This window comes from Rhipicephalus sanguineus, chromosome 4 (assembly GCF_013339695.2).
Source record: "Rhipicephalus sanguineus isolate Rsan-2018 chromosome 4, BIME_Rsan_1.4, whole genome shotgun sequence".
NCBI classification, from domain to species: Eukaryota; Metazoa; Arthropoda; class Arachnida; order Ixodida; family Ixodidae; genus Rhipicephalus; species Rhipicephalus sanguineus.
Genome location: NC_051179.1, coordinates 115,059,639 through 115,131,727, shown reverse-complemented (window position 1 = coordinate 115,131,727; position 72,089 = coordinate 115,059,639). Strand labels below are relative to the sequence as shown.

The 72,089-nt window shown below is 47.0% G+C and overlaps 1 protein-coding gene across 1 annotated transcript; it reads left to right on the top strand.

Annotated features, from left to right (window-relative positions):
* Positions 1-32,575: 32,575 nt before the first annotated feature.
* On the top strand, positions 32,576-60,504 carry LOC119388960 (carbonic anhydrase 1). The gene is made up of 6 exons (XM_049415313.1): positions 32,576-32,672; positions 35,189-35,368; positions 36,609-36,739; positions 52,784-52,876; positions 59,664-59,894; positions 60,385-60,504. The coding sequence occupies exons 1-6, from the start codon at positions 32,576-32,578 to the stop codon at positions 60,502-60,504; spliced, it is 852 nt and encodes a 283-aa protein (XP_049271270.1).
* The last annotated feature ends 11,585 nt before the right edge of the window (positions 60,505-72,089 follow it).

The following is a 72,089-nucleotide window of genomic DNA, read 5'->3' as shown; positions in this document are numbered from 1 at the left end:
TTGGATCTCCACGCGGGTGGCAGTTCATGCTTTCGTTTCCCCTGAGTCATTTGAGTGTAACCCTCGTTTGAAGGTTACTGGATATAGCGTAGCCAGTTGGCGTAGCCATGACGAGCTCTCGCGCTCACTTTCGTGGTATTAACAAATAATTTGGCTCTCAATGCCAAGCAGTCATGATATTCGTCACTAGCAAACTGACAGTTACCATGTGAACCGGTCGGATTTGTTTTCCTTGTTACAAGTACTAGTTCACATAGCAAAAAAAGTTTTTCAATGTATGCAATATCGAAATTTAAGAAAACAATTAAACAAGTGCGTTAAGGAACTGTAAAAATTGTTTTTAGAAGCCGGTGGGCTAATACCTGTTCAGCTTCATTCTAAAAGACTGGCGATGCAAAGACGGACACAAGAGAGAAGTCGAGACACCACAAACGCCGGCGATTTAGGTGTCGTGACTTCTCTATTGTGTCCGTGTTGACACGCCCTGTCTCATTAGCATGAATACGTACCAACTAGTGCAACTTTCTGTTATTTTAAGCTTCAAAATCAGTTCCGCTTTGATTTAAGCAATGTATGAGACATCATGAGACTGTTTGACGTTTGAACATAATATTTTTGTGTCCCTGGGATAGGACCAGCCATTGTACCCAGGCCCAAAAGTACGGTTGCAGAAAGCCTTCTACTGACCATGGGACACAGCCTTCGCCATGATGCCTCAAGAGAGTCCACAGAAAGTTTGGTAAATCTGCTGCATGCACATGACCCAGAGGGAGCGCAACTACCAACGTCTAAGTATACTTTTTTTAAACACTTCAATGGGGTTAATACAAAAATGCTAGGCACTTTTATTGCAGCAGTTGCTCTTCTTACCTTGGGCCCCAAGAACAGGATGCTCAAGTTGCATGCGACATGTGCAAGACACAGTATCAGGTGCCTGACCTTGTAAAAAATGCAACTTTCTTTTTTGTGTTAGATTCTGGCGAACAAATACGCGATGTCTTGAAACCCGCTCAAAACTCAGCTACTCTTGATATAAGTGACATTAGAAACAGCGTTGGATATAGGAAGCTTCCTACTTCTGCTAATGACAATAGCTTGACGTTTAACACAGATGGTGTCTCACTCTTTGAAAGCAGCAGCTGTAGGATTTGGCCACTTCTAGCTCAGATAAATGAACTCAAGTTTGAAGGAAGGGCTAGTAATATTATTCTTGCTGGCTTATGGTTTGGAAATAAGAAACCTGCCATGAACACTTTCCTTTTGCATTTTGTGCTGCAAATGAACGTAGTTATCTTCGAATGGCATAAAGTGCCAAGGCCCTGAAGGCTGCGAAAGAATAACAAAGGTGTACCCTGGCCCGTGCACAGTTGACAGTGTGGCTCGTTGCGAAGTCATGGGAATGACTCAATTTAATGGTAAACATGGTTGTAGTTGGTGCGAAATCACAGGGGAAGTGGTGCCCCGAGGCAATGGCCATTGCCGTGTCTATACTGTACCAAGATCTACGCCGAAGTTACGCACAAATGACTCCTTCATTAATCATGCCCGCAGAGCCAGAGCAAAAAGATAGAAAACAAGTTGTGGAGTGAAAGGCATCAGCGTTCTCACACTTCTCAATTATTTCACCTTGCGCTCTGGCTTTGTGGTGGATTATATGCATGTAGTGTGTTCAGGTTTTGTCAAAGCCACAACGATGTTGGGGCTCAACGCAAAAGCATCCCAGGGCTTCTATCTACGCGTTTGCTTTGTGGAGGTTGACAAGAAGTTGCTCAGCATACGTCCTATTTGGGAAATGTCTAGGCTACCAAGGTCCCTGAAAGACGTCAAATATTGGAAATCTGCTGAGTGGCGAGATTAGGTTGCCGCTCCCCTGTTGTGCTCTCTGGCTGCATCCCGTCATGAATTTTCAGCACTGGCTGTGTTTTGTGGACATGATTCATTGCATGATGAGTGATCATATCGCACTTGAGAATTTATACATGATAATGACTAGAATGCTGAAGTTCTTGCGAGAATATCAGGAACTCTATGGCATTGACAACATCACTTTTAATTCTCATTTGTTGCTGCATCTGCCAGACACTGGGATGGAATGGGGACCCCTTCCATTTGAATCTATGAATAGTAGATTGACAAACATGGTCAGGGGTACCACATACCCTGAAATACAAATAGCCGAGAAGTTTTCTTTGATGCAGGCTCCGCCATTGCTGTGGCATCACGTAACGAAAAAAGCATGCTGATGTCGACCACATTTTCCGAAAGCTGGTGAAGGGGTACAAGCTGCGAAAGAAATGTGTACAACGCGGGGGGATCAGATTTTATGGCAAGGGGTTAGAGAGGACTGATGGCACTTACTACCGAAAGATGGCAATAGGTTCTATGACGTTTTGCACTGCTGAAAATGACAAAACAAGGAGAGTAAATTCTTTTGTTTACGTAGATGAGCGCTTTGGCCGTGTGCTTGATATTATAGCACTTTATCCTCAGGGGCATGTAAAGTGCATATGTACAAGGCGAAGTGTGCTGCACGTTGAAGTATTCATAGTTTGCGGCAATGAGCTGGGAAGTTGTAGCAGGAGTAGTTCCAATAAGTTTGTCCTGGCCTAATGTACTGGAGAAAATATCAAAGTAGCAGTGAGTAGTCTACAGAAATGCATTGCTGTAGTTTGTAATGACAATACTCATCTGTGCACTCTGAACGACAAGTTTGGTATTGAAGCCATTTAGAAGAGCACTCACATCGTACAGGGTTTGTCCGAAAAGTAATATCAGTGATCATCCTGAAGCGACTATATGTCACAGCGTGCTTGGACTGGTTAGGATTGGTAGAGCGTGAGGTTATCTTACGTGCATGCGGTCTTTAGTCATCTGAGACCAAATGGAGAGTATAGGGTCAGACCTTTCGTCAAAGTCGTTTACGTTTCCCTTGCAAAGCGTAATACAGCCTTTCTCGGAATAAAGGTGTGTCTCGAATTTTTAAATTTATCTCTTCTGTTCAATGTCTGTTAGGGAATCTTCCTCCACATTTTGAAATAGGGCAATTAAAGACGACGCTCAACAGAAAGCCAACCGATAGCCAGCAATATGTGGTTGCACTAGGCATCAGCCGCAAGAGTGCGAGCGAAAAAACATTTGTCGGACAGGCAGGCGCATAAGGATTTATATGAATGACGGTGCATGATTACGTTAACCACTTGAGCATTCTAAAGACAACCTTAGCTGAAAAGAGTTCATCACATGACGAGGTACCAGAAAAGGCCTACTGTGAACCGCATCATTAAATAGGATGTTAGCACTAACTGGAAGATGCCCTAGGAGCACAGTCCAACCAATCACTGGTATTCATAATTAAATTCTCCAGTGCGCTACAGAAGATAAATAATGTCCTCTGAAAGTACTATCCAGTACTAGCAAGCAACGAATGCCTTAGAAAAGTGTCTTCTGATGAACCAAGGGACACCTATCGCATCAATAGACATATTAAAGACATGTTAGCGCATGCAACAGAGAAGTTACGCTCAGTGCGCTGTCAACATAATAGCTTGTTCTCGTCACAGACTTGTAAATACCTTCTGAACGACTTTATAGTTAAAAGCATCAGGAGTGATTACGTCCATCATATCAAATCTAGCTTTCCTATAGCTCTAGTTCCAACGTTATTCACATGGTGGGATGTTAACTTTGTCACAAGCAATACGTTCGCGCAACAGTCGAGCTAATTAAAGTTACGTAAATGGGCATCGTGCGGACACGGCGAAGCAATTACCGAAATCAGTCACCATTTTAATGCGGATGATCGCAATTTTGATGAAGTAAGACTATATGTACTTTAGTTAGAGGCAGAAAATACAGAGTCGTATCAGACTCACAGGTTCAATACATTCTAGCGAATGCCTAGACGTTTCAAAAGGATCTGTTGAAAGTGCGCAACTATGAGCATTCACACTTACATCTTTTCTCTAAGAGTTTTAACTGCCTTTCTCATGGTATTCTCATTTGCAGCTGCTGCCCAACGAGTGGTGCGGTCCTTGGACAAGTGCACCAACGGTGCCTTTTTCTTCAACCCCAGCGAATCTCCACTTGTCATGACGTCATCTCTATCTCAGCAGCGCCCTCCTAGACTTTCTCTCTTTTGCGCTTCCTTTTCGCCTCCTCCATTTTTGAAATTGGGGGATGAGAGTGAGCGAAGCATACAGAAAAACGCTGCTAAGCAAGGCAGCCACTGCCCCCCTCGGAAGACAAGTCCACTTGTTCACACCGACATTCCATATTCAATTACCTTTCATCACTGCTTGACCTGCATGGTCTTTTTGTAATTTCAATAAATACCGTGTGCGCAAATGTACTTATGGGGGAAAGTTCTTTTGTATGGTTGCTTGCATGGGTGAATAAGAGTGACTACGGGGCCTTGCTGGTAGCAGGTTATTTGTGAGTAGCTCTTTTGCCTGTTTCAATGCAACCCACATGCTATTCGATGTTGAGTTGCACAAATATGGTTGGAAAACAGAAATAAAATTGTTGCTGTAACTTAGCGCCGTGTGTCGTCATACATTTCTTTTTTGTATCCATGTGCCCAGCTGCGCCACAACGAAGTTTAAGAAATGAATGAGTCTTTGGAATAGTATGGTACTGTACGAACAACTTTATTCAAAGATGGGGAGTGTTAGACCTAGCCTAACCATCGCATCGCAGGCTCTCTGGACAGCTCAAAGTGGATGATGATACTACGAGCTCTTGAGAGCCGAGCTCCATTTTTCTTCTGTGAGGTTTTTGTCTTCATGTAACGAGGGGCACTGCCACAGAATGTGCTCTAGTTTGCATGTCTCCCTGCAGCGAGAGCACTATGAGCTAAAGTCACTTGTGAATAGGCAGTGCATCCAAACGAGATTAGGATAGGAATTAGTATAGAGCACCCGAAGGGTTTTGAAAAGTTCTTTTTTTTATTTTACTACTCGTGGTAGCACTCCTTCATCCCGTGAATGGGCTCCATCCATCAGATACGAAAGGTTGTTGTGCTGAATGGACGTACCCATATTTTACGAGGGACGAGGAAGCGAACTCACCTTTGTCGATGCTAGTGCGTGTGTTGATGTGTGCCCGTACATATGGACATACAAAATACAAAACTTTCGGATGTTGAAGGGGAGAGGGGCGGGGCTGTTCAATTTACCCTGGATACACCAGCGTTTCATTGAAAAAGAGAGAAAAAGAAAAAAACACTGCACCGGTAGGAAACATTCACTGATCTCAGCAAGTTCGTCAAATGTTTTCGTGCCCACATTGACTGTTTCAGTGGTAGGCAATGAAGGCCACCAATGTGAGCCTTCGTACTCTCACTATTGCTGTATGTATGACGCCCTTTGTCATTTCGGAAATAGCAAGATAGATATAGTTATGCATGCATGTACCAGTATCAAGCGTGCGCAGGGTTCCCCTTCGGGGAGGGGAGGAGGTTTATTGCAGCGCCCCCCCCCCTCCCACATAATCAATGTATGGGGCTGACATTGCCCCCCCTTCCTTAGGTTACTAAGGGAAACAGCCACGACCCCTGCGCCCCTCGTGAGCACGCCTATGGTTAGTATGCTGTAACATTTACACTTCACGCTGTCCTTTGCACATGTAAGCACCACTAAAGAAACGGTCATAGTAAGGCTTCACGCTGTATTACGCTACGAAACAAGCTAGAGGAAAAATTATTGTCCCATAAGTTAGGTTAGGAAAAAACAAGAATCTAGACATCGGAATCTGCGAACTGCGTGAAACCGCGCTACTGTGTAACTGTTGGCGCTGCAGGTGTGTCACTAGCGTTTGACAATTTTCTCGGAAGAAAACTCTTGTGGTTTTTTCAAATGCCAATATAATAGCATTTCTTTGCTTTAGAAGGCTTATCGTTATATAATAAGACTACTCCTTATATTGATGAATATGCAATTGATCATCAAACATAACTACAGTGCAGCTTTGTGACTCTATGTAATAGTAATGATGCACATGGACCAGTAGTGAATGTTTGTATTTGTTTCATCATTGAATGGGGATGATTTCTCAGACTCTGCTAGTTCACTAAACAGAAAGTATCTTCACTATCAGCAGATCTGCGAAATATTATGTCTTTTTGATAAGCCAAATTTCAGTAACAAGTGCTGATACAGTGATACATAAGAGGCACCTTTAACAATTTTTTAACGAGGAAATAGCGTTAAATTGCTCGCAAGCTACACCTCCAGGTGCTCAAGATTTAACAAAAGGCCTGACTTCTCACCACTCCCTCCAGAACCTCTGACTCCTTGTTCGTTTTTGTATATTCGAAACTAAAGGTACGTGAAGGGGGTTTGCACTAAAAGAAAAATTATCGCCGATTATGGCACTCCTAATGTGAAATATGGGCACAGGTGCGTCCGCGTTTCTATATCGCGATATTACGTGTAATTTATCACGTCGCGAATTGAGCAAAGTAAGCACGACGGTCTTGCTAACCGAGATCGCGAGAACCAGCACACAGGCGTGATTCACCGCAGCCGTCGCAGATAGACCGATAGACTTCTCTAGCACAACGCACGCTACTATGGCGCCATCTCGCAAGGTTGAGATATACTTCTGCGCGCGCAGCCGCTGGCTGCCAGTTCCGCTATCTACACTGCAGTCCATGATGGATGGATGGATGCTATGAGCGTCCCCTTTATAACGGGGCTGTGACGAGTGTTCCACCAGGGTCGACGAAAAAAAACCTTTACTCTTCTTTTTCTTATTGTTGGCCTAGTGCCTTTACTTCAATTAAAACAATCTTACTCCGGAAAAAAGAAAACTTAAGTTTTCAGCTCTGTTCTCTGCCCTTTACGGCAGAATGTCCTTATTTTTTTCCAATATTTATTTTTGTCCTTTCTCTCTAATTTTCTGCCACCAATACTCTAACCGTCTCTTACTTATTTCAATCGCGGGTGTGTTCAGCTTTCCATTGTCTCTAAAACCCAAGGCGTCATGTAGGCTCGTGCCCAAACGTACACCTGGGTGAATATCTCCACATTCAATAAGAACATGCTCCGCCGTTTCCAACAGGAATGCCAGAGCGGCGCCCCATGGCATTCGTACAGTGCAATACTGAACCGAAACCGAAACACAACAATGAGCTCGTGGAGAGGGCACGGAGGAAGGCAAGTTTCAGCGCAGTCGCATTTTCAGCGCAGCTTAAGAAACTAGGGTCTCTAGAATTACGTATCCATGTATTTTCTGTTAAAGGAACACACCACCTAATAATTACCTAGTGATGTTGCGCCTCAGATATGCGTAATGTTTGCTTTTTGATCAACAATGTACACAAGTATGAACCTAGTCAGCCGTTCAAGACGGCTGGCCCTTGGGCGAGTGGTTAAACTTTGGCCGGGTGTCTGAATCGAGTGACGTGCCGACAAACAGAAAGGCAGACAGACAGAAAGACAGACCAAAGTTTCTGCGTTTAAGTTCGTCAAGAAAGACCATCGTCTTTAAAAAACACGTGCGTCAAACGAAATGCGACAGGCTACAACACCACAATACTAGAGCCCCTTGATGTTGGAAAGTAGCGGCGCTCCTTTATCCACACCGCCTCACCCTCGCCGTGCCGTCAACCTCCTCTTTCTTCACCCTCTCTTTCGCGGAGCTGGCGCATCCGCAACGCTGAACGGCTGCGACGCGCGATACCTCCCAGTCAGGTGACCCTGACGTCACGAGAAGCGAGCGCAAGCAAACTTCGCGCGCTTTGAGTTCCTCACGCACGCCATGAACCCTCCAGGCGTGTGTGTACGGGTGTGTGCAGGTGTATGCGTGTTTGTATGTGTGCATATGTGCGCCTGCGTCTGTATGGACATGTTTCCTCGCGTGTTAACGTGTGAGTGCATGGCGTGCGCTTATGTATGTCTTCGCGCGTGTTTGTGCGTGTACGCACGTATGTGTGTGTATGTGTACGCCTGAGCGTGCGTTTGTGTGTTTTCGCGCGCGTGTATGTATGTGCGTCCGTGCTTGTATCGCGTGTGTATGTATGCGCGTGTGTGCATGTATCGCATGTGCATGCGCGTGTGCATGTATGTGCGTGCGCGTTTGTATCACTTAATTGTGCATGCGCGTGCGTGTCTGTATCGCGTGTGTATTTATGTTCGTGCGTGTATCGCGCGTATATGCGCGTGTGTATGTATGTACGTGCGTGCATGTCTGCATCGCGTGTGTATGTATGTATGTGCATGCGTGTCTGTATTGCGTCTGTATGTATGTGCGTGCGCGTCTGTATCGCTTCTGTATTGGCGTGTATATGTATGTATGTGCGTGCGAGTCTGTTCGCATGTGCATGCGCGTGTGTCTGTATCACGTGTGTACGCGCGTGTGTATACCTATGTGCGTATCTATATCGCGTGTGTATGATCGTGTGTATCTATGAGCGTGCGTGTCTGTATCGCGTGTGTATCTATGTGCGTGTCTTTATCACGTGTGTATGAGCGTGTGTGTGCCTGCGTGCCTGTATCGTGTGCGTGCGTGCGTGTCTGACAGCGGCATTGGCACAAAAAGGCTTCGGGCCCACTCATTTGGCCCATTTCAAATTAAATAAACCACCACATTCCTTCTTGGCTGCCTTCTTTGAGCTCATCAAGACCCCAATTGCTGGCCACAGAATTCTCGCCTATACTTTATGCTGGTTACATTATATGCGCTTAATGCACCTCCGCGTTACGGACAGCCGAGGCGGCGATATTGAGGTAAACCGCTCAGCCGCCAGTTTGTATACTCATTTTTTTTCGAAGCGCTTATTTGTATTTATTCGAAGCGTCTTAATATTTGTCACTTCGTTCTATCGGAAGCCCACTTTCGTCATGACTAGTGCTTAAGAGACAGGTTCTAATTTAATGCTTCAAGGGGCCGAATAAACAAGCGCGCGCAGTGATTCTAATGCGGCTGCGGCGAGCCAGTGGAGGGTTCAACGTGCCGTGCGCAGCGCGCCGGCCAGGGGAGGGGCGAAATTCGAGAATTGAGGAGGAAAAGGCGCGCGCGGTGGAGAGTGTCGCTACTTTCTAGATCAAGGGCTTTACAACCATCATTCATTGCCTCGCCCTTACGGCGAAGTGGTAAGTTTTGCAATCGTACTTACCGCGATTGGCGACGCCACGCTTGACACATTCACGATGCCGCCTGCAAAATATTGGTGGTTAGACCAGTAAGCAACGTGGCAAACGATTATCGCTAGCAGGAATGCATTCCTAGGCGCTCGCTATTGTAATATGGCGGCCTTTTTATTGTTGCTCTTAAGCATCGTTGAGTCGCTGCTGACTTTTGGTGACACCATGAGAATGTGGCCGCTGTTGGAACACACATGCCTGGCTGCTGCCCTCCCAGCTATCCGTGCAGCGACGTTTGTTGGAACTTGTCCCAAAAGAGACCCCGGAATCGATACTTGCGCACTTTCCGTCAGACTAGAAGCGAGAAGGAGTCCGAGGAGCATAGGCGTGAGCACAGGAGGGGCAGGGGTGGCGGCCGGCCCCCTAATCACCTAAGAGGGGGAGGCGCTAAATCTGCCCGTACAGTGATCCTTCTAGTCACCTAAGAGTGGGGCGCAAAATCTGCCCCATACATTAACTTAGTAGGGTGGGGGGGGGGGCGCTACGATGAACCTTTGCCCCCCCCCCTGATGGGCAACCCTGCGTACGCCTGTGCCGAGGAGGATAGTGGACTCCGAACTTTCACTAAAGCTGCTCACACATATGCATTCGGTACGTGTGACCAATACGTCCATTCACGTTGGCCTATTGACTCTGAGTGTTGGCTGCAATCAGCGTTTGGTGTTCGTGTTCACCATGGGCGCACAAATTGAATCGCAAGAGAAGCGTTGGTCTAGGAGGCCGCAGGCCAAAGCATCTGTGGCGAATGCGTCAAGCGTTCCAAGGCACGAAACGGTTACAGTACTGGGGTCGCATGCTAGAAATGAAGAGTTATAATCCAGCAGGAGACTTCTAACAGCGAAGGCCTTCTTAGTCGACCGGTCGCCTCCGCGATCAGCGCAACGGCAACACGCCGTTGCGTGTTCCCGGAACTAATCTCGGAGCCCACGGTCGACCCTTCGCCGACGCCGTTGTAACGCTTAGCGTTGGTCACATGGCGTTGCGGTAAGGCGAGAGTGGGGTTTGGTAAGAAGTGGAAACGGCTGCGCCTCACCGAGAGTGGCGAGAACGATGCTCGCTCGGATGAAGAGGGGCGGTACACGCAACGATACCTCGCCAAACTTCCTTGTCGAGGCGGACATGTGGTCATACACAGCAGCAGCGCTTGCTACGCTGCTAGCCACCGTGATAGTGATACGAGTTTTGTGCGAGTGGGCAGGAGGAATGGGCCACGGCCGCACCAGAACGCTACCGTAGCGTTCCAACCCGGCCGCGAATGAGCATACCGTCGCCACATAGCGTAATCTAAGCGAGTTTTAGTATAGCGGGAAACGCCTACGTTTGCGTTAGCGTGCGTCTCAACGCAAACGCTAAAACGGAACGCGCTGCGTGCCAACTAGTGGTCCTTTAGTACAGCGGAAGGCATTCCCGCTAACGCTAACGCAAGTATTCGCAATGCCCACGAACTATAGGTGGCGCGCCGTGCTTTTCAAGATGGCGCCAGGAGGAGGGTCAGTCCGTTTGTTAGCATAGGAACAGATGGGACGCGCGGGCGTACGGCCCGTGCCACTTTCACCGGATGATGTCATGAGCTGCGCTGATATGAGACTAAAATACTTTCCCAAACCATGGAAAGTGCTAAGTACTCACCACCTAATTATTTGCTGCTAAGTGAAAGGTTATATTTCAGCTCCGTTACCGTGCATAACGATGCTTTGCGAAATCCTGTGCGTGCTACATGAAAACTGCATGAACTAGAATTGATGTATGAGCTGAACGGCACTCCGAGGTAGTACGTACCGAGCCTGCCTGACGGATTTGCGGCAGTAGTAGGCCGTCAGCGAGTAGCGCCATCGCTGCTGCACGGGACCGCACATTTAACGTGGTGATGGTTTGCAAACATAATACGCCGTCGTCATTACTTGCGCAGTCGGGGACGCGGAGTTACGTCTTCAATGGAACACAAGCACTTAACATCCCACTCAGTAGCGCTTGTGTCACAGCCATGCTGAGACTAGCCGTGTGCAATTCACTTCACTCGCATGTTGTAGGTTCGATCAGCACGATCGAAACATGAATATCGAAAAGAATGCACACGTATGCTTTTCGCAACGTCGATGAAGTTAGCCGAGAGGCGTGGATTGTGGCCGGGACTGCACGTTTCCATCGCTCTAACCATTTCGCTTCGCTGGTCGAGCTCGAGCGTGTTGGCGGCATGCGGCGCTCCATAATATCCACAATAATTGTGATACATGCAATGCACAAGAGGAACTGTGCTTTTATTTTGATCTCGCTCAAGGATATTATACATTAAATACAATCAAAGTGACTTACGAGCGTGAAAGAACATTAACGCACGAGGAGACGTGAAGTGCAACTCGCTCTTCGTGAGTTAGCAGCTGATAGTTCATCGTCACTGTCACTCTCGGTGCTTTCACAGTCTTCTACGTCCAGTGAAAAATCCTCGTCGTCAGGATGGTTTCTTTCAACATCACTGCTGAAAGCAGGGCTGGGCAGTATCGCGATACAAGAGTATCGCGATAGTATTTCAGAGATACTTTTGAGTATCTGTATTTCTGTATCGAGATACATTTGAAAAATGTATTTGTATCTCAGTAGTGAAATACATTTACGATGTATCGCCTGTATCGCGATACAATGCAGGACACGGGTATCTCGTTACATTTTCTTTTTGTCGGAAATGAGTTGACGCGTGCTTCCAAGGGGGTATGACGTTTTTTTCATTTGTTTTTGTGCCAAGACAAGCAAAGGCGCGCCGCCGGTCGCCGATAGAAAGGGCGGCGAGGGCTTCTCCTCAAGCATAGAATGGCCCATGTGGTAAAGCGCGTGACGCCGCAGACGGCAGAATCGCGGAGGCAGTGTTGTCGGCCTCTGCCGACGAAAGTCGATGTCTCTCAAGGCCAGTGCAGCTCGCTAGCTTTTTTCGGGTGGCAAACCATTACTTCGTGACCACCCGCGCGGATACCGCCTCGGAACAGAGGCTTTGCAATGCTTCACGTGCGTTCAGTTCTTAAAGCGGCGGCACTTCTAAAAGCAGTTCCCATAGTCGCGGCGTGAGTGACTAGAAGATGGCTATCTTTGTCGCGCTTTCAGCCACTTCTCCAGCGTGTCAGGGTGCGTTCCTAATTGATCACAAGCGTGAAACGGTCTTTTGTGGTACCAGGCTTCCCCACCGCCGGAGGCGACTTCGCGTGTTGCGGCTTGCTGAAATCGGTGCTGGTAGCGTCGGTGGTGGTGACAGCTTTACTGAAGAGTGGCCCTTTCGGCCCAGGCGGCGAGTGCTTGCTGTAGTTTCTGATGGGGCGCTCTGACCAGCTGTCCCTGATTCCACGTCTGTTTAGAGAGCTTGCAGGAGCGACTTGGGAGTGCTTAAACCCTCTCACCCCCAAAGAACGTGATTTTAGGAAGCCAAGTTTTGGATTGCGCAGTTTCGACATATTGGGCTCCGTTGCGCTATGTAATTATGACCGGCTTATATGGGCAGCGGAATCCTCAGTCGTCTGACCCGGCGCCGACCGGGCCAGACGGCTGAGGATTTCGAAGATGGGGACGCTTCTGAGCGGTCAGAACAACCAACGTGAGGGACGAAGTGTTTCGGTATCTAGATGGCCCGAGAAGAGATTTCGCCGCGCTCCAGGGCTATCCGGCTATGAAGGCGGTATTTATTCACTATAACACGAATTTGTGCCCGTCTGCAGCGCTAGATAGACTTTTTTTCTTTCGCGAGTCTTGTGCTGTGGCCGAATCGAAGCTGTCTAGAAGACAGCCTGCTTCAGAAGTTCACACAGCAATCTACTCAGTAAAGCGGATATTATGTGCAAAGTAAATGTATACTTTTCCTCAATTCACTGGTGTTCATTAGTGATTCGAGTGATTTGCTTAAACTATGCTATTTCTAGCATAGCTCATTTAGTTGTCAGCAAGCATGCCTCTTTCGCTGCAAATTGCTTGTTACTGTTGCTGTGAAAGAGTGTACTTTTTATTGTGATTGATATGTGTAATTATGTCATTATTACTAATTATGTACTTCGTAACCCCCCCCCCCTCTGTGATGTGTTAATGGTTCTGAGGGTACTTTAATAAACAATACAATGCACTGCAACTTTATTTACACCATTATGCTGCACTTATAAATGTCCTTGCCGAGTACGAGCATCTTTGGAATAAAAAAAGGTATTCTAGTATCTGTATTAGAGCACTGCACGGGCCGTGATTTTCGGCCCGGGCCCGGCCCGGGCCCGGAACTCGTTCAAGTTCACCCGCCCGAGCCCGGCCCGGTGATTCAATACGCGACCCGAGCCCGGCCCGAACCCGAGAAAAAATTTCGCCTACCCGGCCCGGCCCGGCCCAACGGCAGGTCAGGCCCGACAGAGGCCCGAGCCAATAATTAGGTGGTGTTGCCAGAACATAGAATCTACAGCAAAGTGCTTTAAGTAGCAAATATCTAAGCTTTGTTGGCGAATATTTCGCTAACAATTCTAGTTTAACCTACGGTAATTTCGTGTAAAAAGGGGCTCGCGGAGGAAAGAGTTGAGTGGACATACCAATGAATGTCTGTTCGGCAATGGTATACTATAACGTTTTTTTTTATTTTTTTTTGCTAATGCAATGGGGATCATCAAGAGCGTTTTGTAGCAGATATTGCAGCAAGGAAAGTGATTTGCAGCATGGTTTCAGTTTCGACAGGAAATGCAATAAGAACAGAGGAGACAGAGAACACAACGCTCTCATTGCGCTCTTTACTGAAACTTCAAACATGCCCTAAAGACTAAGCCAATCATGCGCCCTTCTGGATATGTAAAACGTCTTCAGCATGGTAGTACCTTACCACAGCAAGTTAGAGGAAGAAAGCCATGTTTATTACCTTGCTGTATGTACACTAACCTAGATAAAAATTATAACGAACCGAGTGCACCACGTGTACTTTTAGAAGTACGTATAGGCAGCCGATAGGACGAAAAAAACATAGTTGATCCCTCTGTCATAGGAATCGGTATAACACGAAAGTAAAACGTGTCTTCACAGACGTAGTTGAGCGTTTGTTGCGCATTGTTTCGCCCCGACAACTTGTAATGTCACGCGAAGAACGGCAAGCAGCTCGAAACTTCCGACGCGTTGGTCAAGCAGAAAGGGCGCACGGAACGAATATACACAAGATGAGCGCGAACAAACAACTGTCACAGTTCGACAGTTAAAGCGCGCTGGTCAAATACAAAGAAGGACGCACGAAATGAACGCACAAGTATACGCAGGATGAGGGCGAACTGTCACAGTTGTAGCTTATTCGTTTGTGAGCAGCGCGCTCCTTTCGCAAAAGCGGCCGCTGCGGTGAGCGAAATGACCTTCGTGCTCTCTGTAACTTGAACGCAAACTTGCGGTAAGAGCGCAAGACGTACAGATAAGCGCGCGCGCAGGAGCGACCACGCCCTGTACACGTTGTACAGACACACGCTCATCTCAACGCGGGTTGGCGACGACAATTAAAGCGCGCTCTTCGAGCCTCTCGCGCCATCTCACTAGTGATAACGAAAATACGCTGATGTACCCTGATCTCTGAGTACCGCCGCTGGTAAGTGGTGTATATAAATAGCACGCCGTTAGTATGGCGAAGAACGTGCTGTTTTGGGGCGCAGTCGTTTCGCGCTGCGTGCAGGGGATCGAGAGGTCGCGAGTTCGATTCCAGGTGACGGAACTTTTCCTTCTAGTTTTTTCTTTGCCATATGTTAGTCTTTATACTTTATAACGTCATATCCGTGACGGAAATGCGTCAGCAGAGCCGTGGTGGACCCCGGCATAAAACACTTTCGTGTTAAAAAGTATTTGTGGCAGCATTCTTTTCATATATCATAAATATTTCATATGCCACCACGGCTATTTTATACAGTCCATAAGTCTCTTGTGGCATATTTTATAGTTTATTTCTTCACGTGTTATTGTGCAAAAATTCAAATTATCTAGGGATTCCGGCTTTAAGCACGCCATCCACCGTTGTATTACATATCCTGCCACGCCAAAGTTTCTCGCACTGCATGCGCTAGCTGCAGGGGTGCACATCTGCTGCCTTGCGAAATTTGAAGGCGTCGGCAGTCGTTGTTCTTAATTTCTACCAATGGAGCAAATTCAGGATGTCTTTGTGGACCTCTGCAGAATGAATGTAGCTGTGCAGCTTATTTCATTTCTATCGTTCCCGAACGTCGTGACACTCTTCAGTATCACCTATAAAACTCCTTTTTGAGGGCTTCTACTTGCAGTTTTCAGCAGTGTATGTTATGCACGGCTTGCACCGCGCTCTTCTTTTCTTCCGTATCATAATGTTCTATGCCTTCCTAACGATGTTGTACTGGTAGAAGGTGACCACTGCACTACGCGAGTAGGACTGGCAGGAGGTGAACGAAGTGATTTCGATCTATTTTTGGTGTTCGTTACAATTTGGTAATAAATGCGCGAACAAGCTTCTCGACGCTTATTCATTGAATGCCTATGGTTCGAGGTAAAGGGACATCACCCGGCGCGGAATTCGTAATTGTCTTTTTTCAAGCCTGATATTTCGTCGAGCGAACATATTTTGCCTCACGCATTATGCTCTTTGAAGCTATGCTATTCCTGCACATTCCAACGGTGTCGTGGCAGTGTCATGTAGCTCTCACGCTATACCTAACCGTGAAACGAAACTCTATATTTCAAAATCGGTGTCCTGATTTTAGTCATGTTGAAGATAGGTATCGATATGTTGGAATCCTGCCGCCAAGCACCCTTCAGAAACGACCAATATGTGACATATGGGAAAGCTCTTCTTTTAAATGGCAACGTTAGCTGACATTTAGCACGACCTAGCCCCTCTACCCCCCCCCCCCCCCCCGCGCCCTTTAAGCTGCGGTACTGTCCTGACCCTTGCGGGAGTCAATTTTGCTGAATGTGGCCCGTTAGATGAGATGGGTTTGAGACCCCTGATAACACATTGGGCGCACCCAGCAGGCTGTGCACGTCCATCTCGCGTCACATGACCACTGGGGGCCATGACGAAGCCACGGAAAAAGAATGTCTGTGCGTAGGAACTCTATGTAACGAGACTCCGTGCAGTCCTTTCGTTTTAGTGGAGGGCTGGAAACTTCAAAAACGTTTCCTCGCTTTGGAGCTCTATGATCGCTCTTGCGATAAGTTACGGATATATATTTATTATATTACATTTATTACTGCGATTACAGAATAACATTTGGGATATAAAATCAAAGCACAGAAGAACGACATTTTAAATATATAAGCGCCGGGTATATCTACTTTTAGCTCGCCCGTTTAAGATAAATCAAGTAGCCGCCCATATGCAAAGAGCAAAAGAATTTCAGTACTTGCCTATAATAAAATTTCTCTAAATAGCTTGCACCACATAAAAAAAGCGTTTTTTTTTTTCGAGAGAAAATGTGAAATATATATGTATGTATGCACAACATATGTGGAACAAACACGAAGGGGCACTACAAAGAAAAACAATTTCTCTATTATCAGTAAATTAGTCTTTAGCAATTCCTAAATCACCACGCTCGGCGGGACAAGACTCTTGGTAAGTGAGAAAACGCGCAAAAAGGTAAATGCGGGTGGCGACGCTGCTTTAAGTTCGTGCAGCCGACACCGTGACATCTTCGATTCTGACGGCGTCTAATAGGGCCTACGTAGTTCCTAATCACTAAAAATGAAGTAAATTGACCTCTGAGGGGGCCATAGACTTAACATACCAAGTTTCGGGAAATTTTATAGAGCCAATGTCCCCAAATACGACAAATACAGTTTGATATCCGTGGCGTCACGCTCCGAGATTTCGGCGCGAAATTTAAAAAGTGAAATTCTGACCTTGATTTTCTCGTCTGATAATAAATGTATGATTGTGAAATGAATGACATTCGAGTTCTTAGACTTCACTTTATCAGTCTAAACCGCTTCAGTGCTTCATTATAGTGTCCATTTAACAACCTAGCAAAGTCCAAGCCCGGCCCGACGCGAGCCCGCCACCTCAAACCCGGGCCCGGCCCTAAGCCCGAAGCTTCAAGTCCGAGCCCGGCCCGGGCCCGCCGTGAGAACTACTTTACCCGGCCCGGCCCGGCCCACGGGCCGGGCCGGGCCCGGGTTTTCGGGTAGGCCCGAGCCCGTGCAGTGCTCTAATCTGTATTGCAGTATCTGTATTCCGGAATACTTTTTTCGTCATATTGCAAAAGTATCTCCGAAATATCCCGTTACGCTAAAGGCAAATGTATCTCAGTATCTGTATTTTAGGCTTCCGGCCCATGTATTTCGATATCTGTATTCCGGAATACTTTTCCGAGTATCTCTGCCCAGCCCTGGCTGAAAGCAATCTGAAGAATTTCCTCCGCCGAACGACTTCGACCACTCCGCGTCACCACGTTTACAATTACAGCTCTAGACGTCTGGGCGCGGAGAACAATTCGCTCTCAGACCGGTCAACAAGCAAATTGCTTGCAGTGTGCTGCCACCTATCAACAAACGTACAAAAACAAGCGGCGCAGCGGTGGCTATGAAACCCAACACACTGGCGAAGGACGGCATGGAAAGGCGTTCGCTCCACGAAAGGCGTCGAGCAGACGCGTCCTCAAATGATTGAAACGTCGCTGGCACGATTCGTAACAGCGCTTTGCTGACAAAGGATAGAGGCCCTATTTTTAATGTATCGCCAACTTGAGATCGCTCAGTTATACAAGAGCACATCGCGAGCCCGCGCGACCTCCCGCGTACAGTGCATGTTATTGGTGTAATGGGACTCATGCACTACAAGAAACACTGACCAATGCTGTATGCAAGTAAAACAGGGTGAGCTTCAACTGAATATGTCAGACGATAACATTTAACTAACCTACGCGGCTACAGAAAGCCTCGTGAAGCTGATAGTATGTGTACGCTCTGGGCTAGCATTGAAAGCGCGAGTTGCCACGTATTTTCATGAAAACTTCGCGTCTCGCAAGAACGAATCAGATTTCTCGTGTCACGGAGGGCCCGGTTTGTTCACTGATGCAGGGAACATGCAAAGTCGTAGTGTTCCTTTCTTGCTAACGCGTTAACACTGAGGCTAGCACAGCCGAACAAGGGAGCGACCGCGTAGTGCTGCCATTTTGTCGTCTACTAACCCTCCTCGAGAGGACGCTCCTGAATTCCGCTTGGCGGCGCGACAGTCTATGGGCATTGCGAATATACGGCGTCATCTAGACATAAAACATCTAGACGCGCCACTAAGTTGCGCTGATCCAAATTCACCGTTGTTGCGCCTCCATGTCGCGTTTGCAGAAGTGTTTTGCAGAAGTGAAACGCACACGCATCACGCATTAGATTCATGCATTGCCGCGAAAAACATGAAGGGAAACGAATCTTGGCATGTCTCCGCTTGACTTGTGGGGAAAGAGGCGACTGAAGACAGCGTCGCCATCTCTGCGCGGCTACAGAAAACACGAGCGGACCTTGTAAAACAAATTTTGTTAAGCCTTCTGCACCGCAAATCCACTTTGTATCTGAAAAACGGAGCTTTTTTATCGGCAGTACACGGTTGGCGAAGCCTCATTACTCAAATCTAAATCAAATACGAACATTATTTCGGAATGAATGCGTTTAATAATGCAGGTTGACGACTAGAAAGATTCGAAGTGGACAGCTCTCGCTTCAACAGGCACCGCCATCTTGCCCTACGTACGGGATCTCTTGCGTGTGTTAGCGTTGAACGCTATATTCCAGAAATAGCGTTCCTACGTAAGAGCTCGGGGTACGTTTACGTTCTGCTCATGAGCGGTTAGGAGCACGCAACGCTAACGCTAACGCTAAATCCTTGCGTTTGCCGTTTTCTGCTATACTAAAACTCGCTATAGTTCGTCAAACAAAAAGCAATGATGTAACACAGAAATATTTAGAAAAGGCTTCCAAACATATTAATACTTGGAAAAACTTGCAAAAAATCATAGAACGGCCGTAGCCAGACGAAGGTGACTTCAGCTTCGCTGTTTCGACCGCTATGACTGAGTGGAGCTGGCTGCATTTTTTAGTGCATTAGGAACGAAGGCGTAAACTGAAAGAAAATTCATGGAGCCCTTGACACATCGGGAAAACGGGGCCAAGCGAAGCTTCGCGTGTGTGTCCCTGACGTACAGCGTTTCTTTCAAAGAACGTTAGCTAGCGCTGTGTCAGCGTCGTGCTTGTGTTTTGTTCCTTTTGAGCGCTGCAGGTGTTAATGTAATTTTAATTTTTTTTTCGCTTTCCTTTCTTTCTGTCTTTCTGTCGCATTGTGCACCGCTCCCTCCAAACGGCTTCCTTCCTGCATGCCGCGAATGGCGCCTTCATCCACGTGCTTGTCAGCGCAACACTTCACTTACTGCAGACAACCATGACGGTCACGCGTTCGTATCCAGGGAGCAATGAAATGTGGCAACGCGAAGTGACGAGTCACCTCAATGACAGACCATACGGCTGATTGCCCACAAGCCCACGATCGAGAGAATCAATTAGTGGAAAATACATTAAAAATGCGCCTGTTTCCGGCGCTCCTTCGGGGGTCGCAGTGCTGTACGCTTGCCAGTGCTGGGTTTTTAGCGTACGACGCCACCAAATTTTGTGAGATAATAATAATAATAATAATAATAATAATAATAATAATAATAATAATAATAATAATAATAATAATAATAATAATAATAATAATAATAATAATAATAATAATAATCAATCAATCAATCAATCAATGATTTATTTAACGTGCCCAGGAACAACCGTAAGGTCCTTGTGCTGGCGCACGCAAAAAAAAAACAATAAAAATAAACAATACAATACAGACAGTTTTCAGAAATAAAAAGAGCAAAAACACGTAGACAAAGAGAAATGAACACAAAAGGGGAGGAGTAAAATAAGACAACACGAGAAATATTGACGGGGCATAGAAAATTAGATTGCATATATACAACTATGTGGAAAGACTGAGAAGGGAAGACTTTGTACATTGTGCCACACTATGTCAAAACAGTGCAAAGCTCGGATAAAAACAATGATTGTGGGCTATGAAAAACGTCAAGATCAAGAAATTAACATTATAGAGACTTTGTATTCTGTGAACGGTAGAGTGTTGGAAGAAGCAGGCGGGTACATGAACGGTCTGTTCTCTCCGGTTAACTTACGCGGGATTCGAAAATTTACACAATTGAGAAGTACAGGGCAGGATATGATACCGTGGACTAGCTTGTAAAGAAATAAGAGATCAGAGCGATTTCGTCGGCAGTGATAATAATAATAATAATAATAATAATAATAATAATAATAATAATAATAATAATAATAATAATAATAATAATAATAATAATAATAATAATAATAATAATAATACCTGGGGTTTAACGTCCCAAAAACACGATATGATTATGAGAGACGCCGTAGTGGAGGGCTCCGGAAATTTCGACCACCTGGGGTTCTTTAACGTGCAACTAAATCTAAGTACGCGGTCCTCAAACATTTTCGCCTCCATCGAAATTTGTAAGTTATAAGAAGCCGTGCTTGAAAAGGAGCAGTAAAGTATTCTAGTCTGCGTGTATCAGATCGGTTGTATGTGGAAGACGTACCTTGTTTTTGTGATAAAATGACGTCGTACGGTGACGTACCGGCGGAGCAGGGAAGCATGCGCCCCTTTGTATCGGCCACCCACGTCAGTTACTACAGTGGCGACGAAGTTCGGTATCGCCCGTGCGGGCCGCCGAAGATGACAAAATGGCGTGGAGGGTGATTCCACGAGAGATCGACCATGCCTGTCAGGTTAATGTATTGTTTTGCCTGGGTTTTTTATATGTTATGTGACCACATTCATAGCGCACGGAACCGAAAACTTTATTTTGAAGAAACGCTCCTAACGCGGCAAAAAAAATATTTGAAAGTGGCCGCGTGGGCGTCCTGTTTTTGCTCACTGCAATATTTTCGGATTTCACGGCCGAATTTAACGCGAACTGTAAACGTTGTGTCGAAAACTTTTTCTGCTCGTTTTAATACGTGTTACTGTAAATTACATCCATGCTTTTCTTAAGGCGTCCTCAAAAGGAAACAAAATGAAAAAAAAAAAGGTAAACACGGCCCAAATAAAAAACGTTTCCTAAGTTTGATGCGCCTTGGCGCCTTTCCTATTTCACAAAGAAACTTCAAAACAGTGTCAAATATAGAAAAGAGCCTTTGCAACATTTCTGCTGAAGGTCGTTTTCGTACAGACAGCGGATAAAAAAAGAAAAAAAAAGTTAATGAAGCGGGTTTTTTCAAAAAAGGTCATTCTCAAAAAATAAGATAAAAAAAACTCCGGTCTCAATTTTGACGACAATTCTTCATCGAAGAGCGCTCATTTCAGTAAACACACAGGTTTAATACCACATCTCCTCATTTGCTTTGTTCACCACATACAACGGGCCAAACTGGCCCTTGCTGTGTGTGCTCACTTCAGTGCGATTGGTGGTTGTTATCAGTTTGCACAGAGCGTAAATCTACAGTTTTAATTATTTTGCTGCAGCAAAACTTTGCTCTGGTGGCTTGTCGTCAAGAAAAATGTGTTGCCCAAGTTGCTGTGTACCTAGATGACATTCTGGTGGTCAACGAAACAGAAGGAGAACATGAGCGCGTGCTCGCCGACGTATTTAGTTCAGTAGCCAAGGCTGGACTCAGCGTGCAGGCAAACGAATGCGAGTTTTTTATACAAAGCCTGGAGTTCTTGGGCCATCGCACTGACCAAAAGGGCGTCTATCCAGCGGAAACTAAAGTAGAGGCCATCCACAAAGCCCCAGGCCCAACCAACAAGTAAGAACTACAGGCGTTACTAGGTACACGATAAACTTTTACAATCGTTTCTTGCGTGGTCGGTCTGAAACAACAGAGAAGCTTTACCCGCTGTTAGATAAAAATGCTAACTGGGAGTGGGATGAGAAGCACTCAAATGTCTTAAGAAGTCGTTCACTTCAGACTCTTTGCTGGTACATTTTAACGAAAGCGCTCCCTTGATATTGTCATGTGATGCGTCCCCGGTGGGTGTAGGTGCTGTATTGGCTCACTGTGACAACTTGAAAAATGAGCAGCCGATTGCCTACGCATCGATGACACTTACGAAGGCTGAACGGAACTATGCTCAAATTCACCGAGAAGCGTTAGCCGTTGTGTTTCGTGTACGGCATTTTTATCGACACTTAACCGCGGGCGGAAATTTGTCATTCTCACATACCATAAACCGCTTCTAGGAATATTCCGGAGGGAAAAACAACTTGCCGAAGTGCTGTCGCCTCGCATGCTACGTTGGAGTTCAATGCTGTCGGCGTATGAGTACCAACTCGAGTACCGCAAAACGCAGGACCACGCTAACGCGGACTGTATCAGCAGGTTGCCGGCTCCGGGATTTCATGAAGACACGGAGGTTCCAGGCGGCGTCTTACTCCTGGAAGCCGTAGTGTACCCGCCAGTCACCGCCGGCGATATTGCATCGTGCACTACGCAGGACTCCCAGCCATCAAGAGTGAGGAAATAGATCGTTAAAGGCTGGCCGGGCGTCTCAAGAATGCGGTGCATACGAGCTATGAGCATGAGCTGTCTGTGCACGGAGACTGCGTGATCTGGGAAACCGCGTGGTGGTCCCGGGTGCGTTGCAAAAGCGTGTGCTCATCCTGCTGCACGCAGATCATGCAGGGGTATCGGCCATGAAGGCTATCGCGAGATCCCAGGTATGGTGGCCTCGGATGGACGCACAGATTGAAGAATTTGTGCGGCACTGCACGGCATGTCAAGAAAACCGACAGTAAACCAAGGGCGCCTACCCACCTTTGGAAAAACCCGGAGCGGCCGTGGAGCGGAATACATCTAAATTTTTTTTGGGCCCATTGACGGTGCCATGTTTCTGGTGGTAGTTGACGCTTTCTCAAACTGGGCTGAGGTGGAAATAATGACGTCGGCGTGAGCGTCTGTTGTGATAGAACGACTACGTAAGATGCTTGCTACTTACAGGCTGCCGGAATTAATCGTGTCCGACAATGGTGCAGTATTTACGAGTCAAGAGATCTAATGGTTCCTTAAGCTAAATGGCACCCAATTCGTACATACTGCTGCTTACCATCCGTCAAGCAACGACAGAGCAGAACGCATGGTTCGTGAGTTAAAGTGTGCTCTTACGAAGCAGAGCCAAGGAACTCTAGCGTGTAAAGTCTCTCGTTTTTTGTTCAAGCAGCATTCCGCACCCCACTCGGAGACAGGCAAGGTCCCTGCAGATCTTGTGTTGGGAAGGAACCTCCAGACAACATCCCGACACAATGTATGTAGAATGCATGCGGCAGCAGCCACGACAAAGTCTTCAGTGCGGCCACTCTGTTGATGTGAGGAATTTTCGCCCAGGTCCTAAGTGGTTGGCGGCTCGTGTGCTGCGGCGCCGGGGTCACGTTATGTACGAGGTCCTGACGTCAGATGGAAGCACACATCGACGACATCGTGACCATGTACGAAAAGCTTGGGACACAACACCCGTGATCACAGCAGGTGGTATGAGTGCCTCGTCTGCCCTACCCAGTCCCTCAAGTTTGGTGCCTGCGCCTTCCCCTGCCAAACCACTGGCATTGAACCGCTCTACCCGTTAGCGACGTGCACTGTGCCATTATCGGTTCGATCACAAGTGCGGAGGGATGTGATAAAGTGACGTCGTGCGGTGACGTACAGTCGAGGGCGATATGAAGGTTATCGCGCGAGCGTCGACCGGCCTAGCGTCCCAGGGACCTAGCGACACGTTTTCGAACAGTGAAAGTCGAGATTACGCATTCTTCTCGCCCTCGTTGGCTGTTCCATGCTGCAACAATCGTCCCTACGACGAACTCTACACCCTTTCTCTTCATTTTAAGCTTTCCATTCGTTGCAATGAAGTGTATTCTTCGTTGGCTCTTATCTTCGCGGGCGATAGCAAACTTGCTGGGAAAGGTCTGGTAAAGCTGGTGCTTGGCATTGCTTCGTTTGAACGGCTTGTTAAGTTGAACAAAATATATTGCGTTGTCATAAAAAAATGAAAATGTGTCTTCCTCAGACGGGAGTAATCGCAGCTTAAGGAACAGCAAGAAGAGTGAGTGAAGCTTGCCTCATACCTTCCTCTCCTCGAAAGGGTATTCTGGGCCGTGGCGCTGTCCTAGTTCATGGCCGACGCTCGCGCGATCACCTTCAAATCGCGCGCGACTGTACCGGCGGAGCAGCCAAGCATGCGCCATTTTGTATCGGCCACCCGGAGCGCCGATAAGGGCACCGATAAAGGCGCCGCTTCATGCTGAAAGCACGTTGACTTTATCTGCTGTGCGGACGTCAGTTACTACAGTTTACTCGCAAGATGTTTACTGTGCTCTAGCGATGGATGTTAAGGTAACTAAAGATAAACGCCGCGAATTAAAGCAACGCCGACACATTTCCCTGCAATTTACTGCCACGTTGTGACTTAACTCCTACTTAAAAAAATAATTTAAAACGGCTTCCTAGAATCTGTGCAACTTCTCTTCAGGTCATTTAGAATTTCCGCAGGCCTAATGCACATCAAAAAGCCTAGTTATCATTGCGTGCAAATTGAGCAATGTCATTCTTCACTCAAGCGATACCACGGAGTGCGTACTCTACCCAGAAAATCATTAGCATGTAAATGTACGTGGGTAAAAGGAATATAACGAAAACTAAATTAACCTCTTTCGTTGTTTTTAATGAAATTCAATTGTTTAATCTAACTTAGCCGATTAAAAACTTCCAGTATTTATGATATGAAACGTATGTTTTCAGACAGTGCAACAAAAGAGGTCGCCTCTTTTTGTGCCGCAACTGGCGATGTTGTCAGCTGCTGTAAGTGCGGTGGCATATGGGGCGGCAGCTGGCCTTGCACAGCTGAATATTTTTGTAATATGAATTGGAGCGTCACGCCTCAGAAAACCTCAACGCGTTACGGCAACGCCACAGTGCGTGATATTGGATAGAAGGAAGAAAAAGAGCTAAAGATCAGACATAGAATTCGGGGGCCGATAATAATTCTTTCACGTTTTTAAGGGATACCGCTTACAACGTCTTTTCTGCCTTGGAAAGAGCATCGCCTATTACAAATGCTGTGCATGACAAGAATTCTTGAGGATAACTTTTATAGTGGATCAGATGTTTACATATAGAGAAAAATTAGACGTTGTAGTTTGTTTCATTAAGGTCAAGATGGGCACGCTTTCGCTTATTTGTTTATTAAAGCGAGGCTTTCTATTTCTCACTGATTCGTCCGTGAGCACCCAAGACGCACAGCAGGAAAGGAAACTTGCACAATGCAACTATCTGCGCACACAATAGAACAATGCCGCACAAGATAAGTATTGTGGAACACTGCAGTTTACATTCGCAATTGTACAGATAAGGACATTTGGTACTGCAACTTCGCGTTATCCAGGCGAAATGCGCATATTTGCATTGCATTATGCGGTTCAAGCAACGCTTTTGCGGCCGTCACCATGTGGCATGCCGCGGCTGCAGTGCAGGGCAGAAGAAAAGGCTGCCGTACGCGAACGTAAGCGCGAGCTCGATCATGTTTGTCCCTGACAGGTCATGCTATATCACCACTCATGCTAGATCATGCTAGGTCATGCTAGATCGCTACTCGTTGAAAATGAAGACGCTAACAAGACCCACTACGCAATACCATTCCTGCATTGATCTCATATTTGCAAGCAGGCTGTGTCACGTTACGATGTCAGATCCTCGGGCCATCTACCACAGCGATCACAAAGCAATACTGTGCAAGCGTAGAGTCGTCCGTGAAAGTGTGAGTGTGTGCGTGTAACCAGCGGCTATAACATGGTCTAAAGTAAAGGTTAGGCAACTTAACGAAATGTCTTCAACCTCAATGCTCAAAAAGTACAATCTAAAAGACGCAATCAAATCACATACGCATCGCATCGGGTTACTCAGCATATTTTGGGCTGTTGCGTGGTCGTTGGCTTCGGACTTTGGTTCAGTTTGAATGCGACAAAGCTTCGCGTTCAAACATGGCTCTTCAAGAAAGGAGCTTAGGTTTTTTTTTTTTTTCACGCTAATTTTCAAATGTGTGGCTAGTCTGAACTCAACGAGCTGCAAACCATTGTAATGGGGCGAGAGGCAAATTTTCTTTTCTTTTTTGTTAGAAACAACGTTCACGTGTAGTAAGGTGTAAGTTCAGTCCCCATCTGAGCAGGAGCGGTGCCAACCGGGGGGGGGGGGCACGGGGGGCTGGAGGACCCCCCCCCCCCCCCCCGAACGTTTTTCGGCTCCCCCCTTTGCCGCCCCAAGAAAAAAACATAGTCAAAACCACGGTGTTAGAATAGTTTAGGTGGAGCGACGGCGCACTGGAATGAGGAGAAATCGGGGACCTCTTTTCCTTTCTTGCCGAAAGGAGGCGCGCGCGGGACGGTGGCCACCTGGCTAAACCCAGCATAAACCTGACGCTTCTAACATTCGGTGTTTTAGCGTGTTTAGCAATATCGCAAGGCCCTGTGAGGATTGTGTGGTATTGTAATATCATATACATAAGTTAGATATAAAGACTTTAGTAGTGTTTTATGCATGACGGTTCGGCATGCGGCGTGAAGCTCATAAACACCCCCTTCGGCCTCGGCAACACCGTGGCCTAGGCGATCGTGCCCGCATTTGTCTACAAATGTAAATCTGCAGTTGCGTGACGCGTGTTGAATTCACGCTTCATTTGCCTTCGAAAGATTAATTAATGTATTTGCGGTCAGCATCATATAAAGAGCAGGTGTCATGTTAAAGGGCATTTCGCATATGAGATCAAGTGAGCGTTCAGAATCTTCTACTACGAACCGCTTATTTGCAAGTCCCGTAAACATTTGCGAGAAGACGGATGCTTTGATGTAATGGAATAAAATAACTCTATTTAGGTCTTTCGGGGCGTGCTGTAGCAGGTGACACGCCGCTCCCACGTCGGAAAATACAGGATTGAAAGAGAATGCAATGAAGTGGGCGACAGCTTGTGGCCGATGACTACGAAACCGCTCTTTGACATATTCAAAATAAATAGGCTGCAAGATATATACGTTATGGTGCGCGCAGAATTTTATCACAGTATTGGCACGATCTATGAATTTTACATATTTTTGCCTGAAAAAGCTAGTTTAGCTCGAGTATTGTATGGTGCGGTTAAATGATACGAAAGAATGTTTCCTCACAAGAACGTTTCCTTTTAAATAGCGCTTCCCATAATTTGGTGACAAATAGCGCATCAAAATGTTTTTCACAAACAAAATTTTTTGTTTGCAACTCGCGATTTTTCCGTGAAATAGCAGTGGCCACATTTTCAAGCGGTCACTATCCTTCGGAGCAGCGAAAAAGCAAATTTTCTCCGTGCATGATTTGTAGCCCAAGATGCATCGCGGCAAAGAGCACTTCTTGCCCATCTGGACAATATAAGTTGTGTAAATAAGGACACGATGAAGAAGGATAAGCTATTTCAAATGGGCTAGCATTTAGGCGGCAGGCGTTTCGACTGGCGAACTTATGTGCACGAATGGGGCCTCGTCTGGTTTGGCGTGTTAGTTTTAACGGATCAGACAGTGACGTCATGGAATATAGTGTCACTCTCAATTCCTGTCATTCCCGAAAGAACAAACTGGAAAGCAAATGGTTAGAACGCTGAAAAGGAAACGGGCGCGACCATTTCACGTTTGTGCACCCGAGCAGGGCACAAAGTTCTACTTCTGCTACTGCAACAAACAGCATGTCTGTGACGAATAACGAGCGGCAGAATCAGAATGGCACATGGTGAGTCATGATGGATTGGTCGGTAAACGGACGTTAACCTTCACTACCACGCGCCAGCCAGCACGTGTAAACGTTGCAAAGGCGGCTGAACAACTAACACCGTGGGCGGCTGCTTGAATCCATGCGATATGGTGCAGGTACAATGACAACCCATGAAAGGAATTTCTAACCTACCACTGTCAAATGTGTTGCTTTCTTCTTACAAGCATCATATAGAGAGACGTCAACCCCCTTCTCCCCCGCTTTCTTTTTCAGGGAATACCTTTTTCTTTTTGACTAACCCAGTTCGGGTCCGCCACGGTGGACCAGTGGCTAAGGTGCTCGGCTGCTAACCCGAAGGTCGCGGGCACGGTGTTCCGTTGTCGCGGGTTCGATTCCGGCCGCGGCGGTCGCATTTCAGTAGAGGCGAAATGGTAGAGGCCTGTGCGTTGTCAGTGCACGTTAAAGAACACCAGATGGTCGAAATTTCCGGAGCCCTCCACTACGGCGTCTCTCATAATCATATCGTGGTTTTGGGACGTAAAACACCAGATGTTATTATTAACCCAGTTTGTCGCGGCGGCCTGGGGCCTTATCTGTGCACGAGCTAAAATATTTTTGAAATTCGTGTTCACCTGTAAACTCATTATCGCTGTTCGCAGAAGCTATATTTCCTATGTATTTCCATCTGTTGGCTACCGCCACTGAATTTCTTGATGTTGTGCGTTTACTTTCAAATCACATTGATATGTGCGGTTACCCTGATAAAAAAGGAACGGCCAGCAGTTGAAGAGTTGTCGCAAATGCAGCTTTGTAAGCGACGCGGCCCCCGTTGAAGCGGCTGACCTGAAGCCTCGATACACCCAGCGCAGCCTGTCGGAAAAAACGAGAGGCGCGTCCCCATGTTCGGCGAGGAGGCTGCGCGGCGGAGGCGGAACGTCGGTACACCTAACCTATTCTAACACCGTGGTCAAAACACAACGCATATGCTCCCGCCTCCCTGCCCCCCTGAAGGAACTCACTTGTGGGTGCCCCCCCCCCCCCCACAGTAAAAAAATCCTGGCGCCGCCCCTGCCCCATCGCTGGCGAGTTATCTCTTCCACTTCAGTTCATTTTTTCTGGCTATCATAGTTCCTACGCATCTATGAAAAACAATTACTAACGCCACGAAAGGGTGGCCAGGGAGGTGAAAAGCTACAAGCCACTCTTTGGAAAAGCTACAAGTCACATTACTCGAATCCAATTTCCGCACAAATTATGATAGAGAAGCCTGGGAATCATTCCTCATCGATAGGTTTGATACCATCGCGTCTGGTATGAATGAAAACGTAGGAAGACTGAGTTGCCTATCTGTGTATCACCTTGTTTAGTTTCTGTTCTTTGAGTAGCAACTCGCAGTATATCGTTTACATCGGTTTGTTACGCAGCACCTATTCAACAACGTCTTTTGTATTGCTATTTCTCAGTTTATTTTTTAAATATTTCTTTCTCCTTGCACCTCGCTATTACCGGTCGTGCTCCATGCCATGTTATGCGTTTCATGCTTCGTACTTATAAACCGCGTGCTCGCAAAATGCAATCTTTTTACTCGTGTGTCAGGTGTTCTTCAAAGCGAGGGACATGCATTTTTGTTAGCCAATATATCGCCTTTCATGTCAGTTTCATATCTTCATCTTTTTGATATGCACATGTATGTAAACTGCACTCATGCCATCCATTGTATTCTTATGAAAGCCGGACCCGCGGCCGAAACGTCAAAATAAATATCTCTTCGTACGCCTCTGTTTCACGCTAGGCAGAAATAAATAAATAAATAAATAAATATATATATATATATATATATATATATATATATATATATATATATATATATATATATATATATATATATATATATAGTGTGTGTGTGTGTGTGTGTGTGTGTGTGTGTGTGTGTGTTCCACTTGCGATATATTTGAAACAAAGATTGTACTTGTTTACGATGTATGACTGTATTTGAGGAGTGCACTGGCCAGTTATGAAGATTGGAATAGCCTCAGCTACTGTTTCATAGTGTTACATCGGTTATAAATGATGTTACACATTATGTATATGCTTTCAACATTTCCGTACCATATTGCTGTATCGCTAATAAGTATCTATGAGCAGTTTTGGCCTCCCGTGCCCTTGCTATTAGAGAGAGAAAGAGATTTATTATGACAGAAAGGCTTAGAGGTCGGTCTTAATTAATTTTCTGACCTGCTACTCAGCGTTAGTTCAGGGGAAGTGGTGGGAAAGAGAGGAGAGCGAAGGGGTTCTTGGTGAGGAAGAAGGTGGCGATGACGCAAGACCTTGAATGTCTAAAAACTATTCACACCTCTTGTCGTGTTCCCGTTTGGCGCAAAAACTTTCTCAGAGCTTTCAGAATATTGTGTTGATGACGAGCTGGAGGTCCCAACAGAACTATTTCCGACACTTTTTGATTGATATATTTCAACTATTAGCATTAGTATACTGTATATGAAATGGCAGAGGCGACGCCTGTCACTGAAGCTTTATGAAAACTCATGGCCAATAAGCGCAATCTATTACAAATTGCCAAATTAAACAAAAGCTATGCACACGTGTACCTTTACCTAGAGTCTCGCACACTTTTGTGTTCAATCCTTCACTGAAATTTACTACGCGGTCAGCTAAAAAAAAAGTCACAGTTTCACCGCAAGGGCGAAGCGATGAATGCGATAGCAACAAATCGTAGTGTTACACGAAGTGAGGCTGGCAGCTAACTATTTTGTATCCGATCTCGTGTAACTAGAAAACGCTCGCGTAAGAGAATACGGTCACTCCAGGGAGAGATGCTCTCGGCATAGTCATTTCGCGTTGAGAGCGCAGCACGTAGAAGGGTATACGAGCCGCCCGCCGTGGTGGCTTTCGAGATAGTGCGCGCGCCAGCGATCGCGACCACGCCCTTAGATCCAAAGTTCAAAGCCGTGGCTGCTCGCGCGACAAACCACCGCCCCTCCCGCTCCCCATCTCGCGTCTTTTTTCATGGTGGTTAAAGACGGGCGGGGCGTCTCCTGTGTGCTTGACGGCAGGCCTCCCGAGCGGGGTGATGTTATCGCATGCACCCTCCGAGCGACGGAAACGGGCCGGCTCGTTTGATCTCTGCGTCGGCCGCGTTCCTCGCCCCCGTTCGCGTTCTTTTACCCGCGGTGGAACAACGATGCGCGGGGTGATCTTGTCGATTTCGACTTCATACCTGAAGGACATGACGGCGACGGCAAAAACCCGCCGAGACTGTTCATGTAATTGCTATCGCAATAAAATATTTATGACCGGCGCAAAGCTGAAGGCTGGGAGCTTCCAAAAGAGGAATCAAAACGTCGCTCGCCTTTGTGCGCCGACGGGTCGTACACAAGGTGCTCGAACGTCCAGCTCATTGCTTCAAAGTGACGTGCCTGTGAACGCAAGCGAGAAATTGGCGTGCACTAACTTGCAAGTTAAATGCTCCCGCTCTTGGAAGCAGTGAACAGATAGGATTTATACGACCAGTGTTTTAAAATTGAAAGTCAGAGAGTGGTGCTCCCTACTTTGTCCTAGTGGTTGTGTGCATCGATGTGTAGCCCGTCGCCTTGAAACTGCGCAGATTCAGCCTAGCCCCGATCTATTTCGTCACGCTCCTCTCAGGCTAGACAATCTACCACGTGAAATATTTATTAGGCAATATTTTACGTGGTTTTAAGAAAAAAGCCCAAGAGCAAAAGAAAACCTTTGAAATGTTCTCTGTGAGAACTATGCATAATGCACACATTTTGTTAGCATTAAATGTCTTAATAAATATTCTTCTCCTCAACTTTTATATCTCTGTTCTTGCGAACTTCTACAGTTACAAAGTTCGAAAATTTGGGTTTGAGTTTCCTTTCTTTCTCTCAGTTTAAAAATTTTTTCCAACATTTTCTTTGGGTATGTTCGTGACCTACACAAAATGGCATAGTTGGCTGCAGCAATGTGTCCGACATTTTCCATTAAGTGTAGCGAACGTGGCCAAATTCCGTGCGGAGAATGCCGAGGAATACAACTTCTCCTTTCGATGTACTTGTATAAGAGCGCCCTCTGGAAAGCGTCCTCCTAAAGATTTATTTACGTTCAAGCCGCTTAGCGAGGTGGTCTGGATGTTTCGGGTAATTTATGCGCTGGAGATTCGCGTTGCGGTTCTTCGTATCGCAGCATGAGCGTGGAGGCGTCTGTACTGCGCACAACTGCGGCAACGAGTAGCGACGTGAGGAGTCTTGCCGAGGCTTTTCAGCGCCTGACGTGCTTAGTGCAAAAGGGTACACGTAGTATATTTCCAGCGCACCCCGACGCAGGTGCCACTCTTACCTCCAGGAACAAACTGTTGCCTTTTTTTTCAGTTTTTTTTTTGGCTCATTGTAAAACCGTTTTTTCAGTACATGAGCGCCACGGATGGAAAATGAGAATTTAGTGCAAGCGACCGAACAGTTGCCCGCGCTGTCGTCGAATGCAATACTGGCGTCCTAATGAGCTCTCGCTTTTCGTCCGTTTCGGATATCAACTTAGCGTCGCGGCAGGTGAATGTGTTAACTCCGCGGCAGAGTGACATGTAAAACTGTAAAGCGCGGCCAGGCATTCTGCGTGCTTCGAGACTTCCGAATGGTGCGAGGATGGCGAGAAGTGACCTCTCGGCCGTGTCTCTGTTGCCGTCCGGAAGAAAGGCTGTGGTCGCATGGAGTAGCCTCTGGGTCATTGTTCTCAACGCCGGTGAGTGTAGATGTGTCCTGTAAGGGACAATACGGTGAATACGACGAACATGACATTCATATATGCATCAATGATTGCGTTGTACTTATGATGGTAAAACATACGTACTGTGCGATAATAAAAACATATTGTTATGCATCCTGAAATATTTACATCTCAAAAGCCACGAGACGGAAGCAGCTGCCGTTTTAAATATACTTTCGTTATTCTTTTCTTCGTATTAAAATCTAGCATCACTAAAACCTGGACTGGTTTGACTTATGCCAGCCGTAAAGCCCTGGGCACTGTTGCCGAGATAATGTTTCGGTATGCTTGGATAGTATGTCGGCATGCATTGCTAACACCTCGGCAACAGAAGCCAAAGCTACGCGGCGCTGGCCTCATTCAAACAGTTTCAGGACACGCTTCGGAGCGTTCGAGTTAAGCTTGCTGACGGCTGTACATGTTAACGTTGAGTTGGCCGCATTACTCTTGCTGAGACGGCGATTCCGCGTTACAAAAAAAAAAAAGATCTATTATTCCGACAACTTCTAACGTCGACATTCTTGATTTCATGTGTCTATGTAGTCTTATTTCGGGCTTCCAATGCAGTGGGAGCCTGGCATTATGGCGCAGAAGGTAAGTGCGCATTTCTTTCTTTTTTTCTCTTCCCATTATCTTCGAATGCCATTCCTACCTTGGCGCATATACAATAGAGATCCACAAAGCGCTTAACAATAAAATCACACAAACGTTTTCCCGCAGCGACAATAAATGGTAGTACAGGCATAAAATATTCGCAAGATTCTCGTAGTTATACTGCAATGTATGCACACATTGGCTACAACGTTGAATATACACCGCCTGGGCAGCCATATATTATACTGAATCTGTTTATGGCTAGGGGCATGTCCGTCCGTCGCTTGCGCGAGAAAACTTAAGTGCCACTAAAATGGGGCAAACCCCACTGTTCTGCACTCGTCGACTAGAAATGACGAAGGAAACACAGAGGCGGCAAACACCAAGTGACAATGTGCACGAAACGCCAAGCGCAAGCGGTAAGTCCAACAAAACAACGCCTGTCACGGCAAACTGCGCAAGCTGCACAAGTTGAAATTTTTAAAGACAATACGCAAAATTCAAGAGGGGCTTTCTGTACAGACATATCGGATTTAGTTGCCGTCGATGGTCCGAAATTCTGTGTCACCTCTGTGTAGTGTGATCAACAGCTTCGCTCGTCACCCTCCGTCACAGAGTCCATGGAATGCCTCCGCAATTAAGCGAAGCTTCTTTAAGTTGTACATTTCGGGGGGGGGGGGGGGGTTGGCGGCGGCTTGGTTTACGAAAAACCCGGCGCCGGCGAGTGTACGGAAACTCCGGTGTGCACGAATAGGCCGTCGAAGGTGCGCACGTCATATGCGTATGTGTACGCGCCGTTCTTCAGTAACGTGATGCTTTCGATCCCGGCGATCAGACGGCTTCAGATATGTAAATGTGCTATTTTTATCGAGGTCAGCTGTAGTTTCACGTTACCGTACTCCAGTGCTGCCTTTCATTGTTGGATTTCATTGTTTCACGCATGACCGTCGTTTTCGTCTGTAGAAAGAGAAGTGTTGCTCTGGTAAGCACTTCGGTGAAGGTACAATCCGCCTCTTTCATTTTCCTGTGCTGCCCTCTGCTGTTGGGAGGGCACATTGCGCAATGCGGTAGAAAGAAAGGGGTAAAAAAAATGTAGGTCAGGCACGCAGACGCCAAGCTGCGCGTGCTCCCACTTCAACACTATGGGAATGGCTCCGTATTCTTTTACTGACGTTTCGGCTCCCACACGCGAACCTTGTTCACAACGAGCCGAAACGTCAGTAAATGTATCTTCACCTTTGTCGGCGCCTGTTCAAAATTTTCCCCAAAGTTTTAAGCCGACGAGACGAGCTTTCGTGAAACCCTCGACTTCATATATGCTTGTTCACTAATGGAAAGGAAGTCTATCACAAAGAGAATTATGAATTCAGAACCTACGTGTCTATTCTTTTTTTCTGTACGATTTCACCATTAAAACTGCATTTCGGGTATTTGTTCCATATTTACGCGCTCTTTAATGTTTAACTGTTAAATAGTAAAGCTTCTGAGCTATCAGACATCGCTAGATCTGAGCTTTGGTCGCCGTATTTTATGAAGTAAATCATTTGAACAAAACAGGAAAAATAAATTGAAAAAAAATTATTATTAAAAGGGTGGTCTTCATTGTGGAGAAAATAGAGCTGTCACGGTAAGTTAACCAAGTGCTCTGAAGCCCGGCCGGCCTTGTTATTGCGTAGCGCATTAGGTCGTTGTTTCTAAAAAAGATCTTTCATTCCCGTGATAAGTAACTTTGCTACATTTTCCCAATATGTTGTCTTCTATCGCTGTACCATTACACAGCATACTTTCGCTTTAGGTGTATATGACCTTCAGATTCATCGACGAGTTTCACGTTCAGAAACACGAATCCTTGTTCCGCTATTGTCAAAACTTCTCGCTTACAAAACCGCTCTAAACAGGCATTGCAGAGTGGGCTAAACTGCGAATGGACACGAAGAATCAGTGCGACGGCTCCTACCAGTCACCAATCGATATCAGTACAAGTGCAACTATTTTCGACAGTTCGCTGGGCCCGATAAACTATATGCACTACAGTGAAGCTTTGCGGGATGTCATCGTTGAAAACGACGGGCACACAGGTATGTGGTGCCATAGGCGTGCCCACAGGGGGGGGGGGGGGGGGGGCGGCCGCCCCCCCCTAATAACCGAAGAGGGGAGGGGCGCAAAATCTGCCCCATGCATTGACCCCCTGGTCATCTAAGAGAGAGGGGAGGCGCAAAATCTGCCTCGTACATTGACTTACAAGGGGGGGGGGGGAGGCTGGGGAGGCTGCGATGAACCTTCGCCCCCCCCCCCCCCTGGTTGGGAACCCTGCGCACGCCTATGTGTGGTGCGTCTTGCAGCTGAGTTGCATCGATCGTAAGAAGGCATTTTTAACAGTAGCTCTTGCGGGCAGTGAGAATATTAGCATATTTAGAACAGCTATTGGGGAATATAAGTGCGGCAGCGACGTAGGTGTGAGGGATTGCAGTCCAACTTTTGGCCTTTGCTTTAAAGAAGTTCAAAGCTGGCCCTTTATCATAGGTCACAACACGAGTTGTTCGCACGAGAGGGAGATTGTGAAAGGGAAGCGTTTCTGGAATCAAGGAGGGTGGCATCAGCTAGGATACCCAGGGGCTTCTTTTTGTTATGCCAAGTGGTGCGATAGTTGATCCATCCTCTTCTTCTCTCTCTCTCTCTCTCTCAAAGTTCTTCAAATCATTGTGAACTTGTACTAGGACATGAAATTTACTTTCTGTTGGAGGTTAACAAATAACCTTCGCGCTGGGTTGTATTTATTCAATGATTATTCTGAGCGAATAGCTAAGCCTATAGATATCTTTAAGTACACTTGTACTGATGTCTGGAAATATGACTCGGCTAGTAGATCGCTGGCTAAGCGATATTACCTGCCGGACGACAAAAAAGATAACTGTCAGAGAATCACACCTTTGTCGCTGGTCACTGAGCCAGATTGTGCACGCCGATGGTTTAGAAATGAGCATGAGAGATGTTTTTATTACACCACCTCACAACAGACGCCAGGTGGTCTACGAGTTGTGGTGCTCGATTGCTGGTCGCGGGATCCAATCCCGGCCGCGCCTGCATTTTGTATGGAGTGAAAATGCTTCAGGCCCATTTACTTCAGGTTTAAGCGCCCGTTAAAGGACCCCAGGTGGTCGAAATTGCCGGAGCCCTCCACTACGCCGGCCCTCATGTTCATATCGTGGTTTTGGGAGGTTTAACCTCAACAATTATGTTATACACCGCCTTATTTACTCCCGTGCACTGCTAAACCTTTTTTTTCACAATAACAGTGACGGTCACGCCGACGGAAAGGAAGCAAAGCAGCTCTAACTTTAGATGGTCTGCCCGGCGTCTACAAATTCAAACAGTTGCACTTCCACTGGGGAGACAAATCCAGTGCAGGCAGCGAGCATCGTGTCGATGGTAAATCATTCGCCTTGGAGGTAAGTCTTGCGATAAATTCTGGTTGGAAGCTGCGATTGCTGTGTCGCAACCTAGGTTAGCAAGCGCTTCCATTTCAAGTTCCTCATGGTTGAATTGGTTGCAGATTCTGTATTATGAGATATGGAATGCCATAATGGTCATCAGACTATAGGGGGCTCGGGAAGAAAAAAAATGGAGGTTTCGCACATCCAGAAGCAATCACAAACTATCTTGCTCTTCTCGCTTCACGTGCTGCCTTCTCACGCTGTGTCGCCAGCTTCGTCCTGCTGGCTTATTGGCGCGGACATCACTTTGGCAAGAGCTTTAGAATCGCAGCTTCATAGCGAAAAAAGAAGTCGATAAAGGGGGCTAAATTGGCTTGTTGGGTACGCAGGAAAAAAACATTAACGCAGCTGGCACTAAGTCGCTCTAGGCTGGGTCACAGCAGAGCTGGGGGGCACCTAGCTGGTCTTGCTTGGCTAGGCTTTTACCGACTCCTTGCCATACTACACTATACATGGCTATACTCTGTTCCAGAAGTTCTGTGCAGCACTGTGGAAGCTACAGGCCTTCTCAACCAATCAGGAGGGCGAGCACATCTAAGTGTATCCTTCCGCGCCCTGTCGTCTGCTAGCGGCGAGCGCTGCAGCGAAAGCGGCAAGGGCGTCTCGGGACACTGTGCAACTGCGCAGTGAGATGAGCTGTAATTGTGAAAGCGGTTAAATATTCTCCTCGGCACCGTAAAAGCGCGCGTCTTCGAGATACTTGCCCGATATCGCACGGGTGAACCAGGCGCCGCCATTTTGACTAAGGAGTGACCAAATCTGCCACCGCGGACTAATCACAACCCAAGACTGGGTCCTCGCGGCGCTGTGGACGCTCGGGCTGTGCGGACTACTCATAAAAGTTTAGACAGTGTCGGACCATTCCTTCGTACTTTATAAGTAAAATAATAACACATACGAGCCACAACAGCGTTATTTCTTTCGTCATTTGCATGTTTAACACGTACAAGCAAGAACTCTTTCTTCAGTATCATGGAGCCACAAAAAGTGTTTTATACAGAAAATGCGACAAAATCGTCATACAAATCACAGCTACAACACGCAGAGAAGCCTTCAAGTAAAAATCCTCCGACGAGACCGCTTGCAAAAGTCATGAGGACAAACAACGGGCTACGTATATGGGGCACTACATCTCGCTTCGCAACAACCTGCGCTCGAGGGTCGTGTAGCCTTGGCTCTGCTGCACGGAACTTCTGGAACAGAGTATGGGCTTGCTCTCCTTTTTTTATCTGTTTTTTTTTTTGTATGTTCCTTTCTATTCCTTTCTTTCTATACCTGCAGGCAAACCTCGACCGTAATAGCTCTGCTGTAAAACTCTTCTAGCGCGTATATACCACAGAAATTGGGCAAATCCTGCTACTAACCACACTGATCCACTAAAAATTAACAAGGGAACATACGGACGGCCAACACCGATTAGGCGCCGCACGTTTCAGCGTCTCTTGTTAACCATCTGTACCGATCGCTTCGACGGTGATTTAGCGCGTGCCGGTTCATGATGATGATCATTTTCTATCTACGACGCACGGCAGACCTCGATCATAACAGCTCTGCTATAAAAGCACATTTAACAACACACAGATTTGCGTAGTGTGAAACGCGCATTTTTAACACGAAAGTGTTTTATGCCGGGGTCCACCAAGACTTCGCTGACGCATTTCCGTCACGGAAATGATGTCGAAAAATTTACACGATCAGATCGCAAAGAAAAAAAAGGTTCCGCCAACGGGTATTGAACCCATGACCGCTCGGTCCGCAACAACAGCTGCCGGGCACGCTATCCACTGCGCCACGGTCACAGACTCTAGGGGCTTTACAAATGCGCCTTTTATATCTACCACTCTCCCAGTCGGCGAGGTGGTGTTGCCCTCTGGGAGCGGTCAGGTAAAGTAATTCGTCATTACTGTGGCCTCCGCCATTAGCACCTTCAACGCGTTACACGTCCGTCCCATTCGGCGCGTTTTCGATAGAAGTTCAATTTTGCCAATGCCTTACACACCGCGAGGTGCCGACCTTCGCCCAAGCGTCGTAAAAGCGTCGGCCTCGCTCATAGCATCACGCTAATACAAACCAAAAAACCCGCATTTCCCCGAAGGGGAGTATGAGGAAGTGCGAAGCACGGGGTGATGCTATGAGGGGGCGCGCGCGACTAAACTGCAGAGCCGAGCGAAGGAGACGGCAGCGAGAGAGCACGCGCCAGCCGACCCACGGAGGTCTGGCCGTTTTTAAGTGCAAAAACACTTTTACTGATGATGATGATCTGTCTTCCGAACTCGTTCCAAAGAACCCGCAACGCGTTCAACTTGTTGGCGGCGTTGCGCACGCCCGAGATGGGGCTCAGGTTGTTGTCGAACCACAGTCGATCGCACACCGCGCAGCTATATCCGAAGCTGCGGTCCAGAAAGTCTCGCTTGAAGCGCGCGTCCGGCCGATCGAATTCGAGGGCCCGCGCTCGCTCACGCATCGCGCGTCCCCGCGCCAGATCGGCTTCGGGGTGCTCGGCTCGCTTCGCACTACACTGTACTTCGCACGCTTTCGTTCGGCGTCTCGCCGCCGGCCTTCATCACCACAGGCAATGCGCGGGGCGCGCGCAGCCACGGAGCGGAGGGCGGAGCGCGCGCAGTCACGTGGGGCGTGACGTCGCTGCGCCGTTGCTACAGACGCTCCTCTCCGCTCCTCGCGCCGTTGCTATGGGACGGCGGATTCAGGGTCGCTTATAAAGTGCATTCGCACTTAAAATGGCTCTGCGACGCGCGCCTGCCTCACCTGGCTCTAACTCCGCGCTCACGCGCACGCCCCGAGAAAAATCGCGGCCGGTCTACCGGGGCGGCACGACGCGCTTTGCGTTTCCCTCTAGTGCGGCCGTGGTGTTCAATCACCTTTTAACATACCGCGGGACGGCGACCAAGTTCTGCGTCTAATATACGACGCTCTTCTGGCTATCACACCTCGTTCTCTGATTACGCTTTTACCGTTAACTACTACAGCTACCACAAGGGTTTGTTTAATCATTTATCATGGACGTTAGTCGTCGGGATGGAGATGTACCACCAATCATTAAAGTGGGTGCATACACGTTAAAAGGTGCCATTAGCTGCCAGACATCAATATACATTGTGCAAACTCTCTTATATCAATGTACAGTAAACATTCAGTTACTTCTGTAAGGGCACCCTTTACTTTCGTGTTATTCCCATTCCTATGACGGAGGGATCAACCATGTTTTTCCATGTGTCCTCTCTTTTGCCTGAACGATAGAAGGGGAATCGATCAAAGGTTTGTATCTTGATTCGAGCCACCGCGGTGATTCTGTGGTTACGGTACTCGATTGCTGAAACGAAAGACCTGGGTCCAGTTCCGGCCGCGGCGCTCGCACTTCGATGGAGGCGATATGCTAGAGGCCTGTGTACTCTGCCATGTCAGCGCATGTTAAAGAACTCCCGGTGGTCGAAGCCCTCCACAATGCGGCTGCTCTCATAGGCTGAGTCGATTTCGGAATATACACTTCTTAAACCAACCGACCGTTTTTAGATGCGAAGTATCTTAAGGCGGAGCTCAATCCGGTGGTGGTGGTGGTGGTGGTGGTGTGCGGCGTGACCACCCTTACTGCGCATGTGCATACCCTCTCCGCACACCTCCTCTCCACTCACCCTCTCCACTGTCCCTCTCCCCTCCCCCTCTCCACATTCCCTCTCCACTTTCCCTCTCCACTCCCCCTCTCCACTTCACCTCTCCCCTTCCCCTCTCCCCCTCCCCCTTTCCACTCTTCCTCTGAAACGCGGGCTAGACATGCCGAAATTCTCTCCTGCGCAACGCCGCGATGAGCTCGAGCGCATGCGCGTCCCCTCCGCTTCTCTCTCCTCTCCCACGCTGCCCCCTCTCGCCCGCCTGTCGACCGCGTTCCCCGCTCGCCCTGTGAGAATTAACGGCCAGGCTAGATGGAAGATACGACGCGCGTAGCGTCCCTCTTCGCGTTCCACGACGCGAGGTCGGTAGCATGCCCAACGAACGCCAACGGAACGCGATCGTGCAAGTGCTCCGGCTTCGCATCGCCTCATGGTCCCCTTTAGCGGGAGATGGTGTAATTTTTGTAGTCTGATTCCTTTGTTCGTAGCCTGTAGTATGTACTTACACTCTGCTTAATATTTACGACCATAAGCTTTTTTAACCTTCGTCCTTCCTGTAATGGCGAATAAAAGATATAAAAGGAAATACAACCATGCCGCTTTACTTCACCCTGGCCCCATTTAATTCGATAATCTGTGGCATGAAAATAACGCAGTTCTAGTAACGGTTCCGGATAGATGCAAACGGAACGGATAATTCTGGCGGAACTCATAAGACGGCAATCGTCTCAATTTTCGCCAGAGACCAGGATTTCGGGGATACTCTGTAAAACTTGATTTCTGGCGGCACGCGGGCTGTTCTTTAAAAGCGCAACGTTAATTCCGCTGCATTTGATTTCTGCAAACTTAAACCATCGGTACTGCTGGATGTGGTTGTACCTGGACCGAAGCCAGGCGGTAATGTCATGTCGCGAAGATCTGCAGCGCGAAGGGTCATTTTCGCATTCTTTTAGACTGCTACGCCACCACACCGCTGGTCCTCTCACTTAATCTGAAAAATGCCAAACACCATATGCGCGAAAATCTGCGCGACGGCGACGAGCGACGCGCCGCAAATACCTTCGCTCAATCTGTCGTTTACTAAACCAAGCCCAATTCACGCGATGGCTTCGGCAGCGAATTTGTAGTGTTGCTGGCACGACAGCGGCTGCTCTGTACTGAAACTGGCGTGACGTCAGCGGTATCTAATGTAAAGCAATATGTTTTAGATGCGAAGCAGCTCTTTGACTCACGTACGCCGTACGTTACGTGCGTCCGTACGAATGCGCCGCGACGCGTTCCCGTCGCCGTAGGTGTTGGAGCGTTGCCAAGTAGGTCACGCCACAGCTTTGCGTTGACGTCACGCTCCCCTCGCACGCTTCCCTCGCAGGTGCGCGCTGACATCACTCTCTCCCTCACCCGCAGCATGCTCGCCGTAGCGCCCGCAGCTGCCGGCTGCTCCGCCCGCTCGCAACACCTCTGAACGTGTCACTTCTCTCTCGCTTCACCCGTGGTAGTCAAGGCGAAACGCGCGCCGGCTCCGGTCCAGCGCCCGTGTCTCGACTCTGAAGAAACAACGTCGACGAAGTCTTGCCAAACGCTTTAATGAAACTTACACGAAACCCAACCCGCCTCCCGTGTCTTTGCGTTTCAAACAAACGTTTACTCGAGTAAACGCTACACCGAGTTTCGCTTCAAACCGTTCTTCCAGCACCCGTGTTGACGCCCGTTTCAACCGGGTCAACGCCGTGCGCACCGCTGCTGCTTCGCATCCCATCAGGGTTCCCTTCGGGGAGATGGTCGAAGTTTTTTAGATGCGTAGCAGCTCTTTGACTAGCCTGTGTAACGCTGTCCGTCCGTCCGCACAAACGCGAGGCAACGCGCTTCCCTCGGCGCAGGTGTTGGAGCGGTGCCAAGTAGGTCACGCCGCAGCTGGGCGTTGACCTCACGCACCCCTCGCACGCTTCCCTCGCAGGTGCGCGCGTACGTCACTCTCTCCCTCACCCGCCGGAGCACCCGCAGCTGCCCGCTCCAACGCCCGCTCGCCTCCCGTGCCTGCGTTTCAAACAAACGTTTACACCAGTAAACGCTACACCGAGTTTCCCTTCAAACGAATCTTCCAGCGCTCACCGCAGCACCCGCGTTAGCGCCGTTCAACCCACGACGCCACCCGTGCGCAACGATGCTGCTTCGCGTCCCATCAGCGTTCCCTTCGGGGAGATGGTCCAATTTTTTCGTTCATCAGCACCTAATTAAAAGCCAACGGACAAAGGCATAGGGGTCGTCATTTGTAGTTCTTCACTGTAGCGGAGTAGCTATGGCACAAATGGAGAGGAATTAAAGTTGACGGAAACAAAGCTTGCCGTCGGAAGGTTCCGAACGTGTACCAAGCGTATAACGTTCGCATAAACGTATGATGCTCTACTAATTAATGGCGCGATCATTCCCTCGTCTACTTTAATGGATATTTATTTACGTGTCAGCCTGGCATTGTTAGAGCGCCACTTGTAGCCAAGGCGCCGAATGTGAAACATGCCTTTTTTTGCGAGTAGACCTGACATAGCCCGCGATACTTCTGCGAGCAGTTGCAGGGGGGGGGGGGAGATTCACTGCAGCACACCCTCCCGGAGTTGGTCAAGTCCGCAAGTGAGAAGCTTCACAATGTTCGCAAAAATCAAAATGACGAGGGGACGTGCTTCTGACAACGGCCTGTCTGTAGTCACTGCCTTTCCGGAGTTACACGTAAGTAGGTCTTGCAGTGCAACTTATGTGGCACTGGGCCCCCAGTATGGTAAAAAAATCACAGCATATCCACGGGGTGAATGATGATGAGTGGGGCGAAGCTACGGAGGGAATCATCTGTAAACCGTGAAACTCTTCCGTGAAATGCGCCCAGTACATAATATAAAGAGTGTGAAACATCGTGTATATATTAAACATCAAACTTTTATTGTACTGTTGGTTTACGTGGTCCCTTCATTATCACTTGTGATCGGTGAAATGCAAGGAAGAAGTCCGCTCCCGAGCGAAAGAGCGACCGCATTCCCCGCTCGCCCTGTGCGAATTAAAGGCAAGGCTAGAGGGAAGACAGGACGCGCGTTCCACGACGCGAGGTCGGTAGCATGCCCAACGAAAGCCAACGGAACGCGATCGTGCAAGTGCTCCGGCTTCGCATCGCCTCATGGTTCCATTTAGCGTCCCAAAACCAAATATATTGCTCAAGGTGTGCCTTGCGTTTTTCGTAGAAATAATTTCTTTATCATGTACATTAAGACGAAAAGTTGAAAGCTCACTAGAGTGTACGCCCGCAAAGTATGTCTTTTAGTGTGATTTAACTCTCGTACGGCAGGGTCCTCGCGCCGTTGCCGGTCCACCTCGCCCGTTGACGATCGGGCGAGGTGGCTACATACAACTACTACTACTACACTTTAAGAAAAACATCTGGCGTTCTTTCGTTCTGCTTTACAAAACATCTGGCGTCTTTCGTTGGTTTATTTCATCAATCAACGGCGTTTTGAACAAAATTTTTATTGTTTAATCACGCACAGGAGAAATCTCACCAGGCACTACCTTGGAGGTAAACAATGGCTGCTAATGGGAATGAGAGACAGAAGAAGTCGGCTTTTAGCTAACACTTACACTTCTACTTCTACTAACGTTTCCTACTGGAACATGCCAATGGCTGCTAATGGGGAATGAGAGACAGAAGAATTCGGCTTTTAGTTAACGCGCACGCTGCGAATTTTTTATTGTTCAACAACGCACAGGAGAAATCTCCCACCGGCACCACCTTGGAGGTCAAAGCGTAAGACTTGTTACGGACTACTACGATGACGACGATTACGAGGGACGAACGGGTGCCGCCTTAAGGAGCTTCGCTCCTAAAAACCTGCGTGGCAATAACTCAGAACATTAAACACCAACGCGACAGGTCCAACTTAGCAGAATGCACGGGGAAGACTTGGCGACACCCTTGATTGATTAGGGAGCCCCAACCCCCCTCCTGCTGCCCCGCCCTGTGGGCACGCCTATGACCATGACTCAACCTGGAAACCGTTATAACTTTAGTCCGAAGAAAGGCGCACACGGCCCTTTTAGTGTACCAATGCGTCACGGATTTACGCGTGTCTAGTGTTTTAGAAGCTTTACTTTAGGAAAGACACCTTCGCAAATGTGTTATGCTGTATTTCTAAAGATTGCTCTTCTCAGTATCCTTCCATTCCACATGTACACAAACGCGCAGAACCCTTATAGCCAAAATTGAAAGATGAGAAACAGGACAGAAAAAAATGTTGGGGGATGGCAACGATACCTCGTGAATCTGAGCGACGTGGGTCGCAATGCCGGAGTCAAGGAAGCCACGAAAAAAGTGGCCGCTGAGGTGATAAAAGGCCCGTATAACACTACTCGATACTCCGCAGTGTATTGCTAGTGGAGCTTCCGGCAAGGCTAAAAATGAACGCAATTGCGGAAGTGCACGAGACGCAGTGGAAATGAGTGCGATATGTCTCCATACATGCAGCTCGCGAAGGAGTGCCTGAAATTCCGTCTTTCGGAATTACATCTGGCGTCTTTTGTTAAGCAGCTGGCGTCTTTTCGTTTTGCTTTAGAAACATCTGGCGTCTTTTCGTTTTGCTTTTAGAAAATATCTGGCGTCTTTCGTTGGTTTAGTTCACCAATGAACGGCGTTTTGAACAAATTTTTTATTGTTTAATCACGCACAGGAGAAATCTCACCAGGCACTACCTTGGAGGTAAACAATGGCTGCTAATGGGAATGAGAGACAGAAGAAGTCGGCTTTTAGCTAACACTTACACTTCTACTACTAACGTTTCCTTCTGGAACATGCCAATGGCTGCTCATGGGGAATGAGAGACAGAAGAATTCGGCTTTTAGTTAACGCGCACGCTGCGAATTTTTTATTGTTCAACAACGCACAGGAGAAATCTCCCACCGGCACCACCTTGGAGATCAAGATCTGGTACCAGCGTTAAGACTGGTTACGCACTACGACGGGGACGAACGGGTGCCGCTTTAGGGAGCTTCGCCCCTAAAAAATGCCCTCACCTCCCCGAAGGGAATCGTGAGGAAATGCGAATGCATTTCTTTCGCCGAGAGTACACGGCGTAGTAATTCTAATGGCGCAAAGCTGGACACATCGACGCGCAAAGTGTCTCCCTTTGGGCGCCTCTTTCAACGAACGCTTCCTACGTGCGTTCGTAATCACCTCAGGGATGTTGCCACCGCCTTTAATGCAGCACAAACGCGTTTAGAACGCGCTGTTTTCAGGCTGCCAAGGCAGCACAAACGCTACAAACGCGTTTCAAACGCACTGCATTGAGGCGGTGGCGCAGGGAGGAGAGAGAGCGAACGGCGAGAGAAGGAGCGGCGAAGCACTGCACCTACCCTTTCCTACGTTCTTTCCACACACGCAGGAGCCAGCGCCCTCTAGAATATTTTCAGGCCTGCTCACTACTCCGGGCATGGCCCCTGACGTCAGTCATTTTTGACCCTCGTCTCCTGCTGAGTAGACGTGCGCATGCATGCTCACGCCGTTCGAGAGAGCAGGATTGCTAAGCCTGACGAAGCCTGCCGTGGTATACTGGTGTTTCTTTTGGCATCTGCTTGAAGACCGTGGTCTGCGTTTGTGAAGTGCTGCGTGGTGATGTGATGTGCTCGTTCACGGAATGTTGTACACCTGCGAGCTCTCCCAATGGAGCAGTGCTGTGGGTCCAAGTGTCGCCGATATTGGCGATGTACCGAAGGTTCCAGTGGTTTCATTCTCCCAAGGCGACCAAAAAGAGAAATGAGAGCGTGCCGTTCATCGGGATGACATCGATATGCATTCTCTCCGTGATTCAAAGGTATGTGTAGTCTATGCTACTTGCTTTTCAGATGTTTTAAAGGCACCACACGTTCAGTTATTTCGAATAAAATAATGCCGTGTGCACTTCTGACTTGTTAGAGTAAGCCTTTACATAAGGCACATTTAGCTGAGCGTCGCAGACGCTCACCCCTGCGATGATGTAGCGTCTCTAGAGAGTGCATAGATTTCCCGTTTTTGACGAGCGCGTCCTGCCGAGACGCGGTGAGTTTGGCTGCTAAACGACGGCGAAACGAAGTAGACGCACCTTCATGCTCCAATCAAGCGACCTCACAAGCGGTGCGAGAGATGCGTTTTGCGTTCCGCTGCTCGCACCCCGAACTCATAAAAATGGAGCAATAAACGCGTGTGAGAGTATATTCTCAGAAGAGGCGTTTTTTTCCTTCAGGGTCGGTAAACATTTCGCTATTTTCGCTTAGCACCGCAGGCTTCTTTTGACTGAAAAACGATAAGCAGTGGCGGTGCGTGGCGTCGTGCATCTGTTTTGTATACATAGTATTTCTGAACGGTGCTCCGACCACTTTTTGCGGTATTATAATTATGCGCCAGTCTCGCCAGCACCTTCGCCTAATTTGTTTCCTTGAAATGTGTACTGCTGCAAGTCAGCCGAATCGAGATGCCTGTAGACACCTCATAGATTTTGTTGTTTTGTAACTGAGGAAATAAGGATCACAGTGGAGCGGAAACCCTGTGATAAACCGCTTTCTTAAATGGTTTTCAGGTGTGTGAGCTCGATTTCAAACCAGAACACTTAAGGACGACTACCAAGTACACCGATCCAAGAACCGGCAGGACAGTAGTAGCTCCCATGGGGGCTACTCGGCTGACTCTGGACCTCTGGACGCAGTGCCGACAATTTTTCTCAGTTTACCAAATAAATAGGAACAGTTTCTGCGCATCTTATGGACAGTGTGACGTGTGTGCGTGTGTGTGTGTGTAGAATGAAGTATGAATCAAACTTGCCTTATTTATTTCGTCACTTTTCGGGACCATCAACCTTCGCATTTATAAATCGGTCACATTTTCGATAGCGCACAATCTTTCCTTATTTTTTAAGTGGGATAATAAGTCGCTTACAGACCAATCACCAAAGACTCTAAAGCGTAACACATTCCTTAAGCCAGCGCCAATCCCGACGCAAAAGGCAAAATAAAGCTGTTACGCATGTAAAACTAGCCGCGAACGCTTTATCATTTCATAGGAGACGATAGTGGCAATGGCTTCACTGTCTCCCGCGCGTTCGCTCGCTCGGTCAAGACGCGTGACGTCACGGCGGCAGTGAGCAGGCCTGAATTTTTTTTCTAGGTGGCATTGCAGGAGCTCCCGCGATGCGAGCGCCCTCACACGCCAGAGCGCGCTCCTCCTCTCCACTCATTCTCCCCCACTCCGCCCGCTCCACCTGCTCCGGTTGCTAGGGGTGAGGATAAGCGCGCGCCCGCAGCTGTTGCTATGGGGAGAGGGAGTGAGAGCGGAGAGGTGTGCGGACACCGGCTGTGTTCCAATTCTGGACAGCATCGTAGACAGTGTACGCTGATAGCTTAAGGCTGTTTCACATGCCGCGATTGCAGCGAAGGAAATCGCTCGGTTCGCTCTATTCGCAACCGCCGCTAATAACGGTTTCGTTTCACATGGACCGCGAATGGTCTGCGATTTTCGCTCTGCGACTGGCGCGGCGCGCAAAGTTGCTTGCTGCCGTTGTTCGTGGCAGACACTGCACAATTTTCGAATGTAATGTAACAATCTGTGTGTTACGATATTCTTAAATTTTTATCACCGGTAGCGAAGAGAACGCCTGTCTTGTCATTTAAAACACTTTACAATCTAAATTCACTTGAAAATACGCAACAACGGCCATAACCAAAACAAACTCGTTGGCGCAATTTCGACGGCTCGGCCGGGTCGGCACAATTTCGACGGGTCTCGACTGGAAAATCGCTCCGCCGCTGCGAACAGAGCGAAAAATTTCCAACATGTTGGTCGCTCGCCGCTGACCGCTGCGGCGAGAGCGATCGGCCTTTTTTTTCACTGCGAGCGAATTCGCAGCCTGAAAATCGCTCTGTTTTGTGTCATGTGAAACGGCCTTTAGAAGACAGCATCGAGGTCATCTTGTCCGACAAATGGAACGCGTCTAGAAGACGTCTACGCGACGTGATGCCACCTAGCGTCGAGAAGAGAAAGCTAAGTAAAACAAACGTAAATGTTCTTTCTTTAGCCTCTTTCGTGTTCAAACCTATGAAAAAATTAACGTAGCTTACATTGAACGCCTGGAAAAGCGCCTACTGGTGTACAGACGACCATACCGGCGAGATCCGAGCTACGCGAGCATTGCGCTGAGCCGCCATCTTGTTTGGACAGCAAAGTAGCCTGCATCGTTTTTGTCTTTCTCGAAGCTGTCTATTTTGCCGGCTACGCGAGAACTGGAATGGGACTTAAGATGGCCGCTGTCCACTTAGCTGTCTATTTAGCCATCTACGGTGAGTATTGGAACTACAGTGGCTAGCCACTGTAATTGGAACACAGCCACCGACGCCTGACATAGCCCGACTAATGGCTTCTTCGGCTGGCGGCACTCGTGGCGTATTCTGCGCACTCGTGCGGTGCCGTACGTTCGTCTGGGCACTACGCGTGCGGTGCCGCATGTTCTGCTGGGCCGGCCACGACACGAGTTCACGCCACCGCGCCACCGTGGAGATCGACAGTGGAGCGGGGTGCAATCCAGTCGTTCAGCGCGCGCTGGCAGACGACGCGGTGACGTTCCATCAGTTGCAGGCGCAATTTACAGCTGCGCTGCAGGAGAACGCGGGCGGACTGCAGGTAAAACACGCGTGCGCTGTAAAGCGTCCGGCCGTGATCACACACGGCTACTTTTGCTGTCAGAATTTTACTGGAGAGCGAAGACGATGTAGAAACTGCTAACCTTCGTCGAGTTTGTGCAAAACTCACGCAGCAAAAGCGCGTGGAGAACAGACGAGCACACGCTGGACGCACAGCATCTCGCAAGCGTCGCTAAGCGTCTCTAAACGAATAGCAAACGGTGCGTCCTTTTCCTATTCGCGCTCCGCACCAGTGGTATCAACAAGCAGAAGAATGTGCATTACTGTGTTTTAGCAAGTGTTTTACAAATGCGTCAAGTACAGTCGGACAACTCCCGGGTCACAGCCTAGTTCGGTCGAAGCAATTCCGCGAGAAGTGCCTCTAACATGTGATCGCCGTCTTTTGGCTTCCAGACTTACCGTCGAGCAGCCTCCCCCGACGTGCTTCGACCATTTGGGTCCTTAATAAACCGTAGGAAAAAAAGAACGACCGTCACATGTGAAATTAGTGACAGACTGCGACCTGTCGGCATGTGTTCCGGCATATAGACAAGTTTCCATCAAGCTTGAAATGTTCTGCTTACAACTGAAACTTCGTTCCAGAGTACCTTTTCGCTCGATTTATATAGCCGTACGCAACGCACGATGCGCCCAACAACGCCCGGACGCCACCACGCCAGAGATCGGCTGGAACATCTATGCGACCTCTGCAACATGCGTTGCGGAAGGTGCGCTTTCTGCCTATGGCAAAATGGCGGCGCTCGGCTTCAGGTGTGGGCGCCTCCTCCGCTCCAACATATTTTATTTTAACCTCCTGTGCATTAATCCTCGCGCCTGTCTTACCACACTCCCTGCTTCTTTGTGCCTCTTATTTTGGATACCACCGGTCGCGAGCCGGCAGCATGCTGAGATGTTGAGACTCAACATCTCAGCATGCTGCCGGCTCGCGATAAGCCACGCAAGCAACGCACGGTTCATGTTCGTGGGACGTTCAAACCAAGGTCAATCTAAATAGGTCGCGAAAGTCTGAACGAAAAGTGATCGGAAACCTATTGCGACAAACATCAACACCCGCGTGACGATTAAAGCGCTACTAGGTGAGGGTGGGACAAATAATGAAAACAAAAAAATTAATTAAACGTTTATTTTCATTAGTTTTAATATTATTTGTCACGAACTGAATTAGTAGATTACTTTAATCAAACTTTAGTATTGGGTATGTGGTTGAGTGGCCAATTTTTTTCGTTTATTTTCAGAAACAGCGGGCACATGCAGGCAGTCTGGTAACATGGGCCAACGGTTTTGCGCATTTTCAGATGCAAATGGCGTCGCTCGTTTTTGCGCAGTAGGTTTGTGCCTGTCGTCCGTAGGTGATTTCCTCGCATAAGCGTTGTTTTCTAGTCGTGGTACTTGGCAGAAGGTAATATAGCCCATCGCAGCCATCGGGAACCGTTTCAGTGACTGTGGTTTGCCAGCGCACGGCCGGCGTGCTGTCGCCCTTCGGGACGATGAGTGCGCCATGCTACGCGAAGAAACGCTGCGCTGTCTACGAATGCAAGAGCTACACGTGTGCAAGGTTTGTGTGCACGTTGAATTATTATGCTACTTCTGATTTCTGTGTTATATATTTTGGGGTAATATCCTGTTCAACTGCAATATTTCACCAATAAAATACACCTTATTTATCAAATCTGTCTTTGTCGTCTTCCCGTTATCTTGCAGGCTTCCAATATGGAGCCGTCATAGTGATAAGAAAAAGAACGTGCAGCTATAAAAAAAAAGTAAGAAGCGGCGCCCTGTCAAAAAATTTCATAATTTCGCGCCATCGCGTTAAAACGTGACGTCATTTCCGCTTCCGGTTGTGACGTCATCTTTTTCTTTTTTTTAATTCTGTTTGTCCCCTCCTCACATAGATGGCGACTGTTGCAACAACTAGCCGCCGGCTTGACACGTGGGCTTCTACGGAAGTTACGCTACCAGTTTACATATACCTTGGTTCAAACCACGAAAAAACAGGCGCTGGCAAAGAACGAGTACTAATAACACCCCAATCTAATGCTCGATGAAAGCTTCAGCGCAAAAAATGCTGCGTACATCCACCAAGGATTGAATACTAGAAGCTACCGCCTAGGTCACTGAAATGCTACTCTTCACCACCAACCGACGGTGATAAGGTGTGTTCGTTTATTCCAGGCATTGCAAGAGCGCCGTAGAGCACCGTCACGTCGACGGAAGTACTAGATGGCGCCCTCACTTTTCCTGTTTTGGTCAATAGCCAACCAGCGCGCACCAAAGGCGATACTTTGGCGATCGTCGCCTTTTGAAAATGCGGCCCCAGTTCACTCTTCATGCACCACATTGTTTGTTACTATCGCAACGGCTTCATCATTACGTTGGAAAGAAGGGGCAACATTGTATGCAAGCTTCCCGTACGTAGGATATTTCAGTTCATTTCATTGGGGCGCGATCAAACGTGACAGGGCAAGCGAAACGTGGTCAGGCGACCCCGCGAAAATTAAGTTGAGGGTAGGCCTCCATTTTATTGTATTTTCAGTGTTCTAGGCTGAATAACTTCGGACTGCGTGCCCCTATCGCTGCCGTTCTTCACTAATCTGTTCAGCCTTCAGTCTAGCAACCCTCAAGTAAAAAAAAATGTAAAACAATGAGGTCGGAAAAAGTGTCAGAGGGTCCCTTTAGGAACTAATGGTCCGTCGTTGCAACCAAAAACATTAAGTTCAGCTGAGTAGCTATCCCAAAATCCCTGACGAAATTCCCCATGACGTTCAAGTTTCTGTCTTAAAACAACCTATACAAACGTGGGCTTTTATGGGAAGTAAGTTATCTGAAACTCTCGAGAAGGGTGTGATTTCACGAGAATGAGTAAGCGCTATTAGAGGGAACATTTATGCAAACTCTGTGTGGGAAGGACAGAGGCGGCCGTGGACGGAGCTGGCATTTTATTTTGTAGCGTTAGCTACACTTGCCTAGCCGGAGCCGATTTCGCGTGGCTCGTCATGAGCCGTGCTGCGCATGCGCGAGGATCAGTGATGTCACACAGCTGGCTCACCGCAGCCGGCATCTCACGCGCTCTCCGCTACCGCCGTGCGCGGCTCGCCGCTGCTTGTCTGTGCGTTCTAGACGAGCGGCGTCGTAGCAGCGGCAGACCAACTGGCGCCGGCGCGCGCGCTGACTCCGCCACCGCCGCGCACGACTCGCCGCCGCCGGTCTGCGCTTTCCAGAGGAGTGACGTCGTAGCCTTGGCAGACGTATTGGTGCCAGCGCGCGCGCAGCTATTCTCCTTGGCTGTGCAGTCGCCGTCTGACACTGAGCTGGAGCCGCTTGATAGCGCCTCTGACTGGCGTTTGCAGGTGGGTAACGCCATGGAGAAGGAGAGCGCAAATGCTGCTCAACGGCGCAGAAGAGCCGAGAAGCTTATCTCATCGGATCCCGAAGTAGTTGCCTGGCAATTAGCGGTTCAGCGTACGAAGAATGAACAGAAAAGGGCTAATAATCCTAGACAATATGGAAAGCTAAGAATAATCAGCTGAACCTTTGCTAACGCTATGTATATCCTGGCATCGCCGAGCTAAGCCACTGCAAATTTTTTTTAGGCTGTAACCGAGTATAGTTGTTCGTGTTCATTAATGCTCGCACCCGTCTTACCACACTCCCTGCATCTTTGTGCGTGTTATTTTAGATGCACCTGGTACACATCAACACTGCATACGCCAGCACAGAAGAGGCATACAATCACCGTGATGGCCTCCTAGTTGTTGCTGTTCTCTTCAAGGTAAGATTTTGACTTGCAGCCTCCGCAATTTCGGTACGGTGTAGTTTACCTGGAGAGGTACTATAATACCTTAGCAAATACAATATAAATACGGCCAAATGAGCAGCCCAATGAGTCTGGTGTTTTCGGACATAATATTAATAATCAATCAATCAATCAATCAATCAATCAATCAATCAATCAATCAATCAATCAATCAATCAATTATTTAACGTGCCCAGGAACAACCGTGAGGTCTTTGTGCAGGCGCACGCAAAAAAATCAATAAAAATAAACAATACAATACAGACAGTCTTCAGAAATAAAAAGAGCAAAAACACGTAGACAAAGAGAAATGAACACAAAAGCGGAGCAGCAAAATAAGACAATATGAGAAACATTGAAGGCGAATAAAAAATTAGATTGCACATATACAGCTATGCGGAAAGACGGAGAAGGGAAGACTTTGTACATTGTGCCATACTATGTCAAAACGGTGCAAAGCTCGGATAAAAACAATGATTGTGGACTATGAAAAACGTCAAGATCAAGAAAATTAATATTATAAAGACTTTGTATTCTGTGAACGGTAGAGTGTTGGAAGAAGCAGGCGGGTACATGAAACGGTCTGTTCTCTCTGGTTAACTTACGCGGAATTCGAAAATTAACACAATTGAGACGTACAGGGCAGGATATGATACCGTCGCCTAGCTTGTAAAGAAATAAGTGATCAGTACGATTTCGTCAGCGGTGAAGTGATGGCAGTGATAATGATTCAGCAGTATTTGAACTAGATCCAGAGTCATTTTTAGCGAAGCGATGGCTATATATGCTGAGGAATTTTTTCTGGACTCGTTCAACGGGGTTACCGCTGGATTGAGCAATGCCATTCCATATCACGGACGCATACTCAAGTAGTGGAAGACATATTGCCGTGTACAATTTCTGTAGGGCCATGGGAGACCTGAATTCTCGAGATATTCTACAAACACATCCGAGAGAACGAAGGCCCCGCATAGCAGCACGCTTAACGTGAGAAGAAAAGTTTAGCGCGCTGTCAACAACAACACCAAGATAACTGATTTCATAAACATTGCATAACGGCACAGAATTGACAGAGTATTGAAATGACACGCTAGATGTTTTGCGAGTGATAGACATGAATTTTTTCTTCGAGGTATTTAGAGAAAGGTTATTGCCGCTGCACCATTCGGAAAAAGAACACAAATCTGACTGCAGCAAGCGACAGTCGCTAACTGAATGAATTTCCTTAAATATCTTGATGTCATCGGCATACAAGAGGAAAGAAGAATTACGAATGGCAAAAGAAACATTATTAACGTAAATTAAAAATAGGAGTGGGCCTAATACCGACCCTTGAGGGACCCGCTAGTCACTGTATACAAAGAAGAGGTTTGGCCATTTACGGCAACATAACAAGATCTATTGAGCAGATAGCTGTGCAAGAGATTCACAATCGACAAGTCAACGTCAAAGTTCGCAAGTTTAACCATAATCAGTGTGTGGCTGACTACGTCAAAAGCCTTGCTCAGGTCACAGTAAATTACGTCAACCTGTCCTCTCTGAGAAATAGTTGTGGAGATCTGCGTCATGAAACTAGCAAGATTTGTGGTAGTTGAGCGGCCATCAAGAAAACCATGTTGATTTGGAATCAATGAGTTTTTCACACTAAAAGACAATATTTTGTGAAGAGCCAGTTCTAAGATCTTTGATGTGGTACATAGTAGAGAAATCGGGCGATAATTAGAAACATCTGTCTTAGAGCCCGACTTAAATGCTGGGAAAACACGAGCAGTGTTCCACATGCTAGGAAATGTGGAAGTGTCCAGGCAGTTATTGAATATCGTAGTCAGTACCGGGACAAATATACTACCATAAGCATTCAGTATGGCGGAGGGGATGCCATTTGGGCCACATGATAAGGATGGTTTTAAGCGCTTAATGCATTCGCTGATAAGATTTTCATCCAGCGACAAAGCACTGGATGAGCTAACTGCCTTGGGCTGTTGTCTTAGAGTCTGAGGCCTTATAAACGGATGAGAAATGTGTGGCAAAAGAGTCAGCGACGGCATGCACTTCTACCCCATTTGAGTCTAGTAGTCTGAAGGAATCTCCGCTTTTGCTAGGCCGTTTACGTACATACTTCCAAAACTCAGCCGGCCTGTCAGAGGCGCCTTTTTCTAAGAATTAAATGTACGAACTATGATCCTGTTTATATAGGCGTTTAGAGAGAGTTCGAAAAAAGCTGAACTCTTCCTTCCACTCGCTGGATGGAGAAAATTTAGATTTCCTGTGTGCGTGATCTTTATGCTTCAGTGCACTGATAAGTTCAGATGAGAACCAGTGGGGATATTTACGTTGTTTAGGTGTATACTGGGGAATAAAATCAAGCATGCTGCTCAGTACAAGCTCCGTAAACCGATCAACCTGGTCATCAACATTAGGTTTGTCAGTAACCTGTGACCACTCAACGGTGGACAAGTGACGATAGAGGCCCGTGTAATCACCTCGCTTGAACGCAAATCTTGGAGATTTGTTTACGTAACTGCTGTAGCTCGTTGTTTCGGCTGATGCATATAATCTTACGTTAAGTGGTGGGTGGAATTTGTCCGGACGTACAAGAGAGATGTTGGAGCGGGAAACTTCAAGGGGTTGATCGTTTGACACACACAGGTCTAAGACGTTGCCACTGGAATTGACGACTGAATTATGTTGCAGTAGGGAATTAAACGCCAGAAAGTCCAAGAGCAGGCTGCACTTTTTCTCTGAGAAGTGATTGTAATGAGAAAAGGTAAGCGTGCTCCAGTCAATTCCAGGTGCATTGAAATCCCCAAGAACAATAATTCTGTGCCCACTATGAGAAGATATCACAAGTTCAATAGAAGACATGACATCGTGAAACGAGGCAAGGGAAATGCTGGGCGGTAAATAGAAGCATCCAATCAACAATTTTTCACGGCGCTCAAGGTTGATTTCTAGCCAGATCGATTCTTCGATAGTTTCTAGGTCTTTCCGTCTAACGAATAATAATAATAATAATCAAATCAAATCAAATCAAACGTTTATTTAATGTGCCCAGGAACAACCGTAAGGTCTTTGTACTGGCGCACGAAAAAAAAACAAAAAAAAACAAAGGAACATTCATAATAAAATATCAGGGATAAAAAACGTTACAAAATTGCACATATCCAACTATGCGCAGGCAGAAAAAAAATATCAACAGTGTACAAGGCTATGTAAGTACAGTGCAAAGCTCGGAGCAGAACAACGACTGGGAGCTGTGAAAAACATCGAGCTCCACAAAGTAAGCATTGTAAAGACGTTGTATCCTGCCAATGGTCGAATGTTCACAGAAGCAGGCGGTTACATGAAAAGGTCTATTCTCTCTGGTCAGCTTACGTGGAATTCGGAAATTAAGACAGTTGAGCAGTACAGGGCAGGATATGATACCATGCACAAGCTTGCAAAGAAATAACAGATCAGCGCGATTTCGTCGGCAGCAAAGTGATGGCAATGATAATAATCCAGCAGCGTTAGAACGAGATCCAGAGTCATTTCTAGCGAAACGATGGTTGTAAATGCTTAGGAATTTTTTCTGGACTCGCTCAATGGCGTTGCTGCTGGAATTAGGAATGCCATTCCAGATCACAGATGCATACTCTAGTTGAGGAAGACATAGCGCGGTGTACAATTTTCGGAAGGGCACAGGAGAACGGAATTCTCTAGCCATTCTGCAAACACAGCCTAGGGTGCGAATACCCCGCAAAGCAACACGCTTAACGTGAGCCGAAAAGTGTAAGGTGCTATCAAAAAGAACACCTAGATCATTGATCTCACATACCTTACACAACGACACAGAATTGACAGAATATAAAAATGGCACACTAGATGTTTTTCGAGTGAAACTCATTACCTTGGTTTTTGAAATATTTAGGGAGAGGTTATTGCTCCTGCACCATTCAGAAAAAGAACACAAATCAGATTGCAGCAAGCGACAATCGATAACTGAATGAATTTCCTTAAATATCTTTATGTCATCGGCATACAAAAGCAAAGAAGAATTCCGAATGACAGAAGAAACATCATTAACATAAATTAAAAATAGGTGTGGGCCCAGTACCGACCCTTGAGGAACCCCACTAGTAGCTTTATACAAAGAGGACGTTTGGCCATTAACGGCAACGTAACATAATCTATCCAGAAGATAGCTATGGAGGAGATCCACAATTGAAGAATCAACATCAAAGTGTGCAAGTTTATCCACAAGCAGCGAATGGCTGACAACATCAAAAGCTTTGCTAAGGTCACAGTAAATAGCGCCAACCTGTCCTCTCTGCGAAATAGGCGTGGAGACTTGCATCATGAAACTGGCAAGATTAGTGACAGTTGAGCGGCCAGCGAGAAACCCATTCTGATTCACAATCAATGAATTTTTTACATCAAAAGACAATATTTTGTGAAGAGCAAGCTCAAAGATTTTGGATGCGGCACAAAGAAGGGAAATAGGGCGGTAGTTCGAGACGTCACTTTTACAGCCAGACTTAAACACTGGGAAAACACGAGCAGTTTCCCACATGCTAGGAAACGTTGAAGCATGCAGACACTTATTAAATATGGCAGTCAATACTGGGACAAGTATACTGCCATATGCTTTTAGTATGGCAGAGGGGATGCCATCTGGGCCAGCTGAAAAGGATGGCTTCAAGCGCTTAATGCATTCTGAAATGGAATCTTCATCTAGCGACACAGCACCAGCTGTGCCAACTGCCTTAACCTGTCGACCGTTACTAGCTACAGAGGCTGGAGACTTATAGACAGATGAAAAATGCATGGCAAAACAGTCAGCAACGGCATGAACTTCTACTCCATGTGGGTCCAGTATCCTGAAGGACTCGCCACTTTTGCTCGACCGTTTGCGCACATACTTCCAAAACTCAGCCGGCCTGTCAGAAGCGCTTTTTTCTAAAAATGAAATATATAGACTGTGATCCCGTTTATAAAGGCGTTTACAAAGAGTACGAAAACGACAGAATTCTTCCTTCAATTGAGTTGATGCAGAACGTTTATACTTCCTGTGTGCACGATCTTTATGTTTCAGTGCACTTATAGGTTCTGATGAGAACCAGGAGGGATATTTACAATGATGAGGTGTATACTGGGGAATGAACTTGCGCATGCTGGTCAAGATAAGCTCCGTAAACTGATCGACTTGATCATCAACATTGGGTTTGTCAGTTACCAGTGACCAATGTGTGGTGGACAAGTCATGGTACAAGCCAACGTTGTCACCTCGCTTGAAGGCAAATCTGGGCGTTTTGTCGATTTTTCTGGGAAAGCTTGGTTTTTCTGGTGAAATACAGAGTGTTAGTTTGAGTGGTGGGTGAAATTTGTCAGGACGAACAAGAGAGATGTGAGAGAGTGATACTTCGATAGGTTGATTATTAGAAATATACAGATCTAAGACGTTACCACAGGAATTGGCAATACTATTGTGCTACTGTAGGGAATTAAAAGCGAGAAAATCTAACAACAACAACAACAACAACAACAATAATAATAATAATAATAATAATAATAATAATAATAATAATAATAATAATAATAATAATAATAATAATAATAATAATAATAATAATAATAATATCTGGGGTTTAACGTCCCAAAACCACGAAATGATTATGAGAGATGCCGTAGTCGAGGGCTCGGAAATTTCGGCCACCTGGGGTTCTTTGACATGCACCTAAATCTAAGTACACGGGCCTCGATCATGAGTGAGTGAGTAATACTTCGTTGAGTTCTAGTCCGAGTGAGTCCGGTTATGAAAAATTTCAGTGAGTCCGAGTGAGTCCGGTTGAGAAAAACTTCAGTGAGCCTGAGTCCGAGTGAGCCCCAAGCGCAAAATATATTTGTTGAGTGAGTCTGAGTGGTCTGAAGTAACTCAGACTCACGGCTCGATCTCAGTCTGAGTGACTGAGTGAACCGGACTTACTCGGACTGGAACTCAACGAAATATTACTCACCCGAACTAACTCAGACTCACGGCTCGATCTCAGTCTCAGTGAGTGAGTGAGTGAGTTAGACGACCAGCCTCTATCAGAAGAAAGACTACTACGCCATCGTCCGGACATAACGTCGCAGAAGAAGGCTTTACAAGCACTACTAGCCTTCCTGCGATCCACTGGCCTGTCAGAGCGCCTCTGGGCGGAACACTCTTGTGTGTATGTGTGTGGTTGTGATTGTTTTTTTTCCTTAATATTTATTTTCTCTCTCTCGCTTTAAACCCCCTATACCCAGCCCCAGTGCAGGGTAGCATACCGGATACAAACTTGTAGTTAACCTCCCTGCCTTCCTCTGCTCTCTCTCTGTTTCTCTCTCTATGTGCTAACGGACTCATGAGTCGACTCACTCAGACTAACTCAGGCTCAGATAGAGCCGTGAGTCTGAGTCTGAGTGAGCTCCACATTTTCTGCCGACCCATGGATATGCGCGATTTTCCAATAGTTCATGCTCTCTCGATCGTGGGCTTGTCGGCGATCAGCCGTTTGTGATACGGCAATCTGATCCTTTAACGAGGTCCATTGTCCTTTCACGTCGCCACACTTCACTGTTTTCTAGACATGAATACATGGTCGTCGTTGTCGCGTGTAGAAGCTGAAGTGTTGCGCTGCGAAGCACGTGGAGGAAGGTCCACTTCCCGGCATGGAGGAAGGAAACCGAATGTCCCCGTTTACAACGAAAACCTCACCGCAACGCTTTTCCTAAGGCTCAATATCGGCACTGCTTTCAGGTCGAAGCACGCGAGAACCGGGCACTAGGCAATGTCGTCAAAACCCTTCGTCAGATGAATGAACGAGTCGAAAGGAGAGGGAGGCTGTCTCAGCTCGCATCACTCGCAGACCTGCTCCCGCAGAAGCCGTCGTTTTCCTATTTCTACCGAGGCTCTCTCACAACGCCACCCTGTGCCGAGGCGGTCATCTGGGCTGTACTCAAGAACTACGAGAAAATAAGCGAATCACAGGTGAGTGGCAAGATATTTTTCAACATTTCTTCCTTTAAATATTCCACACCGATGGGAATGTAGGGTCCAATAGAACTAGCTGTCCCCATACACATTTGATCATTTTTGCACGAGACAAACGAACAAACTCCACCAAATCGAACGGCGAGAAGAGACCGATATGTACAGTCGGATTCACACTTGTGTAGAGCGGTCGAGCGCGTGGCTGTGGACGCTGGCGCCGACCGCAGCTGCTACCTTGCGCAAGCTACAAGCTTCCGTTCATGCTTCAATTACAGCAGATGGGCCCAGCATGCGGTACGAATATGTTTGGTAGCATTACGGCGTCGTTCTCTGAATATTTTTGCAAAACACTGCGGCTGAAGCAGCCGACTGGCTGCTCCAGACCAGTCTGGAGACAGACAGAAGTACCAACTTTCCAGACAAAAGTACCAACTTTCCGCTGTTAGAATGCCAGCTTTTATGAGCCATTGGTTTTTCTTCATTCCAGCTGGAAGTATTCCGTCATCTACAAGCTGAACGCACTCCCAACGGAACTCTGCGCCTCGTGAACAACTTTCGGCCAAGCATGCCACTAAACGGACGCCACGTCTACAGAAATTTTCCGTAATACGGAGGGGAAATAAACGCTTTGCTGCTACCATACAAGAACAATAGGCCGGATCCTACGCGCAGGTGGGCATTGACGCAAAGCGAAGCGTTTAGTGACTTATGCGCAAATGTAACAAAGTAATGCAAAATTAACAGCAATTAGATATACTAATCGAAATGTATTGAATTACGGCCATATTTACGCACACATTTCGTACATTACTGCGTGCATGCCACATTAAACACATATCAATGTGTTACACACTCAGCGCACGTCTCAGTCTTTTGTGCTGCACGCCTGTCCCACCATGAACAATAGTTTTCTAACGTTCCACAATGTCAGTGTTCTTAAATGCGGAATCAAAATCAACCGCCACCATTTCAGATTAAGGCACGGGCGTTGTGGCAAAACTGGTTTTGGAACGAAAGTGCGTGTCGCAGTTTTTGAAAGTGCTATTGTGCTTGGCGTACTTGGTGATTTTGCAGATCGGTGAGCCGTGGCTAGTGCGTCGAGAAGTACGAGACGTAGTGAGAGACGTTCGACATCTCAATCTCCCTGGCGAACGCGTGTCCAATCGCACCACCAGTTCTTGACGTGCGCAGTGATCAGCGCGAAGTGTGGCAGCTAACAAGAGGTACACCGTAGGCATATTTATTCCACTAAAGCCGGTAACAAAATGTTTGCCAGTTTTTTAAGGTCGGCGTTAAAAGCTCCGGTGAGAACTGTGATAGCGTGGCCAGTGTTTGTTTTCCTGCCACCCCAAACTTTCTTTTTGCCATCGCCGCACAACCAAGAGGAGAGACGCTAACCTCTGTCCATTCCTCTTCCCGCACGAATTGACATAATGTTGCCCATGGGCAAGTTTACGTAGCGATAACTTCGTCGATCGGTCCTCTGCGCTACGAAGCGGCTCCTTGGCCCTACGATGATGCCTGTTGCCTGATGCGATGTTGATGACGTTGATGCGCTGTTGTCGCGCGTGTCGCGTACTTGTTTACCTCGCCAGTGCCCTGCACCCTCGCACCGCGCTTCCTTACCGCGCTGCCCTGAAACTAGCGACGTGTGCAGGAAACCTTGCTCGGTCGTTGGCTGCGCGCCGATGACGTAATCGATGAACACGTGTTACGTTGCCGAAGTGGGCGTAGTCTCCACAACAGGCAGTATCTCTTCGCGGCAGAGAAGGGTGGGAAGGCCGAGCGAGAAACTGAAACCTGCCAGAACGGGTTGTCCTGTACCCTGTAACTTATTTATTACACCACGTATTCACAAAATCCTCGCGGCAGCATGTTCACATCGTACAAGTGCGCAGTTGTACATCAAAATTTTGGGCCACGGGTTTGTTGCTGGCCGTTTGGGAGCGTGGAGCAGCGTCACTGGAGCATGTCCAAAGCGAAGTCAAAGGAAATTCGGCAGATCCCACGCGCAGTGGTAATCGGTTTGATGCGAAGCAGTCAGCGAGTACTTCTATGCTGTATTTGATGGCTTTGAGCCAAGCGTTACCAGGTGAATCGATGTGTTTTTGTAAGTGTAGTAGCTGTGTGCGTATCGTGGACTTACCAGGCACGTCGACAACTACAACACTGGCATTTAAAGGGTAACTTGTGGTGCGACGTAACGTCAGCTCTCACGTTAGAGTACATACGTCAGTATTATCAAACGAAGTGCAATTTATGGTGCAGTCATGTGAATATCATACGTAACTTTCGTTAATGTATTCCTCCGGGGTCGGGCAATGCTTCAATATAGCTTGCTGAATCATAGGAATACAAGTTCGCTTTACAAATTCCTGAGGGAAAGTCATTCATAAATAAATTGAATAACAATGGTGACAACACCGATCCTTGTGGCACACCGGCGGTAACATATTTTCTATTGCTAATTACTTCTCTACTTCCCTTTACCACCTGTGACCTGTCTTGTAGATAATTATGGAGCACATCATAGAAAGGTCCTCTGAAGCCCAGACGAAATAGCTTTTCTAATAAAATAGCATGGTTCACAGTTTCGAGCGCTTTTGCCAAGTCCAAGAACAAAGCACAGCAACACAGATTCTTGTCTAGAGCCGACTATATCTCATCGCTAAACTCTTCTAATAATGTTATAGTACTGCGATTTGCAATGAATCCAAATTGCCGGGGTGTTAGTACCGAGAATTTTTGTAGGAAGGACGTCATACATTCAAGAAGAAATTTTTCTAATATCTGGGAGAGTATAGGAAAAATAGAAATTGGTCTATAATTTTTTATATCTTTTTTTTCCTGCTTTAAACAGTGGCTTGACAATTGCCGTTTTTAATTTTTCGGGAATAGAAGCACTGGCTAAAAGTCAATTCAACATAAAGAGAAGTATTTCCGCCAATGCTTCAAAGTTCCTCCGTAGCGTGGCAATAGCGTAGCGTGGCAATAGAATCCTTGGCATCCCTGAACACTTCATCAGATGGATTTCTGCGTACCTTACGAACAGGAAGCAATATACTGACATTGGAGGTCAACTTTCCGAAAGTTTGCCAGTTACTTCAGGGGTGCCGCAGGGCAGTGTGTTAGGCCCCCTGCTTTTCTTGGTTTATATTAATGATATAGTTGACGTAGTAACCCGTGGTGTTCGAATCCGATTATTTGCTGACGACTGCGTATTGTTCAAAGAAATCTTTTGCCCCGACGACCAAGTTGAGTTAAATAACAATTTAAATAATGTATTTCAGTGGTGTGAAAGATGGGGAATGGTGCTCAACGCCGATAAAACCGTACTCCTCCCTATTACGCGTAAAAAAACACCCCTGCCTTTTACTTACACACTTGGTTCTTTGCCACTTAGGCAAGTCGACAATTATAAATACTTGGGTGTTACAATAACAACTACATTATCCTGGAATACACATGTCAATATCATTTGCTCATCTGCGTTCAGGAAGCTCTGCTTTCTAAAACATAAACTTCGCGACGCCCCAAGTAATGTTAAATTATTGTCCTATTATTCTTTAATCAGACCAAAATTAGAATATGCCAGTGCAGTATGGGACCCATACACTCAAAAAAACATCAAGTCTCTCGAACGAATACAAAGGAAAGCAGTCCGGTTCATTTTCGATAAGTACTCACGAGTTGATTCTCCATCTGAAATAATGAAAAGCAACAACATTCCCCTTCTTAGCGCGCGCCGAAAGCAGATTAGAATGGACCTGCTTTCCCTTCTTCTCAAGCGCAACTTGCCATTGACCCATCTCCGTATCTGACACCCCTATCAACCAGACCCACAAGGCATCATCACGCCAAATCATTGACACCTTATTTTTGCAAAACAGACGCTTATAAATACTCGTATTTTCCACGCACGGTCACAGATTGGAACGAAATAACTCAGGCATCCCCTTAGTATTAATTCCTCCTTCACATTCACCGTTCCTTCCACACGAAAATTTCATTGTCTCACCATTTCAGTTTCCACATATTTTGATTCCAGTGCTTTTTTTCAATTTTTGCCCTCAATAGCGAAAATGTTTGAATTGTTGTTTTCTATTTATTATTGTGTTTATGTATTTATTATTGTGTTTATTCCTTCTGTAATTCCAAATATTATGTAGTATTGCCATGTGTTATCCCTTCTTTTCTTCAGTACGCCGTTATTCGCATGATTTATGAAATAGTTCTTCCATGTCACCTTGTATTTACTATGACTGTATCCCACAACAACCCTAAACAAATTGTTATGTCACTTCTATGTCAACCATGTAGTAATGAAGCTGCCCACCTGCTTGGACCTAAGGGTCTGCAGTATGTACTAAATAAAAATAAAAATAACCCGTCAATTCCTGGTTGCTTATTCCGACGAAAACTAAAAATTATTCTCCTAAGATGTTCCTTTGACAGCATGGGCAAATAGGCAGAGGCCGGAACAGATTGTTTAAATGTGCTAGTGCGTTTATGAGCATGCGCATTTTTAGAAAAACGTGTGAAGAAGTGATTAAACTTATCCACCACTATCTCTGGTTTCTCGGAAAACGATTCAAATAAATCAGTGGGCGTGATCTTATTGCATCGGAGATTATTTATCAATGCCCACGTCTTTGCTGAAATTTTGTAGGCTTGGTTGAATCGCTCTAAAAAATACCGCTTTTTTGCTGACCTTAAAAGAGCGACGACCCTATTCCTCGCAATCTTGTATTCCGTTTTTAAATCCTGATTTTTCGGTGCTCGCCTGCTCCTCTTCCATAGCCAATCTCTGTAAGAAATAGCTCATTATATCCGCCGTAAACCAAGAGTAATTCTTTCTATGTTTTTTAGTTATGACATAAGTACTTGAACGCTCAAACTTTCGTAGCTGCTCCTAAAAATTTTCGTAAACTATGGAATAGTTCGATTCCACAGTTAGCTGCACCCAGTCAAATTGTGCAATCAACTGATCGAATACTTTGCTATTAAAGATCTCTATTTTCAGATGATTAATATTATTATTTGCTTCTGTATTTCCATCGCTCGGCAGAGGCATTTGTCCACATAGGCGACATGCCACGAAATAGTGGTCAGCTAGCTTTTGACTGATCACGCAAGACATTAATGAATAATTTGGCGCTCGAATTGCTATATCATAATAATATCTGGGGTTTAACGTCCCAAACGAATTCCTATATGGTCGAGACAGGAAGATATCAGTCTGGTCTGAATATATTCTTCCCGTGTAGTGTAATTTATGGTCGATTGTAAACCATATTTTGATAATATCGAAAGGTAATAAGATACAATAACTGAAGTAGAGTTCAATATGTTGATGTTAAGATCTCCCGCCACGCAAATTTGATCCGCTGCTGCTTTGCCATCTAAAACATCATCTAGTTCACGCAAAAATCGTGTGACACTATTTTTAGGAGGACGATAAATGACTAGCAGAATGAGATCCGTGTTAGGCAGCGAAATTTTCATTGGCAGGCATTCAGCATTGGTGAAGCTAATGTCCAGGGTGTCGGAACGAAATGTTTTTCGTTTCGGTTTTAGTTTCGTTCCACCGCAAAAAGTTCCGTTCCGTTTCTGTTCCGGAACGAAAAAAAAAATGTTCCGTAACGGTTCGTAACGTTTTTTTTATGGAAAAATCTGAAGCTAAAGTAATCATTAAAAAAACATTTGATCTGTAATGTAGTTACCTGCCTTGCTCCTAAGAAAGCGGGACAAGGGTAAAACACGTTCTTCAGAGGAGCGGAAGTAACTGTACGATGAATTCCTACCAACTAGCACAAACCAGTATACCCTTCAAAGTCATAGTATTTATTTTTTTCCAACTTCAATCACGATTTTTAGTGGGCTCAGTGCTTTGTGTCAAGGGAGTGAGCACGATCTCAGAAGCAGCACGTCACTGAGTGCACTCTGTGATGTGCGAGACCGCTGTTTTGATAAAAAGATTGCCAGGCCTGCGCGGAATGCGCAGCACAGTCACAGCGGAAGTTGGAAGAGCGGACTTTGTAGAGCCCGTTGTAGAGTCTCTTGGGGACCTGATACAAGTACACATGCAGGGTACCCACTACGCCATAAATCATCGTAATTTTTCTGAAGTACCGAAGTTCCCACCATGTCATTTTTCGTGATTCTTCGGAGAATTGTGGTAGTCGCTACACATCTGTAAGGCATTATGTGCTCTTTGTGCTGTGGCTGATGACGATGAATTATGGCTTAGCACTTTGCAGTGGGTGGGGACTCTTTGCGGAATTAGCATTGTGTGATGGCTGGTTGTCGTTTTACTCTTCTGCCACGCTGTGTTACATATGCTAACACGATTCCTTGCCCGACATGACGCCTGTATAGAGTATTTTTGCGAAGGAGTTATAAGCACCAGCGTGGCACTGTGGTGGAAGACTCGACTGCCACGCAGGGGGCGCGGGTTAATATCCCATCCGATCCTAGGAATTTGTTTCTCATTTTATTTTTTCTTACTTCACGCGATAGTGGTCACGGACACGGGCGGCGGCGGACAACTATGGTGCCAAAATCAGCTGTAGTGATCTCAAAGAGCCTTCGCTGTAACAAACTTCAGCGCCGACAATGCCCTCTCCACTTTGGCCTGCGTGACAGGCCCGCAAAAGTCCACTTGCGCTAATATCAACATCTCTGGTTGCCACTGTTTTCGTTTTTCGCACAATTTCAACATATCTTTGCTTGGAATTGCTGCCTGAGGTACGCGCTAATACTGTACCCTGAGATATGCTCACATTGCATGAGCTCAGTTGTTCCGGACTGCGAAGTTTTCTCGTGAACCGAAAAACGATTGAAAAAATTTCGGTTTCACTCCGGAACGAAATAATAGATAAAGTTTCGGTTACGTTTTCGTTCCGGTCAAAAATATCGTTTTTTTCGTTTTTCGTTTTCGGTTTTCGTTCCGTTCCGACACCCTGCTAATGTCTAATAATGCAGTGCAATATCTCATCCTAACAAACAACGCGATACCACCGCCTCGTTGCTTTGACCTTGACATAAAATGGGCTCTGTAACCATTTAATACAAACATGTTAGTGCCATCTTCTGGTACATTGGATTCGAGTATAACAAATGCATCCACACTGTTCTTCGCCGATTCGGCTAACATTCTAAATTCAGCCCAGTATTTTCGAAGGCTTCTAATATTGACGCTAACTACTGTAAAGTCGTGCTCACGGTTGATGCCAAAAACTTCTTTAAACTCAGAGAAGTTTGATACAGAGTAAACGTTCATTGCCATATTGTTTATAAAATTTTAGCAATGTCAAACAGGTTGTTCACTCGGATCAGAGGCGCACGTTCGTCTTTCTTCGCGAAAATCTTGCCACCCTTCACCCATGAAAATTTGTAGCCTTTTTCTCTTGCTGCCGTTCTCGTTCGCCAAAACAGATTACGGTTCAGCCTTGTCAGATTATCATTGAAGAACAGCCTAGGCAACAAACGCCTTAGTTTTGCTCTAGCATCAAACCACAAGTCCCTTGAGGACGCCGAAGAAAAACGCACCAGTACAGTCGGGCTAGACTTGCGTTTGCTTGGCAAGCGATGAACGCCTTCGATATCACTGCTAACAAAATCTGATAGTTCCAGCTTCGCGGCTATGTCCGATAAGACTTCTTTTAGGTTTTCCTCATGTTCGACTGGTAGCCCTTCAATTTCCATGTTGGCCATTCTGCTATATTGTTCACTTTCATTTAGATCCTGTTGAAGCTGCTGAATTGTTTCTGCTTGCGTTTTCAGTTCAGATTTCAGTTCAGCGATCTGCGTCTCACGCGCGGCTTCCCTTTCTTTGCTGGCTGGTAGCTGCGCCAGGACCAAATCGTAATGTTTTGCCATGAAAGAAACAGTTTCTTCTAGATCCTTCACTGACGTAGTTACTTTTGTGAATTCAGCTTTTAGGAGAAGCAAGGAGTCAACTTTCCCATGTAAGGTCAGCAAAGCACCCAAACTATCTTTAATATCTGCTAGCTCTGACACAAGCCCAGATTCTGAGGATTCTCCTGGCGGAGTCGTTACCGCTGCCAGCAGGCCCGCCCCCCCCCCCCACGTTGCTTCGCCGCACGGCATGTTCTGCATGCCCATGACTCACGTTTACTTTGACTCTTCGCCGCGAAAGTATTTTGAGCTACCCCAGAGCATTGCGTTCCCAAATGATAAGGGTTCCCACATTCCACACACTTCAAAAAACGACCGTCATCTGGTAGTGCCTTGTTACAGGCGATACAACTATCCATATCGCCACAAAACAAGATGCACTCTGCAGTCAGCGGCCAACAAATGTTTGTTAGTTTTACAAGGTGAACATAGTACCTGTAAAATATGAACTGTCAGTGTCTGGCCGTTGAATCGCCGCCGACTGCAGAGCGCCTTGCACTGCAGGCAGTTTAAGTAGGCGTTCCGTCGGCCAAGGTTTCCAGAGGCTAGTTGCGCAACGGTATGCTTGGGCTGTGACGTGTCGAAAATACTGATGGCTTCAGACGAGATGGGATGGCTTGACCCAGAGGTAGAAAGTCCCGTAGCATACGAAGCACGAGCCTGTAAAATATGAACTGTCAGTGTCTGGCCGTTGAATCGCCGCCGACTGCGGCGATTCAACGAATAATAATATTAATAATAACAATAATAATAATAATAATAATATTAATAATAATAATAATAATAATAATAATAATAATAATATTTGCTGGCGTTTTGCATGCCGTACTGCACCGCTGTGGAAATTTGGACCTACTAGTGTTGTTTAAAGGGGCCCTGCAACACCTTTCTTTGTTATATTGGAATAGTCCCATTATTGACGTATGACTCTTCGCGAGCCATATGCCGCAAAAATTTTTCGAATCCGTCAAGTCTACGTGGTGTTACCAAATTATAGAGATCACGTTCCGCAGCTTTCTCTCTCAACTCAACGCAGCGAGCGCGCGGAAAGCTGGGCGCGGCGTGAGGGGAGGGAGGGAGGGCGGAGGTGCGAGGAGGCGACGTCAGCGCCGGCGGCATTTTTTTCTCTCTGGCGTCTCGGCGCAACCACGTGGTCTGTGCCGCCACTTCCGGTCGGCTTGCGTCGTTCTCGTCGAGCGGAGTCGGTCGCGCTGTGTATCGCGCGTGCTTGAAAACTGCGCGTCGGTTTGGTAATGTTGGGTGTGCACCTCGAACGCCGTAGTGTTTTCATCGCTCTGCCAACCATGGAAGCAAACGTGCGCGCTCGTTTGGAACGAATGACAGCTGAGATCGGTTTCGGCCCATACTCCGATACACCGCCTCGTAAGACGGCACTGGCAGACGACCCCGAAGCGCCGCCATTACCGGACGCCAGCATTGTTATCGGAGACACGCTGCGCCCGTGCCTCGGTCGGTCGTGAGAACGTGCCGACGATGCAGTTCTCAGCTGACGAGGCAACACTCGAACGGCTGCGGCAACCGGCGATGGTCAAAAGCACAGAAATATTCACGTTTTCGGCACTGCGCATGGCGAAGAAAACGGAACCACGCAACTACGAGCAGACGAGCTGTCGGTGAGACCGGAAGTGCTAATATTAATGTTTGTTCGGTGTTTTTAACGCGATAACATAATATAAACATACATATGATCTACTTATTGAACTCAAAATTAACAACGAAAGTAATAATGAGGGTGTTATTGTGATTATAACATCAGCCAACGGTGGAACTGGCGACAATCGCGTCATATTTTGCGGACTAATACATCATTTGTCGAGAGAAGAGGGAGCGATTTTCAGCTGACTTTGAGAATTTATTGTAAATTCCAGGCCGTGCGCATCGCTATAATATTTGGCTCGCGTGTTCTCGGAAGCCTCGACTACCGATCGGCAGCGCTTTTTGAGCATGCTCGAAAAGTGTTGCAGGGCCCCTTTAACGTGCACTGACATCGCACAGTACACGGGTCTCAAGCATTTCGCCTGCATCAAAGTGCGATCATCGCGGCCGCGATCGAACCCGCGACTTTCGCGTCAGCAGCCGAGCACCGTAACCACTGTACGAGCTTGCCGGGCATGTAATGGCGAAATTAACGAGAAAATGCATGCGGTTACACACATCGTGAAGGCAGCAGGAAGTGCGAAGCAGTGATTCGCCTACCCCTCGGCAGCACTCGCGTTATCGGGCAAGCAAGCGCTGGCATTCCAAACGTGAAGCTCGATCGGCGTCCATGGCGGGAAAGGAAACCTTCATTTGAGATGCAGTGGCGCCCTCTTCTCTCCTTCTCACCCTCACTTTCCTTTCCCACCCCTTGCTATATTTAGGGCTCCGCGTTTTTGAAGTTTGTTTTTCTTGAATTTCGGAGGGTGCTTTTCGAAGTTTATTATTCTTTTTTGACGAAAATTCTACGTTTATTGAGTTTATTTTTCATAAATCGCCATTTCTCCGGAATTCGGTGTTTAACATCGCATTATTCGTGATACTCCAGTACCGTAGATGAAATGATATCTGAACACGAAAGCATCACAACACAGGAAGCGTGTTTCAGTTGTCTGGAAGGTTTGAACGGACATACATATATACACACAAGCACAAATACTTGAATGCAAAACACCTACGTTTGTGCGTATTACAACCCTAAAGCTTGTTGCAATAGACGAAAGCATGCTTTACGAGGTCCTTATATTCGATGTCGTCTGGCACGTGCCACTGCCGCCAGAGGACCGTATGCCAAGATGCCTCACGCTCTCGGGTGGCAACATATGTTGACGTGTCTTGCTCGATGCGCCACGAGCCCTTTGTCAAATATGCGATTGGTGCGGTCTTCGAGATACTGTTGACGTGAGGCCAAGCATGATACATTGGGCAAACCTGCCGATGTGTGAATGACCGCATAGAACATGCGCTTTCGATAAAGAACAGAGCAGGGTCATATTGGCTGTTAAAATCGAAGTTTATCGGATAAATCCCAATTGAAAAGAATTTTACCGGCGAGTGTTTATCAGATTTTCTGGGATTTATCCGAAAACACGGAACCCTAACTATATTATACTACGCATGCCTATGCTGTACTATACGTTCTCACCCTCACTTCCCTTTACCGCCCCTTGATATACGATACTGATATATATATATATATATATATATATATATATATATATATATATATATATATATATATATTGTTACGAACAGAGACAGGCACAACGCCCTTTCGTCGGGCAAGCTGTTCTATTCTCACCCTCTTCTTCCTCTGGCCTCATCAGCTTCCTGCGCGCTAGAACCCCGATGCCGCTCTTGGTCATCACATTCGGCCATGACTGCGAGCATTGTCGGCGGAGCTGTCGACAATGTTTCTGGTGTGCGGTGCTGGCAGCATCGCGGTGGTCGGTCCCGGCCACGCTGCTACTTGGCTCGTGAATGTGCCAGAAGTATATCTGGTGGACGGCACTGGCTATTTCGGTGCGGCCGGGCTCGACGACGCTTGAACTTCCCTTGGACTTTTGCCAAATATGATTCCGGCGGCCGACACTGGTATATCGTAGCTGTCGCAGGTCTCGGACGCGCTGCAGCCTGGCTTGCAATACCGCCGATGACGATGCCTCTTGTTGATGGCGCTGACTGTACCTTTGTGGCTGTACCGACGACGCAACACCACGGCCGGGCTAGACCGCACGCGCGCGCTTCTTACGGCCTTCGCATCGGATGTAGTACATGCCTCTCACCGCTGCTTTGAGGGGGGCGCTGCGATCCTGACCTGAAAGGGATCCTGAAAGGGATTCTGAAAGAGGCGATCCTGAAAGAGGCGATCCTGAAAGGGATTCTGTCAGGCAGGATGGACGTGTTTTTCGAGAGCTCCGGAACGACAGCGACAGATAAGTGTATTTGCATGATTTGAGCTTGCCTCTGTCTGTAGCTTTCTATAAGGCGTTAGCGTACAGCCTGATTGGGTTTATTAGTTTGTATATTTTTTAATACTTTGTATATTTTTGTGTATTAATTTCTACTGTGGTTTTTTTCTTCTGCCACCACGTGGCTGAGGTCCGCGCGTAGACTGAGCACGTGCACGCACAAGTGCCTTGAAGAGTAGCGTGTTCATTGATTTTGTGGTTCCTTTTGACTTAGGGTAGTGTGTTTAGTACGCCGTGATTATTTGTGACAGTTTTCTAATACGTGGGTATCAGTGAACAGATCTAGCGATGGTCAAAAAGACCG

Coding starts and splice junctions, on each gene's coding strand:
- LOC119388960 (XM_049415313.1), top strand. CDS start 32,576: ATGGCGAGAAGTGACCTCTCGGCCGTGTCTCTGTTGCCGTCCGGAAGA. Junction 52,877..59,663: donor TTGTTGCTGTTCTCTTCAAG/GTAAGATTTTGA, acceptor CACTGCTTTCAG/GTCGAAGCACGCGAGAACCG. Junction 59,895..60,384: donor AGAAAATAAGCGAATCACAG/GTGAGTGGCAAG, acceptor TCTTCATTCCAG/CTGGAAGTATTCCGTCATCT.